Genomic DNA, 72,089 nt, shown 5'->3' with positions numbered 1-72,089 from the left:
TACTAGGCTATTCATATTTTACTATAAACACACTTTATTAGCCTCCTTGTAGCAGCAAACCTAGGTAATCGTTAAACGCAATGCTATTTTAGATTTAATTGAAAATCAAGTAGTAAAACGGAAATTCGCTAGGTCTGCAGGTTTGCTGTGACGGGGGTATTTAATATTTTCTCTTACTCCTTGTGATCCATTCCCCTTACGTAGTAAAGAATTACAATTATTTTCAATAATTCCCTTTTATATAGAGCATGGAGGTAACTATACTCTGTCTGAATTTAATGTGCGGTTGAAGGACAATTTTGTTTTTCCCTGCTTTCTCCCTGGCCCCTGCCACCACAACATATTAGCCTACAGCTGATTCATACTGTTTATAATTTTATAACAGTTGTCACTTTGTTTACATTTTAGTTGTAAACAACATTGTGATTATTCTGATAGTATTTTGTGCAGTTTAATATTATTCAGACTGTGTAATATTATTACTTGATTAGTGTTAATTAGAAATGGCCAAAAGGTGCCAAGACATTACAATTCAAACTAAAAACACAATTTTTAGTGTGTACAATTATTTAAAGCAGCTTGTAACCAGCAAACCAAATGCGACAGTGAGCGAAGTGTTCAATCAAACCCAAAAGGCTACAGCAGAAGATTGTTCTGTTTCTCTTCGAACAGTTCAAAACATAACGGGAGAAGGAAACAAATCCATTGCAGCACATAATATGGACTCCGAAGATTGTAATAAAGAAAATATATCAATAGAAGCAACATTTTCTTCATCTCAAAGGAAAATATCCCACAAAAAGTGGATAACTGATCTAGACCAATTCGACAAGGACGTAGTCCGAAGAACTGTTTTTGATTTCTACGAAAGAGGAGAGTACCCGACCTGCAGGAAGTTGAAGATTGTGCTAAAAGAAAAAAATTGGATTTAGTGGAAGTAAAGATTCTGTATGTAAGATACTTAGAGATGTGGGATTTAAGTTTAAAAAGACTAACAACGGCCGAAAATTCTTAATAGAACGGTCTGATATTGTCGCTTCCCGGGTAGTATTTCTAAGAAAGATGCACGATTTAAGGCGGCAGGAAACTCCTCTCCCAATTGTATACCTGGATGAGACGTGGGTAAACCAAAACCATGCAAGAAAGTGTATTTGGGAAAGCTTAGATGGCAAGGGAGGGTTTCGGGTTCCAGTAGGGAAGGGTTCTAGGCTTGTCGTGTGTCACGCTGGGTCAGCTAAATATGGTTTTATAAAAGACGCACAGCTCGTATTTCAATCAAAAAGTAATGTCGATTATCACCAAGAAATTAACCATATAGTTTTCCACGAATGGTTTCTCGATTTACTGAGAAGCCTAGAAGAGCCATGTATTATTGTAATGGATAATGCCAGCTACCATTCGAAACAACTTAACAAAATTCCAAGTTCAAAATCTAGAAAGGCAGACATTGTGAAGTGGCTATCAGATAACGGTATTGAACACAATCCAGTCCACACAGTAGCAGAACTCCTCACCACCGTGCGGCAGCATAGGCACAGCTTTCCTCCACGGTACGAACTGGACGAGCTTGCGTTGCAGATGGGTCATGAGGTTATTCGCCTACCACCCTACCATTGTCAATACAATCCCATAGAGCTAATTTGGGCTCAAGTGAAAGGGGAGGTGGCGCAAAAAAAACACGTCTTTCAAAATAAAGGATGTCAGGAACCTTCTAGAAAATGCCATGAACCATGTAACAGTAGAAGACTGGAAGAAATGTGTAATTCATGCTGAAAATATCCAGGAAGAAGATTTTTTTAAAGAAGGACTTCGTGACGAAATCATGGAACCATTTATTATAAATCTGCATGATGACACTGACTCTGATGGCTTAAGCGAAGATGATGGTGAATATCTTTCCAGTTATGAGAGTGAATGATGTAATGGAACGTCTCCAGTACTTTGTTAACGTCCACATTACAGTTAACATTTGTTAAATTTACATCATTAGGTTCATTTTGTGGTTGTATATATAAAATTATATTTATATATTTTTACGAGTTTTGTTTTCTATTTGGTGTGTACTAAGGCATATTTGCCTTTTATTATTAGGGATTTGAAATATTTATACAATTAGTAGGGTAAACAATGGAAAAAGCAAAAAATGTAATATAGCTGCTACATACAAATGGTTTAATTTGTGTGCACCTCCAAACATAACTCGTTCATTCAAATATAGTATGATCAATTTGTTATGTTAGTTTATCCTCAGTAATAATAGTAAGAAGTGATTCAGATAACGAATCTGCACCGAGTAGACATCATTCTTTACTGACCCCAAAAGGAAAAAGTCCAGAGAAGTCATATCTGGACTCCTAGGAGGCCATTGGATGGGCCCTTCTCTGCTAATCCACCAATCGTCGAACTAGTATCCAGCGCCTCTCGCACACTCAAACTGTAGTGTGGCGGCACTCCATCCTGTTGAAAATAGACAGGGACATTCCCCATCTCAATGCCACCCAGTTATGGGGAAAAATACTCATCTAACATGTCACATTAAATGGCAACGCTTGTATCCCCTGAAGTACTAACCAAAACCTGGGAAAAGTTCAAATTTCACTTAGATTTTTGCCGGGCCACTGATGGTGCTAATATCGAGTTATAGCCTACTAAGTTTCTAATAAAACTTAAGAATTTGAGCTTTAAATACAGGGCCTGATTACCCATTAGGCTAATTAGGCTGGAGCCTAGGGCGCCAGTCAGCCAAGTGTTTTAGGGGGGCGCCAGACAGCTAAGACTTAAAGTTGGGACCGGGGGCGTAAAAAATGTTTTATTCAAAAAAAGGATTCGCGCAGATAGGGAAGGAGGTGGGGAAAGGTGCGTTCGGCAGATTTTCATAATCATTATATCCATATATAAAACATTAAACATAGTCTCTTAATTGGTAACAGTATTTGCCTTTAAAATGTTTCAGTTTTTTTTTCGGACACCCGGTATTTAAAACAATCCATCAAAAGCATAAAGCATAAATGCTAGTCCAGGATTAATATTACATTATAACAACACTTCTAGTGAAATTAAAATTGATACGTAGATTATTATTGTTAAAATAATTCTTCTAGTTTTATTATATGTGTAGTTCAATCATAATAAACAAATGCTTTCTAAAATACCTGTCTGCAATATAAAACAGATGATTGTTACGGGGATTTTAGTGTAGAAAAGGGTAAATGAGTGGGAGATTTACCATGATAGGGAAATCATATGTTGAATTCCAACCGCACAATAATTTTAGACAGACTATAATTTTATCACTTTATGAATAAAAGTTTAAATATCGTAAAAAGTACATAATAATATTTCGAAACACCCTGTTTGGAGTGGTTTAATACACTTAAAACTATTCCCAATCGTTTTAAAATAACTAAAACATCGAAAACCACACCTCACTCGACCTTAAACGTAAAAACAAAATTATTCAGGAACAAGGGCCCTTCGGAACAAAAAGGGCCCCAAAAAGGGCCTTAGGACGCCCAAAATTTTGGGGACTCATCGGATCTTCATTTCTCATATTATTAGTAACTCACAGGTGAAATTTCATGAATGTACAAATTTTGTTGTTTATATGGAGTGTTTTTGTATTATTTTACCTGTACTAGGTTATGTTTTCATTTGTAAACACTCTTTTCCAAATATAATCAGCTAGTGCCTAGTACAAATTCATTACAGTACAATTAGTACGTAAATGAAATCCAATTTCATTAATCAGGTGGCAAACAGCTGTTTCCGGGCTAAATGCTTGCGTGTATATTTAACGCGTGAATTCCTCACGCCAAATTAATTATTGATTTGCAAGTTTTTACATACAGTTATGCAGTTTTAAACTTCTGTGTTACTATTTCAACAATATAATAATAATCATTTTTGTTGCGGTTGCTTGTTTTGGATTTTTGACTCAGCAATTCCGACATAAACCCTATCTTAGTATATCTATACTATTAAAATTGAGGTGGTGTATGTCTGTCTGGGCAGCTGTCACGACTAAAATACTAAACCGATACAGCCAAAATTAACCCAAATATGATCCACATATCTAGGGAATGTCGTAGGGCTATTCACTTCCCTGAGTTCCTCTCAGGCTACGCCCCTTGGATGTTCAAAGTTTTTTAATGAGGATTTTACAGCGAGCACAGAATATAAAGGATTTTAAAAGTAAATATTAATTAATTGGTCTCCATGGAAGCATGGGAAAATTCACAATGTCGACCTTTGCGTTGAACATTTAAATGTAAGCAACCAGAACTGTCAAATATTCTCATTTTTCACAGACAACTGATCCAAAGAAATTAAATATATTTTACACGTCTATGTGGTAGGATTATTTAATCTTAAGCTTTATGATAAAGTATTTATCCTAAATCTATCTCAATGATTATTAAAATGATTTTTATTCCCGTTGCGAAGCACGGGTACAGTAGCTAGTTATTTATAAACTTGAAAGAAGTCGAGCCATTAATGCCGTTTTAGTATGTATATGTACATACTTTACTCGCTAATAATTTGAAACTACGCATTAGGTCAAAGTCTGTACGCTTATCAGTGTGGGAAAGTAACGCCTCTTTCACACGAAGCGGCGCGCGCCGTACGGCGTCCGCCGCGCGGCGCTGCGCCGGACAAGCGTGTGTCTTCACACTAGTACGGTTTCGTGCGGCGCGCACCGTCCGGCACTTCTAAATATTTATTATTTTTTGTTCAGTTGTGGCTTTTAAATGAATACTCCACTTAAAAGTTCAAATTAAATGAATAGGATAATTTTAAATATAATAAACTAGTGCACCTGTTGCTCGAATTTGGGCAATTGCAAAATATTAAAGGAGTTTTTTTACGAATAACTGTCACTATTTCCGTTGACGTGTGAGAGTCAACTCAAAGATAATGTAACCAATCACTCCACTCCAGTTATCGAAACTGGAAACGAACTCACTCTGAAAACGAACGCTCACTCCACTCCATCTATCGAAACTGAAAACGAAAACTCGTGTGTATCATGTGTGTACTATGAACAGTTGTAATTAATACAAATTATTCGTCCGTTTAACTAAACAAAATCTTGTCTTCATAAGATATACATTGGGATTTTGATGGCCTGAGGGGCAAAGCCCGAGGACTTTAACTACAGGAATTGGTGAAAGGGGGCGTGTACACAACAAATACTTAATATTGACACATCGTTTGTAAAAATCGGTTCATTATTAACGGAGGAGTAGTATTTCGTAGAAATCACCTTCACGTATTATATATAAGTATTCGTCATATCTGAAAATATTGTATTCTAGAAGTTAAAAAAAATGTTTCATTACGTATAAATTACTAAATTATTAATTTAATACTAAATATTCTCCTCTAGTTATTAAAGGAAAATTTTTGTTTTAATACTTTAAGTTGGTCGATTTGCATGGGATTAACATAAAAATGTATGTTTTGTAATAACTTTAAATATATTATTTTCCGATACAACGATATATAATTTCTTAATTAACTGTTGCACCCTCTTGGTCAGGTAGTTTGCCTAAAATGAGGCAGCGTAGGTGCTGGGCCGTGCGGCGCGCGCCGCACCGTGTGAAAGCTCCCATAAGAACCAATGCACCTTCACCGAGTTGTCCGGCGTGGACGCCGCGCGGCGCTGTCGTCCGGCTCAAGGTGCATCCGGCGGTAACTCGCGCGCCGTGCGGCGAATTCGCCGCGCGGCGCGCGCCGGACATAGTGTGAAAGGACTCATATACTCCCATAGCCCTACGCCGGATCCGGCGGGCGCCGCACGGCGCGCGCCGCGTCGTGTGAAAGAGGCGTAAGCTGTGTTATCCGTAGGGAATACTGCGTGGTACACTGTTACCATTTTTATGTGTGGTTCTAACAAGACTTGATTAATAATTATTATTTTTAACAAGTGATGTTTTAATTTACTTTTTTGTTTGGGGTTTGTGAGTCGCATTTTGCTTGGGAGAAAGTGTTATGGATACACTTTAAAAATAAGGTAGACCTTCCTTTATCTTGTTAAAATTGTAATCAAATTTGGAATAAAACACCTCCACCACAGAAAACTAGCAGACTTCAGCCTAATAAGCTATCCATTTGCCTGATTGGATTTTCACTGAAATATTTCCTAAAACATTACAGAATTATTTAATATTAATAAAATAACATTAGATTTAATGAGTACTGTACTTAGGTTTGATGAATAATATGTTCGATAAATAAACTGTGTTTAGTGTTTAGTGTGTTCGATAATTAAACTGTTTTTAGTGAAATGTTAATTGCTTAGTATAGCATATAAAATTAATTGATTTAAAATGTATCCTCACACAAGCAAATCACATCAGGTTAGGACTACTTATTCCTCCTTAAGAATTACATGAGAATTTCAATTCACAGTCTTTGGGAATGTTCTCCGAAGGCCCACGAATTGTCGTTACGGGACGGACCAACATCCAAAATGTAAACTGAAAGATTGTGCACAGTTGTTAGAAATTTTGAACTCCTTGTCAATATTAACGCAACTCTCCAGACATGTTGGAAGTTAAAGTTGCATTGCAGGGTTGAAGGAGTTAGGCTTTCCTAAACCTCGGCGGGCAAATTAAACGAACTGCAACAGTGGTTTATTTTCCATTTTAGTATCTGAATAATATGTAGCCATGGTCAAATGTCTGCTATGGTGTTCTCAGTAGAGATGCCGTTATCCATTTATGAATTTAACGGTTGTATTGCAAAAATTCTGCTTCTCTGCAGAAATAGAAAATATGTCCCGTCTATGACAGAATGATATATTTGACTCTATATAGTCAATGATGATATGTTCAGAGAGGTATTTTTTTTCGAGGGTTCATCCAAGTTAACTGGAGTTTGCAGCATAAAAAAAATGTTCTTAAAATCCGAATAACGCAAGTTTTATGCCGAAAGCATTTCAGTTATCTACATTTCGATGTTACGTTAGTAGGCCTAATCATTTGTGTGTAGTGTAATAAAAAACATGCAACAGATGAGCAGATTTTATTCTCCAAAACTTGACGATGATTTAACACAACTTTCATTCAGCATGAAACTACCATGAAACACCCTAACTACCATGGTTGTTAGAACAGAAACTGTACGGATCACATAAACAAATTACGTCACTGGCCTGGCTATAATAATATCCGTAACATCTGTTTTGGACATTTTAGATAGCTTCATTTAAATTTTGATAAAAATTCGTTTACTTTCAGGCTAGTGACGTCAACTGTTTATGTTTATGTGCGTGATCTATGCCATTTCTGTGCCATTTGTGATAGAAAATCTTACAAAATTGAGCTAGGAATGCTGAGTCCTATCTCAATTCCTAATGAAACGTATCCACCCCCAAACAGTCCAATTTGGGTCGAGTCGCCGGTGTTTTGTTGGTCAGGTCAGGTGTGTAATTTACTCCAGAGTGCGCATGCGTGATAGCGTGCGTGTTCGACGCGTGATTTGATTCCTCCAAGCCGAGAATCGGGGCAGGAAATTGTTTGGGGAGAATTTTTGGACAGAAGATTAAAGTGTTTGAAAATTGGGGAAAAACTTCGAAAGGGAATTTTATTTGCTAGTTACAGTAGTTTATTTACATTTATGTGAGACATACTTGATTGTTTGGTCACACCGTTTCGAAATTTTGATTTGCTGAGTAAAGATGGTAAATTCATTTCTTGTTCTTTTAGTGAATTCCCCATACAGGGAATAAGCTATTACCGTATGTACCATGGTAAGATCTAGATTCTAGACGCGGGAATAATTTACTTTTTCGTTTTAATGTCCTCAGAGACCGAAAACACAATACGTTCAAATTTGTATGTAGCATGATGACTCGATTACAAATCGGCCAATTTTGATGGAATTTGGTACAAATTTTTTTAACTCTATGTTCATTCGAACGAGTTCGCAAACCAGCGTTATCGGACTATGGGAACAGGGGTTTATGGGATAAAAAGAGTTTTTTTATATTTTGACCCTCAAAATATAAAATTTTGCATTTTATTTACAAATTATATTGCAAAGCTTTTAAAACTTATAATATAGTATGCTAAAGAATTTTTTTGTGTTAATAATTACGGGTAAAACTCCTAAAAACTGAAAAAAATTCAAAATGCCCATGTAATTCTTATGGGAGTAACATAGGACATGAGGGAATAACATCCACGGTTGTAGATTGCTTATTTAGTCTACTGATGCATTTTGATCAAACTTAGCAAATTTATTTATTTCATACTAAGCTATTAAGATTTCACTTAAAACCCACACTACATTGTCTTGCTGTAGCAGCATGGCTAAGTACTCATAAAACTGAATGTTTTTAATGAATACATTTGACAATTTCAATGAAATATTATACTGGAAATCCAACAAGGCAATTAATTGGAAATTCGCTTATTATGCAGGTTTGCTGCAGCGGGGGTACTTTTACTCCACCAGTTATCACTGTTCTTCCCTGAAAATCAAAACGTCAAATACTTTAAAAACAAAATAGTGTGTCCATAAACGCTAAGACGAAAGGACCACTTTGGAATCTTTTTGTAACAAAATTCCTCCTTCCCATTTAAAAATATAATTTTATCTCGTATCAAATCTTTCCTTTTACCCTGGGACAGAACATGAGGGGTGTCCAACCCTTAATTATTTCCATAGTCCCCAGTCCTTTACCATGTATTCTAACGGTTACCTCTCTTATTACACCCTTTTATTACCCCTTTAAGGACTTTTATCGCTTATTATCTTCTCATTACCGAACCCCACCAATGGTCGGGGGTAGTTTTTGAGAGGTGCCTCCGCCCCATTTTTGACTTTGCCCCGAGCTAAACACGGTGGTTAGGCGGGGGTGCTTTTGGATATGAATTATTGATGCCCAGACAAAAGGAAGCGGCTAAATATTTGTGGTTTCGAGTAGTCTTCGTTTTTTTTGCGGTCGACAAAAATGGGAAGGGTTCCATTTTGGGTCTTTGTGTTTGCTTAAAAAGTCAAGAAATGGTTTGCGTTGTTTAAACTCCATAATTTTTATAAATCAAAGTTATTGGGGTACTGTACTTTTTTAAAGTTTTCGTATTAATATTATGTTATTAATTATTATGTCAAAGCGTTGACTATTCATTGAACAATCCGACATTGATGAAATAAAGAAGAGTCAAGTTGAAGGAACTATGTACTTAATTTCTCAGGACGTCTAGATTTGATAGTTTCATATACTAAATCAACTCAGTTTACTTTTTTTAAATTAACTAATTAATTGCTTATAAAGTACAAAGTTCCACTACGTGGGTTGTTATTGTGACCAACGCTTCTTAGATTGAATCGGCGTTCCAAATCTTCGTCGACGCACTCAAGAAGGCTGTGTCCATTATTGTTATACAAGTTTTTGTCCAAGGCACATGACCGCTTCGCACGAGCCCTTTCTTCTTCGTCGCATCTTTTCTTCTCTTCTATTACCGATTTTATTGTTTACCGCTCCTTTGTCCTCTGTTATATTATAATTTAATCTGCTTTTTATCCTTCGGTGTTCTTTGGGCCAAGCCATTGTCGCAGGGAAAGGTAAATTGCGTTTAAGCTGTTCAGGAAAATATTGCTTTTTACTCGTTAAAATAATTCTCATATCCGGGAGTTCGGTAGCCTAGTTTCGTAACAGAAAATTAAAACTAAAAAGCTAAATACTCGTAGTTAGATTAAAGTTGTCTTTCTATAAATGAATTAAGTTTAACATTTCATTTAAAGTCTAAATAATTTGTCAGTACTTTTTATTAGACAAAGGACTACTTGCCAAATAGTTTGCTACAATTTACCATCATAATATTATATTTCATCACTAGGGCCTGACTCTTTCAAGTTTTACGATCTAACGAAACCGAGTTCGGAAAATGAGCGAGGGTTAAAAAGTAACTTTTTGCTCTTGTAGTGAACTATATTTTTCCTACAGTTACCTAACAATGTACATGTTCTCTCATTGATTTTTGAAAGCAAAGTGGCCAATTCGCTCATCAGTGAGACAATGTTAACAACAATGTTAACATTGTCTCACTTTAATTAGGCCTACTTTGTCTCACTCACTCCAGATTTGCAACGTGAAGGCACGAAATAGTGAGCGCAATCGATAAATAATTTCGATCGATACGATGGCCACAGTAAAAATTTACAACAGCTGAAAAAATTAATTACATTAAATTTTAAAGTACGTACATGACTTTTGGATTTTGGAATGGACAGTTTAGTACTTAGTTCAGGGAATTGCATCGATTGGACCAAGTTACGCTCGTGAACTAAGGTCCAGCGCACACGGTGTGACTGTTTTACAACTACCACTACCGTTGCATGCCAGTTGTGCGCGCAACTGTTTTGTGACCTTGGCAAGCGAATGTATTGATCGGAGTGGGGAGGCGCACACAACGCGACTGCGACTGGTTTTTGTCATCTCAAGTTCGTTTCAGGAACTCAAACCAGTCTGAAACCAGTCACATACAACCGTGGGCTCGCAGTTAGTTACAGTTGAGGACTTTTCTGGTCTAGTATTCGTGCAGACGTCATTAATTGCACGAGACCACGTGGTGTTTTGGTGGTATTTTGACGGCCTATAGTGTCAATCTCAAAATGAATGATCAAGAACTCAACATGAAGCTCGTTGGGGAAGTGGAGAAGCGTGAAGTCCTGTACAACTACAAACTGCCAGGATATTCAAGGAAAGATCTGACGGAGAAAGCATGGAAAGAGGTGTCAGTTGAATTGGGTTTGCCAGGTAAACAATCATATATATTTAATTTTGCCATAACTGATGTGTTGCCATTTTCAGGTCTCCAGATGCATAAACCAGAAAAAATAGGCCATGCAAAAGGGCCGAAAGTGTTTAACATGTTATAAAAAGGTTTTTTTTATAATTTTCACAATTTCTTTACACATTTCTTGTTACACTTAAATACCAGGTATAATTGGATTAAAATTTATAAAAAATATTTATAACAATGGGATTGAAAATGATAACAAAACATTTAATTTTAAATGGCAAGATCAATAACTTTAATCACAAAACTATATGGTACCTACAGTAGTTTTTTAAATTGTACTTTAAGTCAATATTATTTTATTGTTGCAATGCTACTATGGTAAACTTGCATATTTTTAATAAAGGAAATGGTTTGCCAGATAATTCCTCAAAGCAGTTCCTGAAGATTCATCCTGTATGACAAGGTTCAATATTGGTCAGATGTTCTGCTAGATTGTTATATTTTTGTTATATTCTTATAGTCTTGAGGACAAAGTTGTGTAGGATACAAGCTTGCGCTTACTTTACTATTTACTGTTAAAGGATCACAGCATCGTATTGGCACATTCAACGCTGCAAATCTTTCTGCTGCCATTCCAAACACACATTCAATTGTTTTCCTTCCTCTGGTCAACCTGTAATTATATCCATTTAACATTGTCGAGGGTTTTTGCTGGAAAAAGGCCTCATCAAGCTGGTCAGCAGAAATGCATGTTCTCTTACGAAGTAGTATGGCGACATGGGATGTTTTTATCATCATGGCGACATGGGATGTTTTATCATCGTACCGTAATGGTGAAGGTGGAGGGATATTATCACCGTGTTTCATCCAGAATTTAATCAAAAACTTTTTCAATTCTTATAACACCGATTGCCTCAATACAATTTTGAAGGTTTTATAGCAGGTCAAAACTTCAGAAACATGTTTTAATTCATCTGGTGTAGGAGTAGGCATGTAAATGTCCTTTGGGACGTCCCACATAGTTTCTGAAGTTTCCTTTACAATTTGTCTAACTGTGCACTCACCTCTGGCAAATATAAGCATTTTGTCACATATGTTTCACCAGTACATTTTGTACCCAAATACCTGGAAGCAATTCAACAATGTAAAATAATGGCTTAACATTGGTTTTGAAGTAAAAGTTCATCACTAAACAAACATTTTATGAACAAACTTTACGGGTTATTTGAATAAAATATCTAAACAGATTAAAGGTAACAATAATTTATAAATAAAAAACTTGTTGAAAACAAAACGTTTTTAAACACACTAAAAAGTAGAAAATAATTTATAAATATGTGGAAAGTATAAATACTTGTAAGATTTAAAACGAAAAACGTGGGGTGTATGCAATAGATAATTTTCCTTCACCTATTGAACTAATGTATTATTAACAATTGCATGCACACAACGTTTTTCGTTTTAAATTTTACAAGTATTTATACTCTCCACATATTTATAAATTATTTTCTACTTTTTAGTGTGTTTAAAACGTTTTGTTTTAGAAACGTTTTTATTTATAAATTATTCTCTACTTTGCAGTTTTTAATGTGTGTGGATGTTAAATCTATTCCAAGCATCTGTATCAGATTAAGACAGAGGCATGTGGGAAATCTAAGGTTTATTTGAGAATGTAAATAACCATTGACATTATTAACTAACACCTTTATCTGCAATCAGATTGTTTATCTTTATTTTGAAATGTTCGTTTGTATAAAGAATCTCTTGGGAGCATAACCTGTACCTCTTAACCTCTGCTCTTTGAACTGTCAAATTTAAGTATTTACAGCTGACTTAAATTAGGCCTAATTGATATATTTACATTCTTTCAAAATGTAAATATTTAAAATTTGGAAGCCCATGGGGTGTAGCCCAAGGGAAATATGAAAATTAAATGATATAATATTGCATTGTCATCCATTTGTGAGCTATGTTTCAAGTTTCAAGTCTCTAGCTCATTGGGAAGTATCAAAATTTGCAAGAAAGCGAGTTAATAAAAACAAGCCCATGGGGCGTAGCCCAAGGGAAATATGAAAATTAAATTATATAATATTTTATTGTCTTCCATTTGTGAGCTATGTTTCAAGTTTAAAGTCTCTAGCTCATCTGGAAGTTAGTAAAATTGATTGCAAAATTTTTACCGGACACAAAAGCGAGCTAATAAAAACGTTTTAATAAAACGTAATTTTTATCAGCAATTATTGAATACTACACACTTCTGTTTATAAGTGTCTTTTCTTGTAGAATTTATTTATCAGTAAGTTCTTGCTGAAAGTATTGTTTTCATCTCTTGTTTGATTTTTTTATTTGTGTTTCAGCAAGAGATTGCAAAGAAAAGTGGAGAAATCTACGGACAGTATTCATTAGGAAAATGAAGCCTTCGCCTTGTGGTTCAGGAGGGAGGAAAAAGGCTTACTATTTGGAAGATGCAATGAGGTTTTGTCTGCCATTCATAAAAGTGGTTTCTCCCTCATCAGGAAATTTGCCTACACCCTGCATAACACAGCAGTCAACTGGTGATAATGAAGGTTCTGAAACCCAAGTTGAAGAATATGATGATGAATCCACAAATGCACCGCAGAATTTTCTATCAATGTCTCCTTCAAATTTATATGATGCACCTCAACAAACTGAAAACCCCCCTGCAAGTTTGTCATCAAAGAGTACTTCCCAAATCCAGAAGAAAAAGAACAAAAGGTCTGCAGCTCTAGCTGATCAATTAGTTGCTGCCTACTTTACAGCCAAAAAGGCTAAATTGCTGTCAAACGCCAATGCAGACATTATCAATCAGAAGATTGATAGACAGCAGGGGATTAAGATGTTCCTGCTCAGCTTGCTACCTGAATTGGATGAATTGAGTGATTCACAAATAAAACTATTTAAACGTCAAGTTTTAAGGGTCATTGATGACATTTCAGCCTTGGACCAGCATCAGCAGCCACTCGTCATGAGTTAGTTCAACAGTGCCCAAATCCCCATCTATGTCCGGACTCGACTCACATCTCAAATGTAGTTGGTCAAATGCATAGTGCAGATTTTTATGAGGCCTTTTCTCAAAGTCTTGATGTAACTTATATGTAAATACGTTTTCCTCAATTTTATTTGGTTTTATTTATTAATCATTCCCTTCTACAGTAATTTTTAATGACAGTACAATTTAGTTGTTAAACTTACCTCAGAGTGGTCATTATTCTTTCCCGTGCAGGAACACATTCCCTCATAGGTGTGTCCATAATTCCATCTTCTCCAGGGAAGGACCAACCAGTCTCGTAATTTCCAAAAAGGAGTCTTTAGACATTTTGTAAAGCCGACTGTGACAGCTATAGCTGCAACATACAAATAGTCTAAAATTCAAATTCTTACTCAAATATAGGTAAAGGTAAGTTTTAGCTTTGGTCAGGTATTTTTAAAGCTTGTTATGATTTTTTATTTCGCCAAATCTCAAAAACGATGTATTTAAATACCTTCGCTACTGTAGCAGTAGCAGCAAAAGTATTACATGATAAAAAAGTAATGTGAATACAGTGAAACTTATCCCTAGTAAGGAAACCCCTGTGTAAAACTGAACATCAGTCCACTAAAATATAACAAAAAGAAAACCCATCAAGCATACTTTATAGGTCTTGTTCCAGATCCCAGTTCAGGCTGTTAGGTTATAAAGTTGGCTAATGTAAAAGTAATGTTTTACTTAATTTCTCTCCTTATTCTATATTCACATTGATTGATTCCAAAAAGCCTTGAGAGTTGAAGATTTTGGATAATTAGCCTCACAAGGATGTCTACAGCCTGAGGGAAGGACGAAACAAATTTGACTCCACCCCCCCCCCTCCCAACATCCTAAAGGCTATTAAGCCAATAGTGTCTCACTAATTGTTACCAACTAGGAAAACTAAAATAGGCTCCCAAAATAGAAGTCATTTACATATTTATGAGCTATTTAGGTACATGAAGGCTACCTGTTTGGGGTTTGGGAAGCCCAAATTTAATTGCTTATCATAATTGTTCAAATAATCATAGTAGTTTAAGTAACTGGATCTGTCTATTAAAAAGTGGCTCTATGTATAGAAAGTTAGTTGTGAAGGAGAGCTTGACCCGTGGTCGAAAACTGTATTGTGTATTGTGCCCACTTCTTTAATTCCAACCCACACTGTAAATAACATTAGATTGGAATTTCTTTAATTTGTTTTAATTTTCTGTTTGTATCTTGTTGTTATTTCGTCACCAACATAGCAACCCATAAGGCCCATGTTAATTTTTAAAAAATAAAATTCATTTTTGTGCTTATTTTTTAGCCTATTTTAATTTGTAAAGGGATTCTGCACATCTACAGGAAAATATCTTTCATTTGCTACCAACCACGTGTAATTCGGTCCAGTGGTATGGTCAGGCTAGCTGTCATCAGTTTTGCAAAAGTTTTTTAGTATATAAGATTATAACTAATTACAAAATACGATATTAAGAAAAATTATCAATATAATAAATTAAAAATAAGAATGGTCCTCTTCATTGTCATGTTAAAGTGAATGGTTATAGAATTACAAGGTTAAAAATGGACAGTTTTAACAAATTGTTAAACCCCCCCCCCAGCAAACTACCCCCCCCACAAACCCAAACCCTACCCAGGGCAGCAAACTATTAAACAAAAAATAACGTTAGAGCTATAACATTTTAGAATAAAGTCAATGGACAAAAAAATTTGAAAAAAAAATTCAGTGATACGCTACATCCTCAGGGGGACTGTGCGCTGGGAGTCAGAAGAAAATCTTTAAGGTAAGTATCTAGATGGATATGCACATCAAGGTGTTTGGTATAATAGTAAAACACAATGCCGCAAACCCGAACTAAGAGACAAAAATGGCAGCCTTTGAAATACTTGTTGAATTTTTGTAAATAGTGTATTTTGCCCTAAACCACATGGTTTTCCAGATATATATGTATATAAAATCCAATGTATGATTGTTTGTTTGTCCTTTATGGACTCCAAAACCGCTCGACAGATTGTAATGAAACTTTCAGGCATTATTAAGCATTATTGCAAACGCAAAGCACGAGTATAACTGCAATAAGTATTTTATACTTATACGCCTACCCCGTTAAAAATTAAAATAGGGCTCATAAATAATAAAAAAAGACTTTAAAATTAAAAAAATTAACATGGGCCTTATGGGTTGCCATGGTGATGAAATAATAAACAGAAAATCAAAACAAATGGAAGAAATTGTAGTCACATGTTTTATTTACAGCGTGGGCCGAAAGTAGAGAAGTCTGGTCATTCAATATTTTTGGTTGAGTTTTTGGACAACCTAGTTTAATTAAAAACAAAAACTACAAATTTCTCGACTCTAAACCCCCCCCCCCCCTCCAACCTGACGCTCAAAATGGTGTAACTTTTTACCATACTCTTGGAGACTATTATAGTCAATATAATATTGAACAGTTTAAAGTCAACAGATAACTTTCACTTTGGATCTGGAGGTTTAGTAAACTATTCACCACACCACCGACTAGAATCACAACTAGTGTGTATAAGTTCTGTCTACTCGGCATTCGGAAATTTTTTACCGCTTTGTGATACTCCATCTCTCTAATCAACAGCCAAAAATAAATAGATTAATCGTGCATCGTCAATTGACAAAACTATACAGAAGACCCACAAAGTGTACACTATTTGGAAACGGAAGTTGCATTAAAATATGTTCCAACATTAATGACAGACTTGATTGAAGAAGACAGTCATTTTTGACAGTACAATTATAGTTAGATTAGTATACTGATGATGTCTGTGAATTCTAGCACTAATCACAGTGGTAGTAAACTAGTGGTATTTAGAAGTGTGTTATTAATTGCATATAATTGCTAGTGGCAGATGTTGATGAATATTGCTTGGGAATTTGTAACTACAGGAAGAAACAAATTTTCATCTTCCTATTAGAAAGTTTTAACTTTCATCCATCAAGCAGAAAAGATGAGGTTAATTTTACCTAATAATAATTTTTCAAAATACAGTAGGCTATTTTAGAAGTTAAGTTACCTTTTTGGTTGTATCCTAGGGGAAGATTTTATTTCAAAGGGACGTTATGTTACTTTTGTAAATATTCAAAATGATCACCATGTCAGCAAAATTTACTCGAACTAACTAACATGTGATTCTAGTTATACATAATTTGTAGTAGCCTATATTTCATAACAAGAGTAGAAAGTGATTCATAAAGCTGGGTTTTCCTAGACGCGGAGTCGGCCAGCGGAGAGCGGACAACGGAGAGCGGACTCAGCTTGTCTTAGGTAATTTAATGTTACTGTTTTCCTAGCAGCGGAGCGGAATGCCATGTTAATTTCAATTCCGCTCTCCGTTGTCCGCTCTCCGCTGGCCGACTCCGCGTCTAGGAAAACCCAGCTTTACATATTTGACCCCATATGTTTCAAATGCGAGATTTATTGAGCACTTTAAATATGGTCTAAAATATCTATAGACCCACACCCACTTTCACTTAAGTGTTTTGAACTACTTTTCGATACACTACAGATATTTTTTTCTTCATAAAAACAGAAATTGAATATATTTATTACAGTTAGGAAGAGTACAAAGCTCATAGCATTTTTTAGATTATGCCTTCAATTTAAAGTTAATATTTACATTGATAGTGCAGTTTGCATATTTTTTATTTCAATTGGAGTTCCGGCATATAGGGTAATAGGAGTCTATTGATTGGCTGATCCAACAGTGATGTCATGACTTTGGGTACGGTTTCTCAACTTTGCTACCCTAATATTTATTGAAAATATCGACTTGATTGGTAAAACCTTTATTCGATGTTTGCATTATCAGCAAGTTTAGTTAGTTAGGTTAGGTTATAACAGTTTCATTTTATAATTAAAAATATCGAATATCCGCATCAATCGGCCATCTGTCAGTGTTGGATCAGCCAATCAAATGACTCCATTCGCCCTATATGCCAGAACTCCAATTGAAATAAAAATTATTCGTACAGCTTGGTTGTTGCAAATTGAAACAGTGGACAAAACAATAACAAATCTTTGTTTGTTTACGTCGGCAAAATAAAAAAACCCCGCCGCAGCAAACCTGCCGTCTAAGCGAGTTTCCATTTGCCTGAAATGATTTTAAGTTAATCTGTTTATTTAATCCATTTATTATTTAAATAACATTAGGTTTAACAAGTACCTAGGTTTGCTGCAAAAGGAAACTATTAAAGTGTGTTTCTTAAGTAAAATAATTTTAGCTTAGTCTAAAATCAATAGATTTGCCAAGTTTGGTCAAAATATATCCATAAACAAGCAAACTACAAGATTTTACAATATTATCCATATAAATAACATTAGAATTTTAAATTTACAATTTTTTTAGTTTTCTCTGTAACCATTATAACCGTGCAAAACACTCTGATATACTGAATTATTTTTTTACACTCTTTAAGAAGGTCTAGAGATATTGGGAAATTTTACGTTTTGAGGGTCAAAAATGAGAAACCCCAATTTTTACCTCAAAACACCCCGTTCCCATGTTTTGATCATGATGGTTTGCTAAAACATTCAAGTTTATCCCGCCTTAAACCTTCAAACCAAATTTTATCAAAATCGACAAAATTTACTCAAGTCATCGTGTTAACGAACACATTCATATATAAATCCCAAAGTACCCATGAACTTTTGAGAAAACTACAAGTCACACCCCCATAAACCATATACTTAAATTGTTCGCCATGATGAGAAACCTTGCGCAAAACAACACATTATTTCACAAATTGCCCTTTAAGGTCGTAATTCCTTTCTAAAAGGAACTTTCCATAAACCTAATGTTAAAAATACCTCAGCTGTACTTATTTATTTTTTATTCTTTCTATTTATTACCTTATTAAAATCAGGTGTGATTTGTTCTGTTTTGTTTATTTCAGCTTAACTTAACCTATTATATTAATATTACTTTCATATAATAAACATTCTTTATCTGTAGAAAACAATGTAATGATGAATTTTTGCAGGTGTAAAACATATAATTAAAACAGGTCATTTCACAGTAGTATAGCAAAATAGTATATTCCACGATAAGAGTAGAAAGTGAGCCATTACATATTTGAGACCATATGTTTAAAGTGTAAGATTTATTGAGTTATGGATGTTTCATTCGTTTATGGTCGAGAATTTGAAATGAACTCTACTCTCACCATCGATATATAAACACAATGGATCCCACGCTTTTTGTGAGCGTGTTTTCTATTAAAATAAAGTACTAACCACCCAATAAATATTGGCGGCGGTCCCAAGTCAATTCCTTAAAAAATGTGCATAAAAATGTATGTGATATATATTTTTTTTTAATTTGTCCAATGTTGGGAAAAGCCGCCATATAAAATCGTGGTTTTAGGGGGTTTTCCGTGGACCGATTTTTGAAAACTTTTAGTATGTCACTCTGCACACCCAACACTACAAAATAAAACAATAATACATTTTCTTGCAATTATTTTAAGGTCATATCCTATATTTCTCTGACCATTATGGGTTGCCATGTTGGTGATGAAATAACAACAAAATATAAACAGAAAATCAAAACAAATGGAATTATAATCACATGTTTTATTTACAGCGTGGGGTGAAAACAGATAAGTTTGCACAATACATACTTGCACAATATATGTTGAGTTTTCGACCACAGCGCGAGCTCTCGTCTAAACTGATTCCAGATTGTTAGATAGAATGAGAAGTCTACTTGTATAATCTATAGTCAATGTTGACACCAATCCAACAGCCAGGATTGACTAATACGTGTCACATGAACACATTAATTAATCAACATGAATTAATAAAAAAAAAATACTCAGTTAACTTATAGGTCACCTTTAAAAACCAAACCCTTTTGCAAAACAACTTTATTTTACAAAACTCCTATTTACACAAAATAAATAACAGGTAGTTAGATTATCACAATTCGCTTAATATTCTATATTACAAGCCTACCTGTAAAATTAAAATGACTTAATAGGAAACTTACATAGCCTACATTAAATTATTCCAATCATAAACTCTGTGACAGTTATTTAATTAAATGTATTCAATCCGAACAATATTGTATTCGTAAAATAATTTGTTTATATGTTAAACTTCAAATATTCAATCAGAACTAATTTCTTCTAATCTAAAATAAAACTCTCAAATTCAATGTTACTCTTAAATATTATCCTTAGCAATATTTGGAATGTAATGAGAAACATAGAGTAACTAACTTTTCATAAATATTAACTTTCCAATATAACAGCCAAAACTTCTCTTGACAAAACATACCAGTTTGGCAAAATCATGTACTATTTTTGATAAACTTATAAATAAATATTCATAATTTCACACACTTGATGATAAAAGTTGATTGACATCAAGGTAAACAAATCAAAATGTTTCACATCTTATCTGAGGACAGGTTAACAAAGTACAATAAACAAAGATTTTGCTTGTTATACCTTACATGATTAATCAATAATCAAATGTTAAAAAGTAAAAGAAAGATAATAAAACAAAATATGAATCATCTTGAATTCAATAAGACAGTATATTATGTAGGACTTTTTTAAAGGAATAGAGTTCAGCTAGATTACCTGAGCTACACAATAATAATAGATAATAGATACACGATAGAAGAACATTTTAACGACAAAACAAGCTTATGTTGGTATTCCCGGTTTTTCCTTACTTTGTTGCTAATCAGTTGATATTCATTGTTGCACAGTTATCTATGAGGTTTGGTTTTATTTTGAATATATTGTAAATAATACTCAACATGATGATTCCTTAACCCTCTCTCTGTTACATGCTGGTGTTCCGACGCATTTAGCAAGTGTTCACTTAAACGCTCACCGTTTGCATAGTTTGCATAATTTCTGCATAATCTTTTCACCATTTGAAAGTAGAAATAGTAGTAGTGGGGACAAATGAAAACTTCAATAAATGAAAATTATTTATAAACAAATTTGGGTTTCTATGTAGAATATTTTTTTTAGTACCAGGTTAGTGTCATAATTATTATATATTAGTATACTCCTAAATTTGGTGAACAAAATTATATATAATGGTTTATATTTATTCCTAATAATAAGTCTAAAAAATTGTAAGTAAATGAACCCTGCAAAAGTGCTAAGATCCGGGTGACATTTAAGGAACTTTTTTGCGACAGAGAGAGGGTTAAGCTTGAAAAGTTAGATGAATACGTTAAAAGAAGTAAAGAGAACAGGGAAACCAACATTATAAGCTGGTTTTGTCATTTAACAGTGTCTTAGAGTACTTGTAGTGTACTATTTGGGTTGCATTAAAAACAAACACCCTATATTTCATGCCGAAGTAGGACCTCTTCCGAGTAGGAATAAGACATTTCTCTTCGACCGGCTCGGACGTCTTACTTCGTACAAAACATCAGTGCTATGTATTTTGTCCATGTGTTGTGAATCTATCATCCCCCGGACTCTTAATTTTTTCAGGTAAGCTAGCTGAAGTGAATTTCTTTTCAAAAAATTCCTTGCAATTAGTTTTTTTTAAATATTACAATAATATTATGGGAGGTAACTATTAATCAAATTGGTGAAATGTATCTAATTCTTATAATATATTTAAATGATTTAAACTACATAAAAATGATTAACAAAAAATGGACAAAAATAATTAAAAAGCAATTGCATACTATTTGATATTACTTCAACAAATTCTAATGATTATCACCGAGTGTTTACAAGTCAAAGAAAGATAATAAAACAAAATATGAATCATCTTGATTTTGGTAAGAATTATGAGTGAATATGAATAAAATTGATTATTATAATACTGATAATTTGTTTGAATAAGGCAAACTATAAAAATATATTAAAATGATAAAATATTGCAATCATTTTTTGTTTTTACTTCATTGATTACAATCCATATGAAACAAAGCACTGGTTATGGATACTTAATTCTATTGCTGTTAAAATTTGTGCTTGACATCTGTGAGCGTCAGATAAGTAATTAAAAATTACGCTAGTTCTTTGGTGAACAAAATGGGATGACTTGTTTATTGGACCAGCGGAAAAACAAACAGAAATTCAAGTCTCAAAACTGTAACTTAAAAATCCATTATTTTGTCAATTTTTAAAGTAGCCTATAGTTACACAGTCTTTCACAAACTATCACAGTTCAATGCCCACAGTTTATTTTCATAAGTTGACTCTTGTACTCCTGGGCTTTTAACTTATAATATTGTGCTTCTCTTTCGTTTTTTGCGCACAATTCTTGTGATACTTTCAATTGTCTCTTTAATTCTTCCACCTCGTTCTGCAGCCTCATTTTCTCGACCTCCGATGCACTTATTGAGGTAACCGGGGTAACTGCAAACATACAATAAATATACAAAGTAGAAATATCTATAAAAGAGGAAGTATGTATGTATGTATATACCCTATGGACTCCAAAACCGGCAAACATACTGTAATGAAACTTTTAGGCGTAATTAAGCATTATTCAAGGATGGTTTGTATGAAGTTTGGTGCAGATCGCTAAAAATTGCTCAGCCCCAGAAAAATCTAAATCTATAAAAGAGGAAATATGTATGTATATATATATATGTATATACGCTATGGACTCCAAAACCGCTCAACAGATTGTATCGACATGTGAACCTCACGCCTTACCTCTGAGCTAACTGTGCTTGTTGAATATGAGTGTTTTCAAGTGAAGTGGTGAAAGAGTAGCCGACAGGTGCAATGGTCACAATTAATACTTTAAATATTTTTGATGCTACAGTATAATATGATTCTGTTAATCTGTTTAAGCCTAAAGTAGTTGAATTGTTTTTCTGGTAGTTGAAGAGGATACTAGTATTTGAATATAGATTATTTAATTACCATTAGATTAGTAGGCTACTGTTATAATTGATTGTTATATAATTAATTAATCTTTTCTCTATAAATATTAAAAACTTGCTTAAATAGGTTAAAGAATATATAAAAAAAATAATTATAATAATTATTATATGTTAAGCAGGTGTTCCCCACTGTATCTAGTATCACAACATCATCTGACTACATTCATTATTGATCCAAATTTTTACAATATTTGTCTTATATTCTGCTGCCATAACATTTATGTACTTTTAAATAAATCAATTTGTTAAAATTCGTTTTAGAATGTTTTATACTTAAACCCAACGAATGCCCAACGAAGGCCCAACGATTCATTCCTTTGTAGGGCCAACGAATACCAGTTTCCGTTGGGCCAACGTTGGCAAATCGTTAAAATTTCTGCCAACCATTTCCCAACCGTGCCGACCATTTCCCAACGTTGGGCCAACGATGTGTGCTACTTGGGAATGCAACTTTCAGGAATTATTAAGCTTCTTTCTATTGAGTTTTGGTGCAGATCCGTCAAAACCAGGGCTCCGCCCCAGAGGGTTTTAAGTGGACCAATGTCAGGCTTTTTGAACTACAATGTTTACAAATAAATTAGATATATAGATATGACTAGCTGTTACCTGGCAACTGTTTTGTAGCTTGAATAGTCATAACATGCTGTATTAGTTATAATTTGAAATAGTTCCACAATTTTTCCACAGAGTGCAGCACAGAAAACAATTTTACTTATAAGTCCAAATATATTAAACCCCAATCGCAGCACGCCCGTGCACTCAACGACATTTAAATTCTCCAATAATGTTAAATATGTAAACATAAAAACCTTTGGTAGGTACGCCTAAATCTTATATATTCATTAACCTAATGAAAAGAAAAATTATCCACTGGCATTTAAGTAAAATATTAAATTTTTATTTTGGGTATACTCTTTTATTATTCATCGCAAAGAACAAATTACGGTTTAAAATAATAGTTGTTAAGTGCAGCAACGCACGCCGGGTAACTGCTAGTAAAATTTAAAAGCAGATGTTTACTTTCATCTACTATTTTGTAGGTTTTAATAATCACAACATTCTATATTAGTCATAATTTGAAATAGTGCCACACTGTTTCCCTTTCCACAGAATGCAGCACGGAAAACTATTTTACTTTTGGATAAGTCCCAATATATTAAACCCCAATCACAGCACACCTGTGCACTCAATGACGTTTAAATTCTCAACTATTAAATATGTAAACATAAAAAGTAAATACCTTTATTGAAGTATTATCTTATCTTATCTTACTAATATTATAAATGTGAAAGTTTGTGTGTTTATTTGTTTGTTAGTTTGTTTGTTTGAAGTTCAATCACACATAAACCACTGGACGGATTGGGCTGAAATTTGGCATGATGATAGCTCACATTCCCGATTAACATATAGGCATATTCTTATCTCAAAAACCCTTTCGGGCTCCGCCCCAATGGCTCTGTAGTTCCCCATGTTAACCTTGAGTATTCATAAGGTTACTTATTTAAAGAGAATTAAAGAATTTAGTCAGCTGTTTCAACTAAAAAAGTTGGTTCTATGAAATACAAAAGCATTAAAAAGTTATAAGATTTACCAACAGGGTGCAGCACTATTATTTTTTTGCATTTATGTAAACAGCTAATTTGAACTAAGCAGCAACAAAAAACTGTTACGGTATACGCAATGATAACTGTCAAAGTAGGATTGTTTACAGTTATCTTTATGTTTTTAATGTCATGAATAATTTGTGATTTTTTGTGAATTTGTAATAATTTATTTTTCTTTATTGTTGAGGGGAAGTAGTAGAACATTATGGCTATGGTAGGTAGATGTGTAATACCATTAGTATACCGTCAATTTAAAGAAGCAAATTTTATCAAAATGTGTCCTCCCCCCATTGCAAACGCAAAGCTTAAGTATAATTGCAATAAGCATTTTAATCTTATATGGCAACCCCGTACGAAGAACGGGTATACTCTGCTAGTAAACAGTAAAAGGGATGGCAATGCCTTAATATTTTTATCTTTTGTTCTATAGCCACACAATCTAACATAAATTAATAAGTGAATAATAATTGTGCGTTCTATCTCAGGTTATCAAATGCCTCCAAATTTGTCATTAACCCACCACATTACTGTTTAAAAAAAAAGGAACTCCAATAATACTAATGCGAAACTTAAATCCATCCAAGCTGTGCAACGGAGCCAGACTGACGATTACAAAAAAAACACCAAACTTGATCGGAGCAACAACCATCAATGGTAAGTTTAAAGGAGAAATAGTCTTAATCCCAAGAATACCAATGATTTCATCCGAATTACCATTTGAATTCAAGCGGCTACAATTTCCTTCGCGTCTTGCTTTCAAAATCACCATTAAAAGGCACAAGTGCAATCCCTGACTATGAACAGCTGTTTTAGTATGCAATTAATACAAATTATTCGTCTGTTTGGGTAAACACATGATACACACAAGAGCGTTCTTTTTCAAAGTGTGCTCATTTTCAGTTTTGATAACTGGAGTGGAGTGAATGATTACATTATCTTTAAGTTAACTCTTTTAAGTGATCGGAAATTATGACTGTTATTTGTTTTGAAATAACGCCTGTAATACATTGCAATTGCTCGGCTTCAAGCAACAGGTGCGCTAGTTAAAAAATAGTTGTTAGCGCAGCAACGCGCGCCGGATAACTGCTAGTACAGTATATTATAAAACATTAAAATAAACAACTTTTTTGAAAACTGGTTAGCTATTTGTTTAGACCTAATGTGGCTTGCTCATGAGTGTAACAAAGGATAAGTAGCTCAGGGTCGCAAAAAGCCTACCATATACAAGGGGAAGCGACTCTCAGTAAGTTGTTTGTAATTAATTTATAACTAAATTCAAGACTTGTGTATTATTTTAGATTTCAGATATTGGATGGATATTAGATACTTAAGAATTTTGTAGCATGCATGGACTGCAGTTGTAGCGGTCGTCACCATCTATGGGAGTTGAGCGTTGTGTGGTGGACGATGTCTATAAGCGGGAATTTTATAAGTTTTGAGGCAAATTACAAAAACGGGGAGATACATTTAACAAAACTTGTTATTATTATTTATTACAATTAAGCTTTGTTGTACTTTTACAACATTTTACATCTAGATATCTACCCTATAGATTCTAAAACCGCTTGACAGATTGTAATGAAACTTTCAGGCAATATTAAGCATTATTCAAGAATGGTTTGTGTGAAGTTTGGTGCAGATCTGTCAAAAGTGTCAAAAATTACTGTCGTTAAAAGAAGGAACTCCAATATTGCTAATTCGAAACTTAAATCCACCCAAGCTGTGCAACGGAACCAGACACAGTGTTTATCCACTGACAATTAAGTCAAATAAATACCTATTCTATTTTTGTTTTTTATATGCATTTTTATTATTTATCATAAAGAACATAATTACCATTTAAAATAATAGTTGTTAGCGCAGCAACACGCGCCGGATAACTGCTAAGTTTCCAATAAAAAAAAGATAGGGATCTTTGTTCTTGCTGCTTTTCAACTAAAATTAACTCATTTTTGTACATCACATGGTGTAAAAACTTAAAACATTCAAACAAGTAACAAAATCAATGCCATCTGTATTTTCATAGACAAAAAGAAAGAAATGTTCCAACAAATTGAAATAATACTTAAGAATACTGAACAGATACTATATTAGGAATAAATTATATATTAGTTCTTCTAATATCTCTTGTGGCTAAAATAACTGCCAATGGAATTTTTATGATGCATATGGTAAATTTGAACCCCCGTTGTGATGAAAAAGGTTAGCCTCTCAAAGTCCAACCCCACGTCCACGCCGTGAGAGGTGGGCAATGTCCCAAGTAGGAAACAAAAGGGGCGGCGAACGGGGCTTTGGTGAAGCTGTGTTAGGCTCAGCAAGCCAACAGTGGATTTTCATTTGCTTTCAAGAATAGGCCTCGGAATGATGGAATAAATGGAACTGACAGGAAAAGTTTAAGGTTAAGATTTGGAACATTGAATATACTAATGCTAACGAATAAGATAGAAGAATTAGTCGATGTAATGAAGGATAGGAGATTAGATGTGCTGGTTCTAAGTGAAACAAAGTGGAGAGGACATGGTGAATAGCAATTACATGATGGGTACAAACTTTTTTGGAGAGGGAATAGAGGAGGAAGAAATGGTGTCGGTTTCATAGGAAATAAATAAACCAAGGAAAGAATTGAAGAGGTGATCTACTTATCAGATAGAATGATCAGTATGACAATTAAGATGAAGGCAGAGAAGTGTGTTATAATGCAAGTGTATGCGCCTCAAGCGGGTTGTACAGCCTAAGAGAATGATGATTTTGAAGTGGAGTTAGAAGAACATTTATAAAATGTCAAAATGTCCACATCTTAATGAGGGATTTGTAAGCTAAAGTGGGTAGGGTTTGCAGATGATATAATGCTGTGGGGAAGAAATGAAGGAGAGTTACAAAGACAGCTGAATAAATGGGCAGAGGTTATGAGAGAGAGGGGACTAAGGAGTAAGGAAAAGAGTGAGGTGATGTTGATCGGAAGAGATAGGATGTTGGAACAGCCTTTAAAAGTAGGAGGACACTCAAGTTAGTTGAAAAATTTACATATTTAGGCTAGGTGATTTCGAACGATGGAAGGACGGCGCAAGAGGTGACGGCGAGACTGGGGAAAGGTGCAGGATTTTACCAAAGTATTAAACATCTAGTCTAGGATAAGGATATACCAAAGAAAGCTAGAGTTACCATGTAAAAAACATACTATATATCGATAGTTACCTAAGGTGCTGAAGTTTGGAACATAACAGAGAGGGAATGGAGTAGGGTCCAGGCAGGGGAGATGATGTTTATAAGAGGGATAAAAGGAAAAACAAGATTAGACAGAATGAGGAATGGAGAGCTGAGAAGAGGAATAGTTGAAGAAAGTTTGAGAGAACAAGTAGAGAAGACGAGATTGATATGGTTAGGCCACGTAAGAAGAATGGAGAATGAAAGAATCCCGAAAAGAATGAGTGAACTCCGAATGGATGGAAGAAGACCAAGAGGAAGACCCAGAAGAAGGTGGTTTGACGAGGTGAAATGTGATGTGGAAGCCAGAGGAGTGCAATGGCACTATGTGGAGGAAGTGGAATTGTGGAAGGACAGAAGAAGATAGAGAGGCCTAGTGAACACCCAGACCCGAAGATAATCGGAGCGGGAGAGTATATGTATGTATGTATATATGTATGTATGTATGTATGTATGTATGTGTGATGATAAATATCAATCATTGTACTGAAAGTGATTTACCGACACTTGCTACAATTATTCCCGTCCTCAGCTTCAACTCGTACACAAAAATCACTCACACGATCATTTAGAAAAAATTTTGTGACAGCTGGTTCTTATGGATGGGATAACAACTAGAGTCTGGTCCGTATAGATGGAATGACTAATTGAGTTTTAAAAATTGTAGAACACAAACCAAACTAACCTTGACTTCCATCTTCACTATCTAAGTGGTCCTCCAACAGTCTATCAAGGCTGAGCGTAGAAGAGTTCAGGTCCAGTGGTTTCTCTACTACTGACGATGTTAAATGTGTCTGGTTGTTGATGGTTTGTTTTGTAACCAACACTTCCACTTTCTTACCCGCCATTGTGACCGGCCTCTGTGTTTGAACGTTGCCCTGAAAAAACAAATATCGTGCATTCATTGAGCTCGTATCTAAAACCCACAGAATGATTGTGAGCATTTCTCTTACCTTGTAAAGTGTCGTTCCTACTAAATTTTAAAGCCATGTCAACTATAATTCTAAGTTAGGCATCACTTTTCAATGTTCAACCAAGTAAGGCAGGAGGATCAAATTAATGTTAAAAGAAAAGTTAAGCATATTCTCATTAAGTAGTTTTGCTATAAGATCAAGAACAATTTGTGCTGTTTTAAGGTCAACCAGTATGTGTTTGAGGAGAACAAGAAAGAAATGGCGGTCAGCGAGAGAATTTGAAGATAGAGCTGGGATTCCAAATTTTTTTGTTTAAAAACTAATTGTTAATTTCTAATTTTACAGTCCTCTACTCTTTTTTGTAAAATTTCTATTGTAATAAAGTAGTTTTGTGGTGAAAAAAAAAATAAAAAATAAGTACATTAGGTTAAATAAGTACTTTAGTTTGCTGCAACAGCTGCTTAAGCTTGCAGCCAATACAGCATCTAGTGTAATGCCCGTTATAGTTCATCAATGACAGGAATATACTTACTCAAATAAAAATTTGATCACTAAAATTATCGATACATATACATATAAAATTATAATTATACATATAATTATAAAATACATCGATAAAATTATTAGAAGTGCAGTAAAAGAAATTCTCACTCTACCAAGTGACACACCCAATTCTTTCTTATATTCCCCTAAAAGGTTCAAAGGTCTGGGAATAATTCGAGCAAAATGGGAAAGTTCTATACAGCATATAAATATGTGTGTAATTCTAAAAAACGTACAAAATAGCCATGTAAACGAGCTAATAAACATCCCCCAAAGAATTACCATGTCACTTCAAAAACTTCAAATAGAAATTGATGATATTTTTACACATGATTTTGAATTTAAAGAGAAAAAAAGAATTGGTTTAAATTTGAGATCAAAATTACAGTTGAAAGAATTTGAACTTTGGTCTAAATTACCATGTAAAGGTAGAGGAATAGAATTATTCAAAGAAGTGCCTAGTAGCAACACATGGATTTATTTAAAAAATGGCCTTACTACAGGAGAATGGATCACTTCATTAAAAATGATATCTGGTGTTGTACCAGTACGCAGCGTACCAGGGCGAAGCCAGGATGGAACCCTTTGCAGACATTGCAAGGAGCCTGAAACCCTTCCGCATGTCCTTGGCTCTTGTCCCTTTGGTGCCTTAACTGCGTAATGCAAGACACCATGCTGTAAGAGCAATGATCGCAGAAGAACTACGAAAAAAAGGCTGGCAAGTAGTAGAAGAAATACATTGCACTGAAGATGGTGGATCGAACAGAAGATTGGACATTTTAATTTATGATACAAAATCTAAAAGTGGAATTGTAATTGATCCAACAATAAGGTTCGAAACATCATCAAACCAACCCCTAGAAGTAGATGAAGAAAAGAGGAAAATTTATAGTAAATGTGAAACTTATTTAAGAAACAAATATAATCTAAATTCAATATCAGTAATTGGCATAATGATTGGTGCAAGAGGGACTATTACAAAATTTTTTGACGAATTTTTAAAAAAATATAATCTTCCATCAAAATTAAAAAATGAAATAGTCATAAAAGTGCTAAAAGAATCATGTAAAATCATTCAAAATCATTTATATGGACAACGTTATTAATCTATGTTACATGTTATTTATATCGTAAATTTAAGTTTTTTTTACTGTGTCTAATAGGCAAAGTTTATTAATAAACTCAGTTTTCAAAATAAAAAAAATATATCACACAATCTAGACAGAATACGTAAACACAGTTTGTGTGACCAATGATTTTAGTACACAGTTCTTTGAAATTCAAATTCTTTTTTTGTGGAGCATGCCCTAAGGCGCGAGCCTAGTTTGCCTGTACAGTAAACTACCGATTTCCATTGGATTGACTGGCGTGAATACCGCGGATAATTGAATTTCGCGGAGAAGCCGCAAAATTGCCGGTAATGGTTAAACAAAGGTCAAAGACACCAAAAAACAAAACACAAGTGCTTTAAATAAGTTTATTATACAATAAAAGGACGTACCTGATAACAAAACTTAATAAATGTCATCCATATTATTGATGAAATTTAATGCAAATCAAATGTCACGATCGTTTGCACTAACGAAGCAAAAAGTTTGAACGATTGAGTTAAACTGAACTAATGCTGTAGTGATGCACGTATTGAGGGAAAGGGGGAGGGTAAGTCAACAATGGCAGACAGGGCGAATGACCATGCTTGTGCAGATTACTTACTGATCACATGATTCACTCGCAAGCTAAGTAAACAAAGATCTACAGTGCTGCTGGTTGCGCCCAAAACTGCTCAAGTACACACCATGTATACCACCATGTATACCTGTACAGTAATACTATGTAGGAATGGTGTGGATCTACTGTACAGTAATACTGAACTACTTTAAACGTTTTGTACTGTACATTATTAAGTATAGCCTACTGTACTGTATTTGTGATTTAAGATTTTTATTGGGGTTTTGTAATTAGTAACTTTATTTAAATTATGTTTTTTTTTTACCTACATGCACCGCGGATAATCGAGAGTTTACTGTACTTAAATCCAACCCTGCTACATTCCACCAAGTCGCAGCGTGTCCATTACAAGTCTATCAAGCCGCAGCCCAAAGGGAAATATAGTTAATACCACCACTAGACTTACCACGACAGCTGGTTTTAACTTCTTGTCAGTGTGTATGATTTTGACCTTCTGCGAGTTCTTCATGTTGATCAGCTGATCGGGTCGTATCCTAATCACTCTCTTGCCATTCAACAAACCCTGGGATAGCTTCAACATGGTCATGGGTGTTGCAGGTTTCAGTGTGGTCGGCTTTTCAGTAAGGTTCAACGCCATTTTCCCTGCCTCTGTAAGTTGGTGATTTTTTAAAAATAACATAGTGGAGTCACTTTCAGCAAAGTGTTACCAACTATTATGAACAATAGTTGACTGATGACTTCAATAATCGTTTACCAACTAACTATGCAATAGACAATATTCTTTATTAACATGTTTATTGAGAACAGCACAGTGTCATAGGCAAGGGCGGTTCCAGGGGGAGGGGGGGGTCAGGGGGGTCGTGACCCCCCCAAAATTTTTTATATAGATAAACTATTATACCAGGGGAACTTTAATAATTTTTATTGCAAATCGTTTTACCAAATTGAAATTCATTGTAGTATTTACACTTGTACGAAAGGACTAATTACAAACTCTAACCTACCTAGATGATTGAAAACTCGAATTGGGTATTGGATAAAGAAAATAAGTTGTATCAATAGTCAAAGCTTGAAAGGTAGTTGAATAATAATTTATCTGAGCTTGTTAGGAATTTGTAATTACAGTAATGTAATTCAATGATTACCGCAGCAAATTTCAAAACTTTCAATATCAAATAGTAGGCCTATTCATATTTAGAGCACCTGACATCATAAGAATACCTTAACCCAATTGGCATGTTGTTAGCCACAAAACAACAACAAAATGGTAGTGTCTCAAACTTAGATGCGGACGGATATAATTCCCGGCACAACCACAAAAACGTTGCCCAAAAACTTTATTCTCACGTTAACCCCTTGTAAATTGTATTTATAGTATAAATAACTTATATTTATACTCGTGAAATATAAGGGTAAAGTTAGTTTTTTTTTACCCGTTTAGTACTACTTAACGGTTTCGTAAGTAGTAGTTGCCGACGGCAACGTTAGTTGGGTAGTGTACTTTGTGTAGGTTAACTGTTGCTTACTGGGCAAGTTTAATGCAGTCGTGTTGGGCGCAAGTTCTAAACACTTCTTAGATAAAATAAGTTCTCTCTGGTTCGAAATCTTGGTCTGATTTTGGACATTTTCTGTTTAGCATGCACATCGGCACCAGTTGAAATGGTGTTTTCGTAAGTCAATAATGCTTGAGAATGTGTTGTAATGTTGCGGTATTCCTTTGATATTAAAACCACAAGTCTCAATAATGCAAAAACATGACATTATACAAGTTTATTTTTAGACATTTCTTTGACCTTTAAATAAACTGGGAAGCTTGATCACACTAAACTAGGTCCTCAAAATAGCTTAAAAAAAGTATTTAGCTCTTCTCTAGGATGGTTTTCTCAGTAAGAGAGCTTGTGGATTGGAAGACTAAAGTCTGATGCATGGCTGGTGCAGAGGCGGATTTATAAATATTTCACCCCTAGGCACTATTCTTAGTGCCGCCCCTTCATAGTATATTTCATACCTAGGACTGAAAATGAAGATTTGCCGGCTCAAGATCGTTTTTTTTTTAGTTCAAGGCGAAGTCAAGAGCCGCAAAACCCTTTCGGCCCGTCGTACGAACGCCATTTTTCACCACATTATACAAAATTGAGGGTCTTGAGTTGTCATTTTCACGCAATAAATACACATTAACAGTTAACACAACTACATATTTAAGGTTATGTGAAGAAGTAATATAGAGGAACCAGCAAAAATACTAATAAATAGGGTCTAGGCAGCGGTGACATAACATGCACATGGATACTGCTTAAGTATATTTAGTATACATTGATGTTTTAAGTAAGTAAGCGAAAAGCTAGTTTTGTGACCCTAGGGCCTTAAAAACCAAATCAGTTCCCAATGACGATGTCAGCTGCCATTTCGGTCCTGGACAGCAATTACGTAGCTTTCAGCCTCCAATTAACATTTGTACAACGGCTAAAACATCTTCTTAGTGTGGTGAAAAAGTAATTATTTTTTCAAATCTATATAAATAAAATTAGAGTTTTGTCTGTACATTGCTCAGAACCATAAACTTTTAGGTTATTTTTACGTTTTGAACATTAAAGAAACCGAAACAAGTCTCATCTAAATTTCTGTCTGTCTTCCAGTCTGTTACGACCCAAGAGCCATTTTACGCGGCTTACTCCTGAAAAACGAGAGTACCTATCAAGTTCCAAATCATTTTAATGTATTCACTGGATTGGCGAGATTGTCTTTAGCCATTAAAATATGGCGTCACTACTTTGTAAATAAAAATACGGACGATTAAAAACCCAATTTTGTGAGATTTTTTGTAAAGTTTTCTCCCAATGTTTATTACATATTCATCTATGAAATAACGAACAGCTGTTCGAATCAAGATTATTTCTTCTAGCTGTCACTGATATGTTTACATTGAATGTTGTTTACAAATACCGCAACCAATTCCGATCACGGTTTGAAAGCAAATCCAAACCAAGTAAGTTAAAAACGTTTTTCCTTACATAAATAAAAGATTTAATTAATCGCAAGTGCAATAATTTGTAGGGTAACCGTAAATGAAAATAGAGATTCTTTGTGTATAAAATTGTTCTTGAGTTTTGATAACCGGGAAAAGACCTTGAATCAGTGTTGTATATGGCTGGGAAACTTAAATTTTTTCAATGAGCGTTTCAGTCGAGACTCGGCACACGACCGACGTGCGTCTACTGTCCATTGTCCATAGTAAAAATAAAAGTAGGCCTACCCTGTATTTATGTTTTATTCGTCATGTGTATAAGTGTACAGTTCGTGTATGCATTTAAAAAACACCACGACGCACCTAATGGGGAGGCTCAAGACCTTATATTAGGACTGATGATGGCGATTTAATTTCGCCGAAATGCATCTCCTGTAATAGGATACATTAGGATCGACCGGCGGACACAGGTAATTTAACCTTTTATTGATTTGTCATACCGATCCGGAACAACAACAAACAACATAAAAAGGAAGTTATGTATAATCCTTTAGTTATGTATAAGTATAAGTTATGTATAAGTTATGTATAATCCGTTATGTATAATCCAAACTATTCATAGTTTGGCCAGCATATCTGAAAATATGCAAACCAACTGATATTCTTTATATAAGAAGGTTTCAACTGAATATTATAAGATCCCCGTGCGTAGAACGGGTACACAGCTAGTATAAACTAAGTCTAACAAGTCCATATAGAGTGTTTATAAAAAACACTGCAGGTTATTTTTTGGATTTTATTTACAATTTATTGAAAAAGTCTACCATCTCACAAACTTTAAAATACCTATTATTGAAATACAGTACAGTACTGATAAAGAAATAAAGACTTTAAATTTAAACTTATATCTTTTTACATAAATATCTTTGTAAAGTCTTCATTCTGTGTCCTTACATTGGTTTCCTACCACTTTTAACCATTGCAAACTCCTATAAGCCTTTTGACTGTCGTTTTCCGTCACTGCCGTGCCGTCGCGGTCTTGCCTATACAGTTGGCGGACTAACGTGGCTGTGGCGGCACCCGGAATCGGCGACACAGCAGCAGTGGTACCCGTAAGCGGTGGCATCCGTAAGCTGCGGCACCCGTAAGTAGCCTAGTGTGCCTAGTGGGAAATCCGTACCTGATTCTTACTCATTTAATCAGGCTGTTTTAACCATTGGATATTACACCTTAACAAAACTTATAGCATTGGCTTGAAATGACGATTCAAGCTAAACGATGATGACACAGAACGAATAAGCTTAACGGATACTGATGGATTATGCCATGACACAGTCTACAACAGTTCCCTGTTTTAAAACGAGGAAAAGTTGTGACAAATAAGTATCTGTTGTTTTAAATACTTTTTAATGGCAGGAATATTTGGGTTTGGAAACTACTTTGTATTAAAATTTTGTATCTGCCTAAGCCCTGACATTAAAGAGTTTAAATATTCCTTTATGTGGGGTTCGGTGATTTAGAATCTTTAGCACTTACATGTATGAATGACACCAATGTTTAATGCCATAACCTTAGGAGGCCTAAGTTTATATTATTCTTTCTTCATTCATTTTTTTCTTTAATAATTTCATCTTTACCCTTTGACTGTCGTTTTCTGCCACTGCCGAGCCGTCGCGGTCGCACTTACAGTCGGCGGACTGTGGCAGCGGCGGCACCCATGAGTGGCGACACCTGTCAAGGACTGTACTGTAATGAGTTTTACCGGACACCAATCAGCTGATTATACTGTATTTAGGTGGCAATGAGTGGTTATAAACAAAAACATAATCTCTCTTAGAGGTTAGGACTAGTGATTTTTAGTCCTTTAGGATTTGTACAGATTTAGAAGTATGGCGTAAACTATCATACGTAACTCGTCCAAAGTGTGTGTACCGAACTCGCATGGTAATCCCGTGCGAGACACCACACTCGTCTGGTAAACACTTATTTTCAGGACTAGTAACGTAATATACTATTACAGCTGTTACAATACCTATGTTATTCCAACGGTTTCTTTAAAATACTGATAATTAACTAACAGGAAAGTACTATAAAAGGTATAAAATTACCTGAGTACTGCCAGAGTGATCCTGTTGGTCCTAACGGATTACGCGTTTCGAGGAGCTTAAGTCCTCATCATCAGATCTTGTACAAGAAACACATCTATCACTTCGAAAAGGTCGTCAAAAGTTTAAATACACAACACGGACACATAATAAATAAACACGTTTTACAATTACGGGTTGGCCTACCGACAAAAACTTGCAATGTCCGACCGCACAGTTGTAGGTTAAAGTCATGACTGCGATACGGGAGATGGGCGGGCGGTGGACTTTGTACTTCTTGGCTCTTTGTTCATCAGCTGTTCTTGGTTTGTTATTTAAGTATCATACAGGATCATAAAGTTGGACTGGAAACTGATTTGGTCGTTTAATAATGTGTTAGGTTGGGTTTTGGTAGTTTTATAAATTTCGAACTCTTCTAAAGCGTCCATAACGTTGCCTTTATAGAAAAAATGTAGAGGGGTTAAATTTGTGTTAAAATCACTGTAGTTATGGTTTTCATTTACAAGATGAGCTGCAAAATTGGATTTGAGATGATTACTTGATTTAGGCAAATGTTCTTTAAATCTAGTTTGAAATGTCCTGCCTGTTTGCCCAATGTAAATTTTGTTGCAATCGTCGCATGATAACTTGTAGATACCAGTTCTGTCAGCTGTATTATTTACTCCATTTTTATCAGCACTGCTGAGTAGTTTTTGTAGTTTATTTGAAGTTTTAAAAGCGATATTGATGTTCTTTTTTGCTAAAATGTTTGGTAACTTATTACCAAATTCTGAAGCTACAAAAACTTTCCTTTCTTTCAATTATCAATTATCAATTATTAAGATGGGGACGCCACTTAGGTGCGTATTTTAACCCAAATATGAGTAAAGGATGAGTGTAGAATGGTGTGAGATGATCTGTGTAGCTTTGTTACTGACTAAGATCAGCTGTTTCATTAGCCAGGATCATTTATTTAAAGCCCAATGATCAGGAACAGCTGGGTCCAGTTTCGAACCATCAAAAAGCTACTGACTTTTCTCAGGATCGAACCGGCGACCTTCTGATTAGTTAGGCGAGCACTATAACCACTCAGCTACCCAGCCAGTTTTATATATAAGCCATTTGGCGTAACCAACGGGGTGGCATGTTTTCAAAAGACCATGGACCAAATCATTAGAAAAGAAAAAAATTTTGGGTTTATCTTCATTCCTATTGTTCTTTTTCTTTAATTCTTTTTTAATTATCTTGTCTATTATAACGGGATTGTAACCATTTTTATGTGCAATGTATTTAATAGTGGTTTCCTCTTTATCAAAGTTTTCAGAGCTAAGTGGTATTGATAGGAGCCGATGAACGAAACTGTTATATGCAGCCATTTTATGTTTAACGGGATGAGGTGATGTTTCATGGATTGTAGTATCTGTCAAGGTTGGCTTCCTGTAAATATTAAACGTGAAAAGTTTGTCACTTCGTATGACAGTTAAATCCAGGTAATTGAGTTTATTGTCTGTTTCTAGTTATATTGTAAACTGAAGTTTAGGGTGAATGTTATTAATGTACTAGCTGACCCGGCGAACTTCGTATCGCCTAAGTTATAGGTTTCCCCTAAGACAGACCGATGGAAAGAAAGTACCGTTACGTTTAATTTTCAAGATGATCTCGTTCGCATCGCTCAATCACGTCCTGGTTGAAGTTCGTTCGCTACGCTCACTCACCTTTGGGTTGGAGCTCGTTCGCTACGCTCACTCACCTTTGGGTTGGAGCTCGTTCGCTGCGCTCACTTGCCTTCAGGTTAGCTCGTTCGCTACGCTAACTCGCCTCCAGGTTGAAGTTCGTTCGCTACGCTCACTCACCTTTGGGTTGGAGCTCGTTCGCTACGCTCACTCACCTTTAGGTTGGAGCTCGTTCGCTGCGCTCACTTGCCTTCACGTTAGCTCGTTCGCTACGCTAACTCGCCTCCAGGTTGAAGTTCGTTCGCTACGCTCACTCACCTTTTGGTTGCAAATTAGCTGTTGTCATAAATAATGTAAAAGAAATAATAGTGCTGCACCCTGTTGGTAATCCTTGTAACTTTAATGGTATTGAACATCATAGAACAGAACCAACTTGTTTAATTGAAACAGCTGTTAAGATTCATTAATTCCATTTCTCATAAGGTTAACATGGGAAACTCCAGAGCCACTGGGGCGGAGCCCTTTTAAGAATTTCGAAACGGGAAATAGTTTACGTCCGATTCGCATACCTACAGAATTTACACACCAAATTTCATAACGATCGGTGAAGTCGTTCCGGAGGAGTTTGCAGACAAACACTGTGACACGAGAATTTTATATATTAGATTTATTAAACAGCTGGAGTTGTCTTGTATTGCCGTCAAAAAGTATTGCTGTCATCAACGTATCGGTGAAAAAACATAATCTTATCTCTATAGCGGTTGTTATCTGCCCAGATATGTTTTTCTTCAAAATCGTTGAGGTATATTTCAGCTAATATTCCTGATAAGGGGGACCCCATTGCTAGTCCATCTGTCTGTGTGTAAAATTCATTATTAAAGGTGAAATAGTTTTGTGTGATGATAAAACAAGATAGCTTTGTTTCTGACTACCAGTTTGTTTTCTTTAGCCTAAGATTTATTGTAAGTTCAATGATTATTGAATAGAACGTGATATAGAGTTGCGTCTAACCTGTCAACATAACTTTCTGGCCGTTCTGCACCGCCGAGGCTACAGTCGTGGACTCATCTGTGGGTAACATTGTGATACCATGGGCTTGAAGCAATTGTAGAGTTCTTTCTGCAATGCAATCTCAAGATCAGAACAGCGCATGTACAAGTGTTGTGGGTAGTCAGTATTTTTCAATCAGGGTGTGCCACAAAAAGGTTTAGACGTTTGATTTTATATTACTTGGCGGTTTTATGAAAATGTTAGCGAATTTCCCTATAGGGAAGTAGCTATTACCGTAGGTGGCACGGTAAGACCTAGACCCGGGACCGATTTACTTTTTCATTTTGATGTCCCCATAGGCCAAAAACACCATTCGTTCAAATTTTTATATATGTATATATATATATATATATATATATATAGACTTATATATATATATACGTCCGTGAACGCGATAACTTGAGTATTTTTTGTCCGATTTTGATGAAATTTGGTTTAAAGGTGTAAAGCGGGATAAACTTGAATGAGTTCGCGAACCAGCACGATCGGACCATGGGAACGGGGCTTTACGGGGGGTTTTATGGGGTAAAAATTGGATTTTCTCACTTTTGACCCTCAAAACACAAAATTTCCCGATTTCTCTTTGGACCTTTTTAAAGAGGTTAAAAAACAAATAATTTAGTATATAAAAGTATTTTTGTTCGATTATTAGTAACGGAGAAAATTAAAAAAATTGTAAATTTAAAATTCCCATGTTATTCTTATGTCAAATGTTGTAGTTTGCTTGTTTATGGATATATTTTGATCAAACTTGGCAAATTTATTTATTTTGTACTAAGCTATCAATATTTTACTCAAAAACACACTTTATTAGTTTTCTTGTAGCAGCAAACCTAGGTATTGGTTAAACCTAATGTTATTAAAATATATTTAACTGAAAATCAATTCAGACAAATGGAAATTCGTTTAGTCGGCAGGTTTGCTGCGGCGGGGGTATTTTGAAACTTTACACAACTTTTTTAGTAGGTTTTGAAAATATTTTGTGAAAATTTCAACTTAGTATTTGTAGAAACAAAATGGTGGCACGTTGAATATTTTACCGATTTGATTTCTATATAAATTACTTTCCTAATTTATTACATTATTTATTTACTGGGTTGCAGTTTTGATATCTATTGTTGAACATATGCATTATTGAAAACTATTGGAAGCCATAAATGCGTAACCTAACCTTCTCAAGTGTAGCTTGACTGAAATTAAAATCCTAGGAATGATTTTTTTAACAAAATGTGTTGAACGTGGGTTAATTAATGATAAATTTCTTGAATCTTTTTTTCTGACTAAGTCAGCTGATTCTTACCTCGATTATCCAAAGAAAGTTGAGGTACGACTGGAACAGAATTAGGAATCTGCTTCTTTGTGGAAGTCTGTAAACCATTCAGCGTGTTTTCAATAACAAGTTGGTTAGCCAACTTTCTTTGGACTCTCGGCAACTTCAGAATTCTGACTTCCTTTAGTTCTTGACCTTAATAACAAAATAAAATAATTAAAAACCACAGGCATGTTTATTCATATATGCATCATGTCCAGACAGAAATGAACTGTTACAATAAAATAACAATACCAGGTGTCTGTCTGTCTTTCCATCGAACAAAAGTGGACAAAAATCTAAAACTTTACACTAAGTTGGCTTCTATCCTGTCCTGAGGAATAGGCACATGTTTTCTAATGTTCACATCCTAGAATGCTAGGCTCTAGCCCAAACTGTTTTGCACATTCCTTTAGAGTCGTGGAATTATCACTAAGAATAAAATTCAATGGTGATTAATGGGATTTGAACCCAAAACCTAAGGGACCCAAGTTCCACGCTCTACCAGTAGACCAGCTCACTCCCCCGAGGAGGAGGCATATTGGGAAGTTTGGTCAGTAAGATGAAGATCATTGTGCCTAGCACTGATTCCTATCAAATCTCCTGTATCTTCAGCCTATCTGTGTTTTTGAGATCTGGTATCAAAACTTTTCTGTGGCTTCATTAAATTTTAGTTTCTTAACATGTCTTACATGGTTTTATCTATTGAGGTATTTGCATTTCATTAAAAACAGAAATGAAATAACATAAAACAGGAGAAAAAATCTGTAAGTGAGCATAAGAATATAATACTGAATAATTTAAGCACTCCACAACTGTCGGATATTCTTCAGCAACAACTCTGGGTGTACCTACCGCCAATTGGTTTTAATATTTTTTCTCCAGTTGCAGTAACCACTAACTTATTGACTGGCGCTTTGCTGATGGCCTTTTCCGCTTCAAGAGCTGCTTTATGTGCTGCTGCTGCTTGTTTTTGTCTCTCTTTAGCTTCTTTCCTATGAACGTCTCGTAGGGGATTGTCTGAATATTCCTTAAACAAGTTTCATTTGTAAACATTACCTTCTAAACATTTAATTTTCAAAAAACTATAAAGAGAGTTTTATTCTAACATTAAGAGCTCAAAGTTTGATTTGCCTATTTCAATTTAAAGTCTCTAAATGAAAAGAATAAAACACTAACTAAAATAGATTTAAAACCTGTGCTACTTACTTAAGTGCTACTTACTTAATTAAATTACCAACTGACAAAATCTCTAGATGATGATTGGTGATTGATGAGTCTACATTGATGATGTAGGCTATAGTTATTTGCATTGTTCACTAGGGTTTTAGAAGCCCCCATTTAAAAGGGAGATAGATTTGTTACAACAGGTTTTTAAAATACTGTATTAAGTTTGTTTCTTAGGTTAATTATGTACAGTGACATGTGTACAATTACTTTTGAGCCTCATAACTTTCAAAAGTGGTATGATCCTCATTCAAATAATAACAACGCCAATTAAGAATGACATAAGAAATTACAATGCAGATGTTTTTCCAGAAAATCTATATTAGTACTGCACCCAAATAAGTATACTATTAGGTTACAATATTAATAAATGGTTTAATAGATTCAAGATTCAAGATTCAAGATTCAAAGAGTCTTTATTCACACAGTACAAATTTTCGTACATGAATAGTGTCTATTGTCTATTGTTACTTACTACCTAAATTAGCAATAAGAAACATTTAAACAAAATACTATAGGCTACATTATTTTAAATTGAAATTACTAAAATCTTCTATTTTGTAAGGTGCAAGGTCAAGTAAGAATGCCTTCAGATTTTTCATAAATTTAGATTTGTCTTTTTCTTTTTTTAAAAAGCTAGGAAGTTTTCTAAAAAAATAGTTTCCAATATAAGAAGGTTTATTTTTAAAAAGTTCAAGTCTTGGTTTTTCTTTAGCTAAATAATTTTTACCCCTTGTATTATAATTATGCACAGGCAATTCTTGAGTCTCAGCAATATTTAAAAAATATTTAATTGTTTCAAAAATATATAAGGCGTGAACTGTAAAAATGCCCATCCCTTTAAAATAAGATTTGACGGACTGGTTGTATTTTAATTTATGTATTATCCTGATAGCTTTTTTTTGTATTTTCAAAATCTTTTTTAAATTCTTTTTCTTTGTCCCACCATAAATACTAATTCCATAGTTAATATGTGATTCAATATGAGCATGATATATCATTTTAAGTACTGATCCTTCACAGAGATATGACATTGTTCTTAGGACGAATATACCAGAATTTAGTTTTTTTATTAAATACTCGACATGTTTATTCCAGCTTAAATCCTCATCTATTATCAAACCCAATAGTTTTGAGGTTTTAACTTGAGCAATGGAATTTGTATCTATATCTAACTTAATACTTTGATCATTTTTGTCTCTTTTTGTTTTGAAAAGAATGAAATTAGTTTTACTAGTATTAAGTACTAAATTATGGTCTTTTAAAAACTGATTCAGACTTTTTAATTCTGATTTAGCAGACATTTCTAAATCAGTTAGGGATTTCCCAGTTGTGTTAAGATTAATATCATCTGCATATATACTTATCTTACTACCTGGGTCTTTTAGAGAATTTGGAAGATTTTTAAGGTAACATATGAATAAAAGAGGACCAAGAATCGATCCCTGTGGGACACCAGATGATATCTTTGATAAATTAGATCTTGTTTTTTGGATGATGTTATTTGTTGACAAAGTTGATATTTCCACAAATTGGTAACGTTCCTCTAAGTATGATTTAAACCATTTGAGAGTGACTCCTTTAATTCCCAAATTATCAAGTTTAGCTATTAATTGATGGTGGTCTACATTATCAAATGCCTGGGACATGTCCATGAAGATGCCAGCTGAATTTAAACCCTTATCTAGTGAATTTATCACGGCTTCAACAAAATTAACCGCTGATGTAACTGTCGATCTACCAGCACGGAAACCATGTTGTTCATTATCAATTAGATCATATTGGTTCAAGAAACTGTTCAACCTATTGTACACTGCCTTCTCATATACCTTTGATATTGCCGGGAGAATTGACACTGGCCTGTAGTTTGAAATATCTTTCTTAGAGTTTTTCTTATAAACAGGTACCACTCTAGCAATTTTAAGCTCATTTGGAAAAATTCCTGTTACAAATGATGAGTTAATTAGGTGCATTAAAATTAATTTAATCTCATCTTTCACCTCTTTTAACATTTTTACTGATAAATTGTCATAGCCAGATGTTGTTTTATTTTTTAAAGATTGTATAATAGTTATTATTTCGGTATCAGTTACTGGTTCGAAATACAATTTTGTATGCCATATATTTTTTGAAGAGGTGTCTGATGTAGTATTACAAAATTTTGTATGTAACGTAGAGGATTTTGTAAAAAATGAGTTAAAATTATTTGTTATTTCTTTTGGATTGTTAATAGTAGTTTATGCAACGATTGCGTAAAGATAGTGTTAACGACACAAGTAGAAAGGTTAAGGTACGAGCCTTGGCAATAGTGATGGGTCAGTACCACTTTTTCAAAGTCGGTACCGGTTCCTAGTCAAAATTGATTCTCGGTTCTCGGTTCCGGTACCATCGGTACCTTTATTTTAATTTTTTAGGATAGGCTACTTAATTTTTTATTTAAAAAAAAAATATCCAAACAGTATTTTAATTTTACAGTATTTTGCATTAGTATTAGATTGGTACAAAACTTAACCACCGAGAATTCGTCACCGTGTTGTGTTCTTGTAGTTTCAATGTGACAAATTTGTGTGAATGAAAAATGCTGACTTCCTTTGTCACCCTGAGGGCTGAAACTGTGGTAGTGTATTACTACTCAAAGGGTCACCTGACAGGTAAAGGTATTTAAACCATTTATCAATTAACTGAAGTGATTCGGAGGCTAACATCATGAAAGTTACAATATGATTCAATTATTGTAATTACCAGAACAATTAATTGACATACGGTATGTATTACCTGTATGCAGTGCACAATGTCCATTCTGTCATTATCAAAACATATCTGGTCGGGTGTTTTGTCAAATTTGTTCACAGCCATAGGATCGGCTCCATGTTCTAGCAGTAATCTCACACATTCCAAGTGTCCGTTTTCCGCAGCCCAATGAAGTGCCGTCATTTTTAGCTGTCAAGACAAATTACTACAAGTTTAGTGTTAAGATGACTGCGAGGTTTGCACTCTTTTAACCACTTTTTTTGTCATGAACTCAGGTGTAGACTAAAGAATGTAAATTATTTTTGTTGCACTTTACTTCTCGATCCGAAATTCCTGACAACCTTATGTTTACAGTTATTAGTTATTCCTATAGATTTTGATTACAATACAAGCTATGATAGCCCTAGATAATCCAAACACTTTCGAAACACGGACGGTGCCAGGTCACAGAAAATACTAAAATTACCCTACTCTTGAGGCTTAAAAATGTCAATGTCAAAATGCCCCTTAGGCCTACAAGCTTAACTGAATGGTGAACCATAGCCACCTCTAATACACAAGGCCGTGATAGTCGAACTGGCACTCCTTAGTATCAATTAAGAGCGGTTAAGTCACCGAGCCTAGTGCCTGCAACTATGCATCTAGTCCTTGGGAAATACATTTTGACTTCCTTTTAGTCCTGGAAAAAACTAGGATCGGTAAATCCAAGGCCGGATCAGCGGTTCTACTGAAGTTGATTTTATACTGTTTCATGGTTATCAAGATTCAAATGGCCAATTTAATCCTAAAAAGAGTTTAAAAACATTGAGTTTTTGGTAGCGGACAATAGTAATAACAGTTTTACTCACCAGAAAACACCATATACTTTTAATTTAAATTTAAATATAGACCTACAACAGCCTACAACTTAGGGTGGGTTCTGAACCACATAATACAGTAACAAAATCACTACAATGATAACAAAGAAGTTCACAATTAATTTTTCCTGTAGGATAAGATTATGACGGATTTTTATAGATGGGTGGGGACCAAAGCCGTACCTGTAGACAAAATCTAAAAGCTCTCTCCAAATTTAAGAACATTTGTAACCCTATGAGATGTTTTAAATTCTGAGGTCTAATTTGTTAGTGAAAATTCTCTTCTCTTCAAAGATAGGCTTCCACAGTCACAAATGTAGTTTCTATGTCTTCAGCCAACAATCCTATCAAAATGGATCTGTCCACCAATGTTTTGGCCTCGATATAATAAGAATAAGAATAAGAATCATTTATTCCATTGATCTTTTTACAAAGAAATAGGACACGTCATATACATTACAAAATAATCATCCAAATACAATCAAGTTTCTGATACATCCAAATAATATAAAAAGTACAATTAATTAGGTATAATAGCTTATTTTAATTAAAATTTACATCAAAATTACACTTTATAAAGTCACTTATGCTCTAGAAAGGATTTTGAATTAGCCAATTATAAATTCTATTTTTGAAAATATTGTAATCAACAAATTTTGCACTATCAGGTAGTTTATTAAAAAAGCGAATTGAGTTAATTTTGAAAGAGTCACCCGTTTTAGCCAGTCTATGAGGTTTCATGCTGAGCTTGCCTCCACCCCTAGTATTGTACTCATGAGTGTCAGATCTAAGGGGGAAAGAATGCAAGTTTGACTTGGTGTAGAGTAAAACTTGAAAAATGTACAAATTAATTACTGTTGGAATTTTTAATTGTATGAAAAGAGGTTTACAATGAGATAGGGATCTTGAATTAGCAATAGTATTACGAACTGCATTTTTTTGAATCGTCAAAATATCAGCTACATGAGGGGAATGTCCCCAAACTAGAATGCCATAGAGTATGTGGGACTGAAACAGACCAAAGTACGATAGTCTCAAATATTCTTGGTTAACAAATTTTTTTAATTTCCATAATAAGCAATCTACTCTTGATAACTTTTTGCAAACCGCCTCAATATGATTTGACTAACTTAATTTTGAATCAATGTGAAATCCTAAAAGCTTGACAGAATCTAGACTAATTTCCTGCTTGAGACTCAATGTCAAATATTGTGTCTTTTCAAGATTAGAATGTAGCTCATTTGAAGAAAACCAAGCAAGAGCCTGTTCCTCAGCTTCTGCAGTGACCTGTTTCAGGTACTCTAAGTTTTTGTGACTGGCTAGTAAAGTGGTGTCATCAGCATAAATTATTAAATGGATATTGAGATTTTGAGACAATTCGTTTATGTATACTAAGAAAAAGAAAGGGCCTAAAACAGAACCCTGAGGGACACCGGTCTCTACAGGTTTCATAGCAGAACATTTATTTTTAACTGATACATACTGTTTTCTGTCATACAAATATGATTGAATAATTTTTATTGTGCCATCTTCAATGCCATAATATGATAATTTACGTAGTAATACATCAAAAGGAACACTATCAAAAGCTTTACTGAGATCACACAAAACTAGCGAAACCGACTCCTTATTTTCAAATGCATTTAGTGATAAATCTGTTAAGTTAAGACAGAGGTGGTAGACTTACCAGGACGGAAACCATGCTGGCATTCAGAAAATAAATGTTGGGACTCGAAAAAATAACTAAGTTGATTGTACATTAGAGATTCAAATATTTTACAGAATATCGGAATAATAGAGATAGGTCTGTAATTTTGTAATTTTGTAATGGGCCTTTTTAAAGTGACATGAGTTTTGCACATTTGAATCAAATGAAGTAACTTACGTTAAACTGTTTGCAAGTCACAAGTCACCCTGAAGATGGTATTTTCATTTCAAGGTGGAAACATTACTGTCCAAAAGTGTTTTATCGATTTGACATAGTCATTGTCTAAAAGACCTCAAATCTACACAAACCTTATTATAAGATCGTAAATTATCAACTCAAACTGACCATATCGGTAGCGTCCACGTCCACACCATAGTCCAGCAGGAGCTTCAATATCTTGACGTGGCCTTCTTGTGAAGTTACGTGAAGCGGTGTTCGGTCGACCTTGTTTCTTGCGTCTTTCGATATGCCAGCTTTGAGAAGCAGATCTACCACGTCATAATGGTTGTACTGGCACGCAAAGTGTAGGGGACTAGTACCCAGCTGTACATAAAATCAGGGTTACGAACATTTCAGATTCATTAGACAAGATATTCTCGCCTAGTATTAAAAAGAGACATAAGCTGGGGAGGGAGCAAGTTGGTGTAGTGGTAGAGCGCGAGACTTCGGTCCCTAAGGTCCCGTGTTCAAATCCCCCCAAATCACCAATGGATTTGATCTAAGTGATAATGCCACACCCCCTAGGTCTAGCATGAAGTAATGTAAATAGCAAACCCGCGTTCGTGCCAAGCGTCCTAGAATAAAAAATCCAGCTGAACATAAAATCAGTGTTACCAATATTTCAGATTCATTAGACGAGTGATTCTTGACTAGTATTATATATAAATACAAAGAGACATAATAGGACAGTAGGCTTACACCCTACAGTCAAAGGACTGGACCTAGTAAAGTTAGTTGGCTTTAGTCAATTTTATCCCACAAAATGAGATAAAACCGTATCATACATGAAAACATCATATTAATTTGCACAATAAGTTACTTTTTATGTATCCCCTTCACGCGCATACGGTGTGTTATGATATAATCTTCAAGTATTTGTTGCAGTGTACAGTTGCAAAACTGTTTTCTGCATTGTGTTTTTGACCATCACCAATAATTAAAAAAAAAACAATATTTACTTGTAAAGTAACAAAAATGTATACGGTAAACGAATAAAAGAACATGCTATAGTAGAACCCCTCATATTGATAGAACGGCAAGAAGGTCTGATATTGGGAAATCGTCTCCTGTGATCGCAACTACACCCGTGAGCGCAACTTGCAGTCTTCACGACTTAGGTAATCATTGATCCCGTGACGGCGGCAACATCCGTTATCGGTGACAGTGGTGATCATCTGCCACGATTACGACAACATCTACATTCGGCCTTTCGGTTAACCGATTGCGCTCGGTGTTATCACCTAAGACAGGAAACAAGTAGACGGTCGGACATTAGGTCGGATATCCGGTTATTAGGAGTCAGTTATTCCGAGGTCGGATATGAGGGGATCTACTGTATAAGATTCCCTTTGGAAAGTTTACTATCTTTAAGTATTTCTTGTGTGCAGCACTAGCTGAGTGTCAATTTCTTGGAACTGGTAGGCCTAGTCCAGTCTGAAGTTAAATTCAAACTCAGTTAAAGTACTTCAGTTAAAGTTCAAGATGTCCCCTATTACTCAATTAAAACAAAAATTTTATGATTTCTCGGATATGGAATTTAATTTTAGATATATTCACTTGATTGTAATTACGTTATCCAAAATGTTTTTATCCAAGAACCTTCAGTAAGATGCCAGCTTTCATTTCAATTATTGATTATTGAGATCGGACGTACTTAAAGCGCGCTGCTGAATCACGAATGACCCAAATTGTTCCGAAAATGGAGTTATTTACCATCGATTTATAGGGAAAAAATTTTGCTTGAAACAAAAACAGTAACCATCAACATCGACGGGGTTCACCTAGTGTACATGATTTTACAAAATTTCACAAAATAAGTATGAAGCTTAGCCCATACTGGGGTACAAGTGGTCACAGTACGCCAGTGCGCCTAGTAAGTGTAGAGCAAACTCACCCAGTCAGGTGTGAAGGGAGCACCTTGTTTCATGAGATCTCTCACTGCATCAGCGTCTCCTCCCTGAGCCTCAGCCAACAGCTTGCGGCCCAACTCCACGATCGGAGGAAGAGCTTCGGTCTCTACTCTGACCTTAGAGAAAACAGATATCTGTTAACATTCGCTGGTAAGCTCAGCAGTAGGCCTACCATCGTTCTCATTTCACACCTTAGGGATTGTACAAAATGTTTTAAACTAAAACAGTATTCTTACCAGAGACGGATTGATACATATTTCACTCCTAGGCACTATTCCCCTTCATAGACAAATATAAGGTACATACATTTACGTTGACAGTTCAAATTTTGAAGTGAGTAAAGCTCACAACATGTTTCGCCTATTCAGATGTTTCTTCCATGATAGAGTCGTCAAAGAAAACATTTAAATAAACACACAAACATAACGCACAAAAACATTTAACATTTAAAGTAGGCCTACTATTAACCGGTCACGGCTCGGAGGAAGATTGGACTTGCTGGAATTATGTAACACTGACCCTTCTCCGTTATCAGTAGTTGTACTACAAAGGTCAAACTGTTCCTGTCTATTGTTGTAGGCTATTCTGGTGTTGATAATAGAGTGTGATTTAAATTTAGCAGGTCATTAAAAATATGGTTTTTATTGTGGCTGTCTTGAAAGTTTTTGTAGATTTCAAACTTTTCTAAAGAATCCAATGTATTTCCTTTATTACAAATGTGAATAATTTCCAGGCTATTGTCAATTGTATATATGGTGTGATTTTTATCCAATAAATGTTGGGCAAAGGTTAATTTTTGTTTGTCTGCTCTGGGGTCAGGGCGATGTTCTTTAGATGCTTAAGGGTTATATAAGGTTATGTGAAGAAATAATTTAGAGGAACCAGCAAAAATACTGATAAATAGTTCCTAGGTAGGGGTGACATAAAATGCATATGGATATTGCTTGTTTATTTTATGAACATTGATGTTTTAAGTAAGTAAGTGAAAAGCTGGTTTTGTGACCCTAGGGCCATAAAAACCTAATCGGCCACCAATGACGATGACAGCTGCCATTTCGGTCCTGAACAGTAATTACGTAGCTTTCAGCCTCCAATTAATGTTTGTAAAATGGCTGAAAACGTCTTCGTGTGGTGAACAAGTAATTATTTTTTCAAATATATAAACTAAGTCTAACAAGTCCATAATCTATCTATACTATTATATAAAGAAGAGGTGGTGTCTGTGTGTGTGTTTGTATGAGCTAATCTCAAAAACTACTGGTCAGATCGGGCTGAAATTTGGCATGATGATAGCTCACATTCCCGATTAACATATAGGCATATTTTTATCCCAAAAAATCCTTCGGGGCTCCGCCCCAGTGGCTCTGGAGTTTCCCATGTTAACCTTATGAGAAATGGAATTAATGAATCTTAACAGCTGTTTCAATTAAACAAGTTGGTTATGTTCTATGATGTTCAATAGCATTAAAAGTTACAAGGATTACCAACAGGGTGCAGCACTAGCACTATTATTTCTTTTACATTTATGACAACAGCAAAAGGTGAGTGAGCGTAGCGAACGAACTTCAACCTGGAGGCGAGTGAGCGTAGCGAACGAGCTAACCTGAAGGCAAGTGAGCGTAGCGAACGCGCTAACCTGAAGGAAAGTGAGCGCAGCGAACGAGCTCCAACCTAAAGGTGAGTGAGCGTAGCGAACGAACTTCAAAAAGAACCGAAATTTCTTAAACCATCTCCTCACTCATAACTGCTATAAGCATTTGATACTTATATGCCAACCCCGTACGAAGGACGGGTACTCTGCTAGTACTATTATAAAGAAGAGGTGGTGTCTGTGTGTGTGTTTGTATGAGCTAATCTAAAAAACTACTGGTCGGATCGGGCTGAAATTTGGCATGATGATAGCTCACATTCCCGATTAACATATAGGCATATTTTTATCCCAAAAAATCCTTCGGGGCTCCGCCCCAGTGGCTCTGGAGTTTCCCATGTTAACCTTATGAGAAATGGAATTAATGAATCTTAACAGCTGTTTCAATTAAACAAGTTGTATTGTAAAAAGGTTAAAATACCTGTAACTGCCTCGTGATTCCTCTGTTCCTGTACTGGACTACGCGCGTTTCGATGTATTCACATCATCATCAGGTCACAAACTTGAAGAACTTAAACCATTCTTGAATTGGTCGCGTCAAAGTTTACAAAAAAAAATACACAAAACATTTAAACATTTAAAAAACAGGGACAAAAACTGTAGGCCTACAGACACTGGTGTGCACATGACGGGTGCCGAGTCTCGACTGGTTCAGGAGCTGAACTTTGTCCCCTGGCCGCCTTTATCACGGTCCTTGTCCAACTTTATGAGTGATTCAAATAGAATATTAGTTTGCAGAGTGCTTTTGTCATTTAATATGTCCTGGGGATTGTTTTTTGCGGCTTTATAAATTTCAAACTGTTCCAGAGCTGTCATGATCCTGCCTTTGTTGCAAATGTGCAATGGTTTTAAGTTTGTTTCCAAATTAGAATAGTTGTGGTTGTTTAGTACCAGGTGTTCGGCATAATTAGATTTTTGCACCTTGGAGGCTTTTGGAATGTGTTCTTTGAATCTTTTCTCGAAGGACCGCCCTGTTTGGCCTATGTAAAATTTACTGCAGTCGTTACAGGATAATTTATATACTCCGGTTTTCTTGTTAACATCACCACCTGATCCTTTAGTGTTTATAAGCTTATCTAATTTGTTTGAGGTTCTGAAGGATACTATTTTTCCATGTTTTTTCATCTCATTTTTTATTGTTAGAGGCAATTGTTCGCCAAATTCTACTGAAACAAACTCACGTTTATTTTGTGGAATTCGAGTGGGAGGATTGTTCAATTTCGTGCGGTGTTTTTTAATTAAATTATCAATCATAACAGGACTGTATCCGTTGGATGTTGCGATGTGCTTTAAGATGTTTCTTTCGGTTTCGTAATCTTCAGTGTTCAATGGTATGGTTAAAAGGCGATGAACAAAACTATTATATGCGGCAAGTTTGTGAGACATAGGGTGATGAGACGTTGCGTGAATAGTTGTGTCCGTAGCTGTTGGTTTCCTATAGATATTGAAGGCAAAACAACTATCACGTTTATTCAATGTCAGATCGAGGAAATTCAGAGAATTGTTTTCTTCTAATTCGAGAGTGAATTTTAATTTGGGATGGATGGTATTCATGAAAGTGGTGAACAACTGAATCTGTCTTGGATTGCCATCATACAAAATTACAATATCGTCAACATATCTGTAATAGAATATTAGTTTGTTTCGATAGCGGTTGTTATCGGTCCATATGTATCTGTTTTCGATATTATTGAGAAAGATTTCTGCCAAAATGCCTGACAATGGTGAGCCCATTGCGAGACCTTCTTGTTGGATGTAAAAATCGTTGTTGAAATGGAAGTAGTTTTGTTTCAAAACAATTTTCAGTAATGTCATCAATTCATTACGTTGGTTGTCATTCATTTTAGAGTGTTCCTTAAGGTTATTGTGTAGGATATCCAAGGTTTCTTTTACTGGTACGTTAGTATACAGGTTTGTTATATCTAATGAGGCTAGATTAAATCTTGGGTTCAGGCGTGTGTTTTTTTTTTTTGTTTATCAGTTCAAGGCTATTTTTAAGACTGTGTGTATTTTCTAGTTTGATCTCGTTTCTTATAATGCGCTCAAGTTTTTTAGCTATTCCGTAAGTAGGAGCAGGCATAAAATTCACCAGCGGTCTCACAGGTTTATTGTCCTTATGTAATTTTGGCAAACCTCTGAGTAGTGGGGCTTGAGGGTTGATGGGCTTTAAATATCTGATCTCATTCTCTGTTAACAGATTTTTGCTATTAGATAAGGCCTTATTAATGTCTTTGGTAAACTGGATGGTCGGATCTTTGGGTAGCTTATCAATGTTGTTAGAATTTATAAAATTTAGGACTTTTTCATTGTAATCAACTAAATTCATTATGACTAAGGAATTGCCTTTGTCTGCTTTAGTGACATATAAATTGTTGTTTTTTACTTTGTTCTGAATCTGCTTTAGTATTCTAATTTCATTAGAGTTTATTTTCGAATTCCTATGGTTTTTCACTATCTTGTTAACTTTGTTATTTATCATAACTCGAGCAATGTTTTGCTCATTTGTATCATTTAGTGTCTGAACTACCGCTTCAGCATTGATGATTTCAGTGAATAGGCTTTTATAACCTTGTTTGCAAAAATTATATTTCAGACCTTTATTTAATAAGGACATTTCTTCAGGACTGAATTCGAGTTTGGTGAGATTGATCGTCCTCGGAAAAAATTTGTGCCTTATTTTTTCAATGTCATAATTATGTTTCTGGTTGAGAAGTTGGTCAAACTTTTTCTTAAGCGTTATCTTTTTCGTTATAAGTTCTTTGGTTATCTGTGGTTCAATTTTAGATAGAACATTGTTTAACTGGGCTGGGTGAATATTATTTAACAGTTCAATATGTGATTTCAAAAGCAGTTTATTTAGCATAGATTTTTTGCTGTGTTGTTGCCTGATTTCATTTATTAACCAAACAATTTCAGCAGCAGCTTTTGCCTTTCTGGCAGCGATTGAGTTGTTCTTAATTTTAACCACTATGTATTTAGGGGTGACGTTATTTTTCAAACAATCTGTATTGAATTTTATGTTCTGTGCAGTTTTTAAAACTTTTAACTTCAAGTTTTTGTACTTATAAACAACTTTTGCCTGGCTGGCTGATAACTTCATGTTGTGTTGTTTATTCCGAATCACGTTGACAATAATATTGTAAAAAGGTTAAAATACCTGTAACTGCCTCGTGATTCCTCTGTTCCTGTACTGGACTACGCGCGTTTCGATGTATTCACATCATCATCAGGTCACAAACTTGAAGAACTTAAACCATTCTTGAATTGGTCGCGTCAAAGTTTACAAAAAAAAAAATACACAAAACATTTAAACATTTAAAAAACAGGGACAAAAACTGTAGGCCTACAGACACTGGTGTGCACATGACGGGTGCCGAGTCTCGACTGGTTCAGGAGCTGAACTTTGTCCCCTGGCCGCCTTTATCACGGTCCTTGTCCAACTTTATGAGTGATTCAAATAGAATATTAGTTTGCAGAGTGCTTTTGTCATTTAATATGTCCTGGGGATTGTTTTTTGCGGCTTTATAAATTTCAAACTGTTCCAGAGCTGTCATGATCCTGCCTTTGTTGCAAATGTGCAATGGTTTTAAGTTTGTTTCCAAATTAGAATAGTTGTGGTTGTTTAGTACCAGGTGTTCGGCATAATTAGATTTTTGCACCTTGGAGGCTTTTGGAATGTGTTCTTTGAATCTTTTCTCGAAGGACCGCCCTGTTTGGCCTATGTAAAATTTACTGCAGTCGTTACAGGATAATTTATATACTCCGGTTTTCTTGTTAACATCACCACCTGATCCTTTAGTGTTTATAAGCTTATCTAATTTGTTTGAGGTTCTGAAGGATACTATTTTTCCATGTTTTTTCATCTCATTTTTTATTGTTAGAGGCAATTGTTCGCCAAATTCTACTGAAACAAACTCACGTTTATTTTGTGGAATTCGAGTGGGAGGATTGTTCAATTTCGTGCGGTGTTTTTTAGTTAAATTATCAATCATAACAGGACTGTATCCGTTGGATGTTGCGATGTGCTTTAAGATGTTTCTTTCGGTTTCGTAATCTTCAGTGTTCAATGGTATGGTTAAAAGGCGATGAACAAAACTATTATATGCGGCAAGTTTGTGAGACATAGGGTGATGAGACGTTGCGTGAATAGTTGTGTCCGTAGCTGTTGGTTTCCTATAGATATTGAAGGCAAAACAACTATCACGTTTATTCAATGTCAGATCGAGGAAATTCAGAGAATTGTTTTCTTCTAATTCGAGAGTGAATTTTAATTTGGGATGGATGGTATTCATGAAAGTGGTGAACAACTGAATCTGTCTTGGATTGCCATCATACAAAATTACAATATCGTCAACATATCTGTAATAGAATATTAGTTTGTTTCGATAGCGGTTGTTATCGGTCCATATGTATCTGTTTTCGATATTATTGAGAAAGATTTCTGCCAAAATGCCTGACAATGGTGAGCCCATTGCGAGACCTTCTTGTTGGATGTAAAAATCGTTGTTGAAATGGAAGTAGTTTTGTTTCAAAACAATTTTCAGTAATGTCATCAATTCATTACGTTGGTTGTCATTCATTTTAGAGTGTTCCTTAAGGTTATTGTGTAGGATATCCAAGGTTTCTTTTACTGGTACGTTAGTATACAGGTTTGTTATATCTAATGAGGCTAGATTAAATCTTGGGTTCAGGCGTGTGTTTTTTTGTTTATCAGTTCAAGGCTATTTTTAAGACTGTGTGTATTTTCTAGTTTGATCTCGTTTCTTATAATGCGCTCAAGTTTTTTAGCTATTCCGTAAGTAGGAGCAGGCATAAAATTCACCAGCGGTCTCACAGGTTTATTGTCCTTATGTAATTTTGGCAAACCTCTGAGTAGTGGGGCTTGAGGGTTGATGGGCTTTAAATATCTGATCTCATTCTCTGTTAACAGATTTTTGCTATTAGATAAGGCCTTATTAATGTCTTTGGTAAACTGGATGGTCGGATCTTTGGGTAGCTTATCAATGTTGTTAGAATTTATAAAATTTAGGACTTTTTCATTGTAATCAACTAAATTCATTATGACTAAGGAATTGCCTTTGTCTGCTTTAGTGACATATAAATTGTTGTTTTTTACTTTGTTCTGAATCTGCTTTAGTATTCTAATTTCATTAGAGTTTATTTTCGAATTCCTATGGTTTTTCACTATCTTGTTAACTTTGTTATTTATCATAACTCGAGCAATGTTTTGCTCATTTGTATCATTTAGTGTCTGAACTACCGCTTCAGCATTGATGATTTCAGTGAATAGGCTTTTATAACCTTGTTTGCAAAAATTATATTTCAGACCTTTATTTAATAAGGACATTTCTTCAGGACTGAATTCGAGTTTGGTGAGATTGATCGTCCTCGGAAAAAATTTGTGCCTTATTTTTTCAATGTCATAATTATGTTTCTGGTTGAGAAGTTGGTCAAACTTTTTCTTAAGCGTTATCTTTTTCGTTATAAGTTCTTTGGTTATCTGTGGTTCAATTTTAGATAGAACATTGTTTAACTGGGCTGGGTGAATATTATTTAACAGTTCAATATGTGATTTCAAAAGCAGTTTATTTAGCATAGATTTTTTGCTGTGTTGTTGCCTGATTTCATTTTTTAACCAAACAATTTCAGCAGCAGCTTTTGCCTTTCTGGCAGCGATTGAGTTGTTCTTAATTTTAACCACTATGTATTTAGGGGTGACGTTATTTTTCAAACAATCTGTATTGAATTTTATGTTCTGTGCAGTTTTTAAAACTTTTAACTTCAAGTTTTTGTACTTATAAACAACTTTTGCCTGGCTGGCTGATAACTTCATGTTGTGTTGTTTATTCCGAATCACGTTGACAATAATATTGTAAAAAGGTTAAAATACCTGTAACTGCCTCGTGATTCCTCTGTTCCTGTACTGGACTACGCGCGTTTCGATGTATTCACATCATCATCAGGTCACAAACTTGAAGAACTTAAACCATTCTTGAATTGGTCGCGTCAAAGTTTACAAAAAAAAATACACAAAACATTTAAACATTTAAAAAACAGGGACAAAAACTGTAGGCCTACAGACACTGGTGTGCACATGACGGGTGCCGAGTCTCGACTGGTTCAGGAGCTGAACTTTGTCCCCTGGCCGCCTTTATCACGGTCCTTGTCCAACTTTATGAGTGATTCAAATAGAATATTAGTTTGCAGAGTGCTTTTGTCATTTAATATGTCCTGGGGATTGTTTTTTGCGGCTTTATAAATTTCAAACTGTTCCAGAGCTGTCATGATCCTGCCTTTGTTGCAAATGTGCAATGGTTTTAAGTTTGTTTCCAAATTAGAATAGTTGTGGTTGTTTAGTACCAGGTGTTCGGCATAATTAGATTTTTGCACCTTGGAGGCTTTTGGAATGTGTTCTTTGAATCTTTTCTCGAAGGACCGCCCTGTTTGGCCTATGTAAAATTTACTGCAGTCGTTACAGGATAATTTATATACTCCGGTTTTCTTGTTAACATCACCACCTGATCCTTTAGTGTTTATAAGCTTATCTAATTTGTTTGAGGTTCTGAAGGATACTATTTTTCCATGTTTTTTCATCTCATTTTTTATTGTTAGAGGCAATTGTTCGCCAAATTCTACTGAAACAAACTCACGTTTATTTTGTGGAATTCGAGTGGGAGGATTGTTCAATTTCGTGCGGTGTTTTTTAATTAAATTATCAATCATAACAGGACTGTATCCGTTGGATGTTGCGATGTGCTTTAAGATGTTTCTTTCGGTTTCGTAATCTTCAGTGTTCAATGGTATGGTTAAAAGGCGATGAACAAAACTATTATATGCGGCAAGTTTGTGAGACATAGGGTGATGAGACGTTGCGTGAATAGTTGTGTCCGTAGCTGTTGGTTTCCTATAGATATTGAAGGCAAAACAACTATCACGTTTATTCAATGTCAGATCGAGGAAATTCAGAGAATTGTTTTCTTCTAATTCGAGAGTGAATTTTAATTTGGGATGGATGGTATTCATGAAAGTGGTGAACAACTGAATCTGTCTTGGATTGCCATCATACAAAATTACAATATCGTCAACATATCTGTAATAGAATATTAGTTTGTTTCGATAGCGGTTGTTATCGGTCCATATGTATCTGTTTTCGATATTATTGAGAAAGATTTCTGCCAAAATGCCTGACAATGGTGAGCCCATTGCGAGACCTTCTTGTTGGATGTAAAAATCGTTGTTGAAATGGAAGTAGTTTTGTTTCAAAACAATTTTCAGTAATGTCATCAATTCATTACGTTGGTTGTCATTCATTTTAGAGTGTTCCTTAAGGTTATTGTGTAGGATATCCAAGGTTTCTTTTACTGGTACGTTAGTATACAGGTTTGTTATATCTAATGAGGCTAGATTAAATCTTGGGTTCAGGCGTGTGTTTTTTTTTTTTTTTTTTTTTGTTTAAAGCACATCGCAACATCCAACGGATACAGTCCTGTTATGATTGATAATTTAATTAAAAAACACCGCACGAAATTGAACAATCCTCCCACTCGAATTCCACAAAATAAACGTGAGTTTGTTTCAGTAGAATTTGGCGAACAATTGCCTCTAACAATAAAAAATGAGATGAAAAAACATGGAAAAATAGTATCCTTCAGAACCTCAAACAAATTAGATAAGCTTATAAACACTAAAGGATCAGGTGGTGATGTTAACAAGAAAACCGGAGTATATAAATTATCCTGTAACGACTGCAGTAAATTTTACATAGGCCAAACAGGGCGGTCCTTCGAGAAAAGATTCAAAGAACACATTCCAAAAGCCTCCAAGGTGCAAAAATCTAATTATGCCGAACACCTGGTACTAAACAACCACAACTATTCTAATTTGGAAACAAACTTAAAACCATTGCACATTTGCAACAAAGGCAGGATCATGACAGCTCTGGAACAGTTTGAAATTTATAAAGCCGCAAAAAACAATCCCCAGGACATATTAAATGACAAAAGCACTCTGCAAACTAATATTCTATTTGAATCACTCATAAAGTTGGACAAGGACCGTGATAAAGGCGGCCAGGGGACAAAGTTCAGCTCCTGAACCAGTCGAGACTCGGCACCCGTCATGTGCACACCAGTGTCTGTAGGCCTACAGTTTTTGTCCCTGTTTTTTAAATGTTTAAATGTTTTGTGTATTTTTTTTTTTGTAAACTTTGACGCGACCAATTCAAGAATGGTTTAAGTTCTTCAAGTTTGTGACCTGATGATGATGTGAATACATCGAAACGCGCGTAGTCCAGTACAGGAACAGAGGAATCACGAGGCAGTTACAGGTATTTTAACCTTTTTACAATATTATTGTCAACGTGATTCGGAATAAACAACACAACATGAAGTTATCAGCCAGCCAGGCAAAAGTTGTTTATAAGTACAAAAACTTGAAGTTAAAAGTTTTAAAAACTGCACAGAACATAAAATTCAATACAGATTGTTTGAAAAATAACGTCACCCCTAAATACATAGTGGTTAAAATTAAGAACAACTCAATCGCTGCCAGAAAGGCAAAAGCTGCTGCTGAAATTGTTTGGTTAAAAAATGAAATCAGGCAACAACACAGCAAAAAATCTATGCTAAATAAACTGCTTTTGAAATCACATATTGAACTGTTAAATAATATTCACCCAGCCCAGTTAAACAATGTTCTATCTAAAATTGAACCACAGATAACCAAAGAACTTATAACGAAAAAGATAACGCTTAAGAAAAAGTTTGACCAACTTCTCAACCAGAAACATAATTATGACATTGAAAAAATAAGGCACAAATTTTTTCCGAGGACGATCAATCTCACCAAACTCGAATTCAGTCCTGAAGAAATGTCCTTATTAAATAAAGGTCTGAAATATAATTTTTGCAAACAAGGTTATAAAAGCCTATTCACTGAAATCATCAATGCTGAAGCGGTAGTTCAGACACTAAATGATACAAATGAGCAAAACATTGCTCGAGTTATGATAAATAACAAAGTTAACAAGATAGTGAAAAACCATAGGAATTCGAAAATAAACTCTAATGAAATTAGAATACTAAAGCAGATTCAGAACAAAGTAAAAAACAACAATTTATATGTCACTAAAGCAGACAAAGGCAATTCCTTAGTCATAATGAATTTAGTTGATTACAATGAAAAAGTCCTAAATTTTATAAATTCTAACAACATTGATAAGCTACCCAAAGATCCGACCATCCAGTTTACCAAAGACATTAATAAGGCCTTATCTAATAGCAAAAATCTGTTAACAGAGAATGAGATCAGATATTTAAAGCCCATCAACCCTCAAGCCCCACTACTCAGAGGTTTGCCAAAATTACATAAGGACAATAAACCTGTAAGACCGCTGGTGAATTTTATGCCTGCTCCTACTTACGGAATAGCTAAAAAACTTGAGCGCATTATAAGAAACGAGATCAAACTAGAAAATACACACAGTCTTAAAAATAGCCTTGAACTGATAAACAAAAAAAAACACACGCCTGAACCCAAGATTTAATCTAGCCTCATTAGATATAACAAACCTGTATACTAACGTACCAGTAAAAGAAACCTTGGATATCCTACACAATAACCTTAAGGAACACTCTAAAATGAATGACAACCAACGTAATGAATTGATGACATTACTGAAAATTGTTTTGAAACAAAACTACTTCCATTTCAACAACGATTTTTACATCCAACAAGAAGGTCTCGCAATGGGCTCACCATTGTCAGGCATTTTGGCAGAAATCTTTCTCAATAATATCGAAAACAGATACATATGGACCGATAACAACCGCTATCGAAACAAACTAATATTCTATTACAGATATGTTGACGATATTGTAATTTTGTATGATGGCAATCCAAGACAGATTCAGTTGTTCACCACTTTCATGAATACCATCCATCCCAAATTAAAATTCACTCTCGAATTAGAAGAAAACAATTCTCTGAATTTCCTCGATCTGACATTGAATAAACGTGATAGTTGTTTTGCCTTCAATATCTATAGGAAACCAACAGCTACGGACACAACTATTCACGCAACGTCTCATCACCCTATGTCTCACAAACTTGCCGCATATAATAGTTTTGTTCATCGCCTTTTAACCATACCATTGAACACTGAAGATTACGAAACCGAAAGAAACATCTTAAAGCACATCGCAACATCCAACGGATACAGTCCTGTTATGATTGATAATTTAATTAAAAAACACCGCACGAAATTGAACAATCCTCCCACTCGAATTCCACAAAATAAACGTGAGTTTGTTTCAGTAGAATTTGGCGAACAATTGCCTCTAACAATAAAAAATGAGATGAAAAAACATGGAAAAATAGTATCCTTCAGAACCTCAAACAAATTAGATAAGCTTATAAACACTAAAGGATCAGGTGGTGATGTTAACAAGAAAACCGGAGTATATAAATTATCCTGTAACGACTGCAGTAAATTTTACATAGGCCAAACAGGGCGGTCCTTCGAGAAAAGATTCAAAGAACACATTCCAAAAGCCTCCAAGGTGCAAAAATCTAATTATGCCGAACACCTGGTACTAAACAACCACAACTATTCTAATTTGGAAACAAACTTAAAACCATTGCACATTTGCAACAAAGGCAGGATCATGACAGCTCTGGAACAGTTTGAAATTTATAAAGCCGCAAAAAACAATCCCCAGGACATATTAAATGACAAAAGCACTCTGCAAACTAATATTCTATTTGAATCACTCATAAAGTTGGACAAGGACCGTGATAAAGGCGGCCAGGGGACAAAGTTCAGCTCCTGAACCAGTCGAGACTCGGCACCCGTCATGTGCACACCAGTGTCTGTAGGCCTACAGTTTTTGTCCCTGTTTTTTAAATGTTTAAATGTTTTGTGTATTTTTTTTTGTAAACTTTGACGCGACCAATTCAAGAATGGTTTAAGTTCTTCAAGTTTGTGACCTGATGATGATGTGAATACATCGAAACGCGCGTAGTCCAGTACAGGAACAGAGGAATCACGAGGCAGTTACAGGTATTTTAACCTTTTTACAATATTATTGTCAACGTGATTCGGAATAAACAACACAACATGAAGTTATCAGCCAGCCAGGCAAAAGTTGTTTATAAGTACAAAAACTTGAAGTTAAAAGTTTTAAAAACTGCACAGAACATAAAATTCAATACAGATTGTTTGAAAAATAACGTCACCCCTAAATACATAGTGGTTAAAATTAAGAACAACTCAATCGCTGCCAGAAAGGCAAAAGCTGCTGCTGAAATTGTTTGGTTAAAAAATGAAATCAGGCAACAACACAGCAAAAAATCTATGCTAAATAAACTGCTTTTGAAATCACATATTGAACTGTTAAATAATATTCACCCAGCCCAGTTAAACAATGTTCTATCTAAAATTGAACCACAGATAACCAAAGAACTTATAACGAAAAAGATAACGCTTAAGAAAAAGTTTGACCAACTTCTCAACCAGAAACATAATTATGACATTGAAAAAATAAGGCACAAATTTTTTCCGAGGACGATCAATCTCACCAAACTCGAATTCAGTCCTGAAGAAATGTCCTTATTAAATAAAGGTCTGAAATATAATTTTTGCAAACAAGGTTATAAAAGCCTATTCACTGAAATCATCAATGCTGAAGCGGTAGTTCAGACACTAAATGATACAAATGAGCAAAACATTGCTCGAGTTATGATAAATAACAAAGTTAACAAGATAGTGAAAAACCATAGGAATTCGAAAATAAACTCTAATGAAATTAGAATACTAAAGCAGATTCAGAACAAAGTAAAAAACAACAATTTATATGTCACTAAAGCAGACAAAGGCAATTCCTTAGTCATAATGAATTTAGTTGATTACAATGAAAAAGTCCTAAATTTTATAAATTCTAACAACATTGATAAGCTACCCAAAGATCCGACCATCCAGTTTACCAAAGACATTAATAAGGCCTTATCTAATAGCAAAAATCTGTTAACAGAGAATGAGATCAGATATTTAAAGCCCATCAACCCTCAAGCCCCACTACTCAGAGGTTTGCCAAAATTACATAAGGACAATAAACCTGTGAGACCGCTGGTGAATTTTATGCCTGCTCCTACTTACGGAATAGCTAAAAAACTTGAGCGCATTATAAGAAACGAGATCAAACTAGAAAATACACACAGTCTTAAAAATAGCCTTGAACTGATAAACAAAAAAAAACACACGCCTGAACCCAAGATTTAATCTAGCCTCATTAGATATAACAAACCTGTATACTAACGTACCAGTAAAAGAAACCTTGGATATCCTACACAATAACCTTAAGGAACACTCTAAAATGAATGACAACCAACGTAATGAATTGATGACATTACTGAAAATTGTTTTGAAACAAAACTACTTCCATTTCAACAACGATTTTTACATCCAACAAGAAGGTCTCGCAATGGGCTCACCATTGTCAGGCATTTTGGCAGAAATCTTTCTCAATAATATCGAAAACAGATACATATGGACCGATAACAACCGCTATCGAAACAAACTAATATTCTATTACAGATATGTTGACGATATTGTAATTTTGTATGATGGCAATCCAAGACAGATTCAGTTGTTCACCACTTTCATGAATACCATCCATCCCAAATTAAAATTCACTCTCGAATTAGAAGAAAACAATTCTCTGAATTTCCTCGATCTGACATTGAATAAACGTGATAGTTGTTTTGCCTTCAATATCTATAGGAAACCAACAGCTACGGACACAACTATTCACGCAACGTCTCATCACCCTATGTCTCACAAACTTGCCGCATATAATAGTTTTGTTCATCGCCTTTTAACCATACCATTGAACACTGAAGATTACGAAACCGAAAGAAACATCTTAAAGCACATCGCAACATCCAACGGATACAGTCCTGTTATGATTGATAATTTAATTAAAAAACACCGCACGAAATTGAACAATCCTCCCACTCGAATTCCACAAAATAAACGTGAGTTTGTTTCAGTAGAATTTGGCGAACAATTGCCTCTAACAATAAAAAATGAGATGAAAAAACATGGAAAAATAGTATCCTTCAGAACCTCAAACAAATTAGATAAGCTTATAAACACTAAAGGATCAGGTGGTGATGTTAACAAGAAAACCGGAGTATATAAATTATCCTGTAACGACTGCAGTAAATTTTACATAGGCCAAACAGGGCGGTCCTTCGAGAAAAGATTCAAAGAACACATTCCAAAAGCCTCCAAGGTGCAAAAATCTAATTATGCCGAACACCTGGTACTAAACAACCACAACTATTCTAATTTGGAAACAAACTTAAAACCATTGCACATTTGCAACAAAGGCAGGATCATGACAGCTCTGGAACAGTTTGAAATTTATAAAGCCGCAAAAAACAATCCCCAGGACATATTAAATGACAAAAGCACTCTGCAAACTAATATTCTATTTGAATCACTCATAAAGTTGGACAAGGACCGTGATAAAGGCGGCCAGGGGACAAAGTTCAGCTCCTGAACCAGTCGAGACTCGGCACCCGTCATGTGCACACCAGTGTCTGTAGGCCTACAGTTTTTGTCCCTGTTTTTTAAATGTTTAAATGTTTTGTGTATTTTTTTTTGTAAACTTTGACGCGACCAATTCAAGAATGGTTTAAGTTCTTCAAGTTTGTGACCTGATGATGATGTGAATACATCGAAACGCGCGTAGTCCAGTACAGGAACAGAGGAATCACGAGGCAGTTACAGGTATTTTAACCTTTTTACAATATTATTGTCAACGTGATTCGGAATAAACAACACAACATGAAGTAAACAAGTTGGTTATGTTCTATGATGTTCAATAGCAAGTTACAAGGATTACCAACAGGGTGCAGCACTAGCACTATTATTTCTTTTACATTTATGACAACAGCAAAAGGTGAGTGAGCGTAGCGAACGAGCTAACCTGAAGGAAAGTGAGCGCAGCGAACGAGCTCCAACCTAAAGGTGAGTGAGCGTAGCGAACGAACTTCAAAAAGAACCGAAATTTCTTAAACCATCTCCTCACTCATAACTGCTATAAGCATTTGATACTTATATGCCAACCCCGTACGAAGGACGGGTACTCTGCTAGTAGTGTTTATAAAAAACACTGCAAGTTATTTTTTTTATTTTAATTACGATTGAAAAAGTCTACCATCCCACAAACTTTATAATACATATTATTGAAATACATACTTGACTTGAATATAAGAAATAAAAGGACTTTAAATTTATATCTTTTAACATTTAAATATTTTAATTCTGTCCTTACATATGTTTCCTCCTACTTTTAACCATTGCAAACTCATCTATTAAGCCCTTTGACTGTGGTTTTCCGTCACCGCCGTGCCGTCGAGGTTGCGCCTATAGCAACCTAACGTGGCAGCGGCGGCACCCGTAAGCGGTGGCACCCATAAGCGGCGGCACCCTTAAGCGGTGCTGCCCCTAGGCATTGGCCTAGTTCCTAGTGGGAAATCCGTCCCTGCTTCTTATCCGTTTAATCAGGCCGTTTTAACTAAACTTATAGCATTGGCTTAAAATGGTGATTCAATTTTAGCTAAACGATGAGGACACAAAAAACAGATACTGATGCCATGATGCAGTCTACAACAGTTCCCTGTTTTAAAATGAGGAAAAGTGGCGACAAATAAGTATCTGTGGTTTTGGATGCTTTTTAATGGCAGGAATATCCTTTAGTTGCCATTAGCTGAATGGGCTATTAATTAACAGCTGTGTCTAAGGAATATGTCGGCCTTAGTCACTGACAAGACTACAAGATCATACCACTCATCCTACACTCATCTCCATACTTACTTACTTGAAATACTTGTCTTCTACATCGTTGACCGACATGTCGGATAGATTGCGTCATGTTACTATTTACATAAAAAAACTAAAAAATATCTACATATACTTTTACTTCTACTTTTGTGGCGGACGTGTCACGTTAAAAAAAGGGGTTCACTTTCCAACTCATGCAAGGCGTACAATGGCCTATTTAGCAGTCCATCACGAATCGCCCTCTTAAAGTCTGGCAGGTCCATGTCACGCACTCGCTTAGGCAAGGTGTTGAAGACCCTAATTGCCGAACGCGGGTAACTCCTCATTGTCTGTGCAAGTCGGCACCGAGGCATGTCAAGGTCTGGGGCTCTGCGGGTATTGTGAGTGTGGACCTCCTCCCTCCTGCCAAAGAGTCCCACCTTGTCTTTGAGTAGTACAAGGATGTCGAGGATATATACTGGCTGAATACAGTGAGCACCCTATGCCGGATGAATATAGGGCATTTAAGGGACTCTACATTTAGGGGGCATTTACGGTCCATACATTTAAGGGACTGTGTTTCTATTGAGACACTTAAAGTAGTTTATCATGCTTATGTGGAGTCAGTGTTAAGATATGGCATAATTTTATGGGGTCAAGCTACTGGTATTAAAACTTTATTCAGGTTACAAAAACGTATTATTCGTATTATTACCAACTCTCATCCACGCAGTTCTTGTAAGAAACATTTTCAAAATTTAAGAATTCATACATTAACGGGGTTGTATATTCTAGAATTATTAAATTACATACATTCAGTTAAAAATGAGCTACCAGAAACAATACATTTTAATCACAGGTATGAAACCCGAAATGAAAATATATTTAGACTCCCCAGACACCGTTTGACCCTATATGAAAAATCTCCATTGTACGCTGGGCTGAGATTGTACAATGTGCTTCCGCCATGCTATAAGTCATTAAGCAAAACCAAATTTAAAGATACAATAGATAATTTTCTTATTGACAAGGCTTTTTACTTAGTTGAAGATTTTTACAGAACTACAATTTAGATTTTTTTTTTTAAGTGTTTAGTTTTAAGTTAAAAGTTTTAATGTTAAATATTTTATGTATGGATTTAATTTTGACAATGCACCTATTCTAAATGTTATGACATGTATGGAATGTTTTGTGCAAATAAAGTCTATGTCTATGTCTATGTCTATGTCTAGGGCGGCAGTGCTGCTTGTAGCCAGCAGATGACACTATCCTCATGGCTTTCTTCTGGAGAAGTAGGATGTCATGGGCTGCTGTAGAATGGCCCCATAGGACAAGGCCGTACGACACATGGCTGTGGAAGAGGGCGTGATAGACCATAAGCAGAGAGGGTTGACTTAAAGTAGGACGAAGTCTTCTTAGTAGGTAAGTAACTCTAGATAGTCTAACACATACCTTGTCTATGTGATGCTTCCAATTTAACCTGGGGTCGGTTATACTTGGCCATACATATATACTTGGCCTAAAATACCTACTTTGTATGGTTGCCATTTCAATGAAAAAGTATAAAAAAATTGATAATATTGGGGTGATTAATTTATTTCGGTATTTGGGGTTCATTTGGAAACTACTTTGTATTTAAATTTGTCTCTGCCTAAGCCCCTACATTAAAGAGTTTAAATAAGTTATTCCTTTATGTGGTGTTCGGTGATCTAGAATCTTTAGCACTTCCATGTATGAATGACACCAATGTTTAATGCCATAAGCTTAGGAGGCCTAAGTTCTTTCTTATTTAATTAAGTATTCTTTCTTCATTAATTTTGGTTAAAGTGTAAATTGTATGTTATCTTTCAGATTATGTGACTAAATTTAAGCTAATAGGCCTACTCTAAATATAAACTAAGAAAACTTTAATAGGCTAGTAAAATTATAAAACTGGAATATCTGTGTAGTAAAGATTTAATGTAGGTACCTAGATACATTATTGGAAAGTTATTTAAACAATAAATTTAACATGTATTTAACTTACAGCTAAACTCTTCCCTATTTTAACTTACTGTTTGGAATACTCCTTGACCATCCGCCTCAGGCGAACTTGAGAATTCCATTGCTTCCATTGATAATATTGATTGGCCCGATGCTGAAATCAAGGTTACCTTTAAGTCAAAGTGGTTCAATACAGCTATACAAAAACTGCATTTACAACTAGCCATGTAAAATGCCCAGGTTATAACATATTGGGTAAATATCCAGGGTATTTCACTATTGAGTTACGGTACAAACAAGTTTTAATTTAGTATTTCCCCTTTAACACGGCCGATGAGGCCGCGTGATGGCCGGTCGCAGCGACTGGGTGATGGCCGCGGCCGCTGCCGGGAGCGGGGACAGCTTCAGCCCTGTTTAGATGAGTGTGCGAAAATGTTTGAATTTTTTAGTTTCATCTAATAGGAGAAGCATATTAAATAGTGTACTGCATCCCAGTCATTTGGGACGTAGTTTTACAAGAACCCAATAGATAACAGCACTAATAAAGAAAACTGCTAGCCGGGCCTCAGTATTACCAAATGGAGGGAAAAAGCAGGGGTGAAGTACCCGGATACACTATTAAAAAATAAAGCCAAAAAGGTGTCAAGCACAATTTAGAGTTGAGGTTCCTTCCACAATGCTACAGTAGATTCATTATCGTTATTCTATTCCATGTCATTATATCCCCACTCTATAACTGACACAATAAGCGGCAACCGAAACAACGTCTCACAGCTATGGCTAACGACACATTGGAACAATAGTTTGTAAACGGCGCTTTGACGAGTACTTTTTGCGCACCAATGGAAATCGCTAGTGGCAACTAGATTACTTGTCATGCGCAGCCAACGTGTAAACAACATTAGGGTGTTTATTATATTATTTATTTTAGCAGCCTGCACCAAATTATTAGGGAATTAAAACATAAAAAGCAAATATGCGTACATGTATCACTTAATTTTGTTATTTTATGGAAACAAATTACAACAATTTGTATAGTAGACTAACAGAATTATTGATTTCATACGTGTAATTATAGGAAGAAGGGTTTATTGAATAATCTTAAGTTTTGTTTAGATAAACATCTCTAACTTATCGGTAGCCTACTATTGATACATTAGAAACTGTAGGCCAAATTTCATCATGTATCAATTTGAACCTTGAGTAAGACAAAGTTAAGTTAATCTTTTTACAGTAATATTGTTCAGAAGAAAATATTCATAAATTAGGCCTGCTAAATGTTGCCAAGATTTGTTTCTTGAGCTTCACTTGTTATTATATTCAAATTCTTCATGTTACTAATATTATAAATCTGAATGTTTGTGAGTTTGTGCGTTTGTGTGTTGCTCAATCACGCATAAACTACTGGACGGATTGGGCTGAAATTTGGCTTGATGTAACTTCATAAGGCCAAACCACAAACCAAATTCAAATTTAGTTGGATCAAACTCAATTCACATAACTTAACTTAAGCTTCCTACAAAAGTGTATTACATGTGAATACTGAATTAGCGTAAGTAATTAAATAAAACCATTTAGTGTTTGGTACATTTAGGAGATACAGTACAACTTAAATTACTCCATCTTATCCGGACACCTTTTAACCAGCTATCGGTTTAACCATACTACACTTGGCAGAAGTAAAATCTTTTAAACGCGACAATATTTATTGGCACAGCGGTTTAACCGGACTGGATAGGCAGAGGAAGTGGGCAGTGCTGAAACGACTTTTCTCGTGGGAAAGATTTGAGACCAGTGATCACGTGTCTCCAATACAATGCTCTCCCAAATTTAAGTAAAATATTTGGGTTAAGTTTTTGAGTGATTCCCGCGTTGTGCAAAATTTAGGGAATGTCCGTTTAGCCAGAAAAACATTATCCAGACTGGCCTCGGTCCTGAGGAGTCTGGAAAAGAGGGAGTCTGCTGTACGTAACTTACTGTACTAGTAGGCCTACTCTACTTTGTCTCACGTGGGAATGATCACACTCTGAACCTATTTGTTATAAGGATAAGTTATATATAATTGGGGTATATATCTTAATACCAAAAAACTGGATATTTTATTTGGGCCACATCACATTACTAAGTTACTAACAGCATTAAGATAACTTGGCATCATGACTAGCCTACCTACATAACTTAAACCCAACGCACAGGAACAGTGCTGGAAGTTCCAAATTTGACTCTCGTGCTGCAAAACTGCAGTTACTAAGTTAACTTAGGCTACTGCAGTAGCCTAACTTACAAGGAGTTTTTAAGTTAGCCAATTGTGTATAGTAATTAAATAAATGGTAGTAATGTAAAGTGGGGTTTTGATTATGTTGGACCATCAGTTGCTTCTGAGGATCTATCATTTGATAGGTTCGATAACCCTTTGAGTGCTGCTGTCGTAGCTTGAGTGCCGAGTGCCATGTAGCGAGACGCTCGAGGTTGTGCGAGAAATGCCGGCGTCTCGGAGCAAGACGCTCAGAATATCACTTCATACAGTATCACATTTCAATAAAGCTGTCTGCAAATCACACCAAAAGCGACAAAAGGAGATTGGAAACAACTATTTTGCTCTTTTACTACAGAATTGAGCTGCTGAGAAATGTGGTCAACCAACCACACTACAACAAAAACCCAAACATCATGTGTCATGCAGTGCGTTTGATGGATTGGGCTTGGACGGCTTTACACAGCTGATTCATGTGTTGTTGTTTCGACTGTTTACGTTCTAGTAAATATTTGTTTACGAATTGTTTGGTTATAGAATTTTAGGTTATGGTCATGAATTGTTGAAAAATACATTTTAAACCTTTAAAAAGTTACTATGATACCACAACTTTCGTGCATCTGGTGATAGTATGTGGCTAATAACAAAGTGTACCGGTAACTGGACTTGGTAAGTCAGGCCTAACTTATAGATGCATGATTTTATTTTGCCCGTTTGTATATTTTGTGCATCGCTTCTAAGTTAATAGTATTCTAATAGTAATTTGAATTATAAACATAATAATGATAGGCCTACATAAAATATACTGGTACAGTCAAATGTAAATTGATAAAATGATATATGATTAGTTTTTTCTGTAACAACACAAGTCCTAGAGCATGATTTAGGTTGTTTGCTGGGTAGTAATGTAAGTGGGGTTTTGATTATGTTGGACCATCAGTTGCTTGTTTACATTGAAAAGTATTAAAGGTAACGGTAGGGCCTAGAATTTTTTTGAGACCTATTTGTAATAAATGTTACATATTTATTTGGACATAAGTATGTACAATAAATAGGCTATATTTGTTATACATGATTTCTCTTTAGTTTTTAAAAAATTAATGTAAAATTGAATGTCAATTAATAAGTTACTTAATTTTAAATTGTGTTAGGCCTACCTAATTTAACTCAAAACTTTGAAAATGAGAATGAAGTTAAACTGCACCATACTTCTGTCTTGTCCATGAAAATATTTTATTTTAACTCATGAAACCCTACTAAAATTAGTATTTTACAATGCACGATCCAAACTTAATACAGTAGACTCCCTCTTATCCGGACACCTTTTAACCGGACATCGGTTTAACCGGACTACACTCAGCGGAAATGACATCTCTTTAACCGGACAATTTTTATCAGCACATTGGTTTAACCAGACTAGATCGGCAGAAAGTGGGTAGTACTGAAACGACTTTTCTCGAGGGAAAGATTTGAGACCAGTGATCACGTGTCTAAATAAAATTATCTCCTAAATTTATAAGTCGAATATCACAGTAAACAGTCCGTTTTAACGGGTTTTTGGGGACGTTGGTTTAACCGTAAAACCCGTTATCCAGACTGGCCTCGGTCTCGAGGAGTCCGGATAAGAGGGAGTCTACTGTAATCTACAAAACAAAAAAAATGCATGCCAAAAATGTTAATAAATAAAGTATTTATGACGATTTTCCTAAACACCTGCATTGGTGTGGAAAACTGGTCGGAATTCCTAGAAGCAACACCACAAGTAGGCCTAGGAAACCTCAAATAAAATTGTTTCACCCGTTCGAGGCACTCAAAGGGTTAAGCAAAGCACAAAACTGTCAAGTGAAATCCATCTATGTAAATAAACAAATTTTAACCCATCTTCTTTTAATGAAATAGCCTACCCTATTTTCAGAAAATTTATGACCAACAGCTTTTTTCAGTAAATTTTAAGTTCCCCAAGTAGGCTAGGCCTATATCTTTCCCGCCCGAAAATATTCTTGGAAATCTCGGTGACGTTTACTGAACATAACCTCAATCAACATGAATGGATTCCACATAGTAGAGCATAAGCAACCGAGGCTAATGAATGCAGAGCTTTGAAGTTGTCAAAACTTGTAATAGTATCTTGATGAAAGACGCTAGTTCAATGAAATTTGACAACTGCGTCTGAACTGTAAGTTATTGTTTTTGTTTTTAAAAAAGCGTCTTTCCATTCCCTGAAAAGCGGACGGATATATGTTTTATAGCAAAGGGTTTCGAAGACTAGCTTCCTGTTCCTGTGTTACAACGGAAGTTTATGATTGTAGTGACATTTGAAGTGTTTGCCTTACCTTTGTAATTAATAAAATCGATGATTAGTTATAAATTAATATTATAATTAATTTAACTAAATAGTACACCCATAATCTTATTCAATAACTCAATTTCGATCCTTAATAGGCCAACAAGTACGATTAAAACTACTATTCCAAGATGGCGTCTGGTCCTGATGTTTGGTTCGACAGGAAACCACTTCTGGATTGAAATTACAGGCCACGCAAGAAATTCATACTATAATCCATGTGCAATACGTCTGAATGGATTTTTGGTATTGTACTTGCACTTTTTCGTACATTAAATGTATCTGTAATCAAATAAAATATGTTGTAATGAGGGATGGTATACATTATTTCGACTGTAATGTATATAAATATACAATGGTAGAATACGCTTTACATTCTACCTTTATTTTGTATCATTATCTCTATTAAAGGGCTTTAGACAGTGAGAAATGTTAAGAATTCTAGGGTTTGGTTTAGTCCAAGACAAATTTGTTGCAATGACATAAAAATTGAGCTAAAAATGATTGAGGCAATGGTTATTTAAAGTAATTTTGAACTGCCATTTTGTTATTAATGGTCCGATTTCTATTTTCTTTATGTTAATTGTTATGTTTCGTTAAGACATACAAAATAATACCAAACTCGACTATACTTTCTGTTTGA

The 72,089-nt window shown here is 35.1% G+C and overlaps 2 protein-coding genes across 2 annotated transcripts; one reads left to right on the top strand and one right to left on the bottom strand.

Moving 5' to 3' along the window:
* The first annotated feature begins 10,620 nt into the window (after positions 1–10,620).
* Positions 10,621–13,848, top strand: LOC129001852 (uncharacterized). Its single transcript, XM_054429307.1, has 2 exons — positions 10,621–10,765; positions 13,109–13,848. The coding sequence occupies exons 1-2, from the start codon at positions 10,621–10,623 to the stop codon at positions 13,744–13,746; spliced, it is 783 nt and encodes a 260-aa protein (XP_054285282.1). The 3' UTR covers positions 13,747–13,848.
* Positions 13,849–21,758: 7,910 nt separating this feature from the next.
* Positions 21,759–71,528, bottom strand: LOC129001881 (cortactin-binding protein 2-like). The gene is made up of 11 exons (XM_054429337.1): positions 71,436–71,528; positions 66,920–67,002; positions 48,375–48,506; positions 46,607–46,804; positions 43,721–43,885; positions 40,574–40,748; positions 39,710–39,874; positions 38,371–38,478; positions 31,083–31,285; positions 28,177–28,369; positions 21,759–22,147 (listed from the first exon to the last, which is right to left on the bottom strand). Exons 2-11 carry the CDS (start codon positions 66,977–66,979, stop codon positions 21,957–21,959), a joined length of 1,590 nt encoding a protein of 529 aa, XP_054285312.1. The 5' UTR covers positions 66,980–67,002; positions 71,436–71,528; the 3' UTR covers positions 21,759–21,956.
* Positions 71,529–72,089: the final 561 nt, after the last annotated feature.

Source organism: Macrosteles quadrilineatus, unplaced genomic scaffold (assembly GCF_028750875.1).
Source record: "Macrosteles quadrilineatus isolate MER2022 unplaced genomic scaffold, UCM_ALF_1.0 Scaffold_8__2_contigs__length_117827958, whole genome shotgun sequence".
NCBI lineage: Eukaryota > Metazoa > Arthropoda > Insecta > Hemiptera > Cicadellidae > Macrosteles > Macrosteles quadrilineatus.
Note: the sequence above shows the minus strand (reverse complement) of the source record. Positions and strands in the feature narration are given on the sequence as shown.

Excerpts from the sequence above, each read along its gene's own strand:
- LOC129001881 (XM_054429337.1), bottom strand. The coding sequence starts at position 66,979 with ATGGAAGCAATGGAATTCTCAAGTTCGCCTGAGGCGGATGGTCAAGGA. Across the intron at positions 43,886-46,606 it reads ACGTGGACGCTACCGATATG|CTAAAAATGACGGCACTTCA; the intron begins GTCAGTTTGAGT and ends TTGTCTTGACAG. Across the intron at positions 31,286-38,370 it reads CCAGAAAGTTATGTTGACAG|AGGCAGGGAAAATGGCGTTG; the intron begins GTTAGACGCAAC and ends ACCAACTTACAG.
- LOC129001852 (XM_054429307.1), top strand. The coding sequence starts at position 10,621 with ATGAATGATCAAGAACTCAACATGAAGCTCGTTGGGGAAGTGGAGAAG. Across the intron at positions 10,766-13,108 it reads AGTTGAATTGGGTTTGCCAG|CAAGAGATTGCAAAGAAAAG; the intron begins GTAAACAATCAT and ends TTTGTGTTTCAG.